The sequence below is a fragment of the Uloborus diversus genome, chromosome 2 (assembly GCF_026930045.1).
Source record: "Uloborus diversus isolate 005 chromosome 2, Udiv.v.3.1, whole genome shotgun sequence".
In the NCBI taxonomy this organism is placed as follows: Eukaryota; Metazoa; Arthropoda; class Arachnida; order Araneae; family Uloboridae; genus Uloborus; species Uloborus diversus.
This window is the reverse complement of record NC_072732.1, coordinates 43,861,732-43,933,820: the sequence shown is the minus strand read 5'-3', so window position 1 is coordinate 43,933,820 and position 72,089 is coordinate 43,861,732. Positions and strand designations below refer to the sequence as shown.

The 72,089-nt window shown below is 31.9% G+C and overlaps 1 protein-coding gene across 1 annotated transcript; it reads right to left on the bottom strand.

Moving 5' to 3' along the window:
* Positions 1–18,928: 18,928 nt before the first annotated feature.
* On the bottom strand, positions 18,929–70,160 carry LOC129235260 (synaptic vesicle glycoprotein 2B-like). The gene is made up of 12 exons (XM_054868973.1): positions 69,966–70,160; positions 68,459–68,606; positions 66,808–66,988; positions 52,912–53,063; positions 47,235–47,359; positions 40,391–40,468; positions 39,390–39,485; positions 39,218–39,306; positions 35,599–35,890; positions 33,253–33,463; positions 21,152–21,311; positions 18,929–19,109 (listed from the first exon to the last, which is right to left on the bottom strand). Exons 1-12 carry the CDS (start codon positions 70,158–70,160, stop codon positions 18,929–18,931), a joined length of 1,908 nt encoding a protein of 635 aa, XP_054724948.1.
* Between the last annotated feature and the right edge of the window lie 1,929 nt (positions 70,161–72,089).

Genomic DNA, 72,089 nt, shown 5'->3' with positions numbered 1-72,089 from the left:
TCTATTTCTCTTTACTTTTGAAGATGGTTATGTTTATTATGAGGTCATATTCGATTGAAGTAATCGAACCGATAAAAATGTATTATATTGCAGCTCAAAAACATTAGCTAAATGGATCAACTTTTTCATGAATAGCAATATGTAATCACAAATGTTGTTTGAATTTCCTTTCTTTGCTGCGCAACGAAGAGTGCTATAGTCTCACTATTTGGCGCAAGTATCGCTTCAATTCAAAAACAAAGCATTACACTGTATTAAGTAGTAAGTTATCGTCCTTAACACATTGACTGCTAGGGACGAGATAACTCGTCTTCCAGAATTATGCTGTATGCGCTAGGGACGAGATAACTCGTCCTCCAGCCAACACGTTGCTATATTTTTTCAGCGGGTTCCATTGGCTTTCCTGGCTGTTCTGCCGCGCATAGACGAACATTTAGACAAGGTTCAAAAAGAGAACACAAGATCGCGTCTCTACTGCGTTTGCTGCGAAAACATTTTCTGATGCAAGCATGTGTGCGATCAAACGAGATAGCTCACGAGTTTTTGTGCTGTAGTCTGTGAGTAAATAAAAACGTAAAATGAGCAAACGTAAGTATGTGTCTTACATATGTATGTATATGTAAGAAAATGCGTCGTTTGCCATTCTATGAACATTCGAAAAGAATTGCGTTATCAATGCAAAACATGTGCGTCCAAACTTACCTTATGTGTTGTCCCTTGCTTTGAAAAATATCACAGTGTGGAAAATTTCTGGAAAAAATATATAGAATTTGTTTTTATGCCGTATTATTCATGAAAAGGTCCAATAAAACTGTTTACCTTCAAATTGTTTCAAATAATTAGCTTAGCGCAGAGAGTCCATATATAGGCTGTCGACGACGCAGTCAATATGTTAAGCCAGGGCTAACGCAGGACTAAACCAATTGCTTGATAGTTGTCACATACAGAGAATGCAGTTTCGTCCTTGTTGTGGACTCATCAGTCTGGAATAGTGATTAACCGAGATTGAGGCAGATATCGTTTCATTGAAAGTTTAGCTCACCAGCGAGCTTCCGCAACCATAGTGTGGTTCAATTCGTAACTTGATGCTTTGCGTCATTTTGCGAATTAAACTGCACTATGACAATGGACTCTCGTTGGTAGCTATATTTACTTTATCTATCAGTTTTTTGACACTCAAATCTTCAATTAGAAGACATCTGCCTCCAGCTTAGTTAGCCACTATTCTGACTGATTAGTCCATAGCGAGAAGAAAACTTCAGTTTCTGGGTGTGATAACAAGAATGTTGGTGTATTGCAAAGCATGACTGTATTTAATTAGCAGTAATTTTGAACTGAGTTTTAAATTGAGAGCATACAAGATTTTGTAGAAATACATGTTTGTGAAAATCTTTTAGAAATATGTTTCAGGTCCAAAAGTTCATCAATTGCAAAAAAAAAAAAAAAAAAAAAAAAGTGTTTTTAATATACAAACCGCAAAAAGAATATCAAATAAAAAAGATTAGGATAGACCCTGAGCATTATGGCAATGTTTGATTGAATTGGAATTTGTGTGGAAAAAGTAATCAGTTTTTACGATAAATAAGATAAATAAATACCTTTGTGCTGAACAGTAAAGAAGAAAAACATCGTTAAAAAGGCACAAATTTGCCAATTTGTTATTTAAAACAATATTCTTCCTTGCTCATAAATTGTAATTAAATACGAAATTTTCGGCGAAATAACACCATACCAGGAATATCTATACTTAGTTTTGACCAGTTGATTACAATAGACTATCTCTATCCGAACTCTTCCAAATGCGAGCACCCCTATATTTCGAACACATTTTAATGGTTCCAGTAAAAAAAAGGGCAGTATCCCATCTCCCTCCAGAATAAACGAACCCCCCTTCCCCCGCCCCATAATCTGATCGGTCTTATGATTGTTCAGAATAGCGAGTATCTATTGCATTCTTAAATGCGTTAATATCCTAATTTAAGTTATTAGCACCTTGTATATAAATTATTCACTGTACAGCAGTTGAAAGGTATATCGTGTCAGACCTTATGAGTAGTTACCACCATAATACTGAGAGAATAAACTACATAAAATCAATCATTTTTAATTCTGGCAGCAAAGATTTTTAGCAACGTAGTAAATCTTCTTGGAACTGACACCGAAATCTTACGGATGATAATTACAACTGATCTCTGCAGCTACCGGTTTGCATTTATCTTCTTCAAGCTGAGTGGAGGAGTACCCACGCGTGAAATTATCTTGTCAGATCCTAGATTTGGTACTTTCTATAAATAAAACTTTTGATTCGCTGATAATACCGAGGAAAATCTTGAAATCGTTTTGTTTCTCACTCGTCTAGAGTTTAATTTTTTATTTGCAAATAGTTACAGAATGTTTCAAGTTATTGGCAACTTGTTTGGGATGTTATATCATATAGATTTGTCGGAAATAAATGAATGTTTTTAATAAATAAATTCAAACTTGTTGATGCTTTAAATGATGTTCTAAATCTTATTCATGTTGTCAATTTCATATTTTCTAATTTAAAAAAATCTCACTGTTGAACATAACATGTAGGGATATTTAACCTCATCTGTCCATGTGGTTTAACAAAAATCGTCAAATCTTTTGATGCTATTCTTAATACTTAAATCACAATACTGTTGAGATGTAAAAGTCGTTTAATCTTTGACTGTAGAAACTGTTCCTATTTATTAGGCCTTTATAATTGAGAAGAAAAACCACAAGTTGTTTACAAATTTAAGTATCTATTTCGCTGGATTTGTTTTAAATAGAATCCGTCAGAAGGACTGTAACACACTATCTGAGCAATTTGTTGTCATTGTAAAATTTTAAATATATGTAATATCATAGCCAAGGTTGGTACGACTCCTGGCATTAGTTACATTAAGGCGAGAAATTGTTTGATTACATGAGCCCCTTCGGAGTGATCTGCATTGAAACAAAACTGTTTCTATTTTTATTAAAGTCTACCTTATACCAATTTCTGTGAAAATCATCTAAATACTTCTTTCTACAAGCACTGAGGTTAAATGAGGTAACTATTTTACTGCACCTCATCTTTAGAACTATCGGTGCCCAAAATGAACCTATATCTGTCTGAAGTTCAACTGTATCCAATTTTTTTTAAAATTCTTCCATTACTTTTTAAATGTAGCAATAAAGCTTGGTGAGAAAATATTCATTATTGCTACTCATTTGAGGAAATTAGTTTCAAAAAGAAATTGAAAACCTCTTCCCACTCAGATCAACGCTCACACCAATTTTTGTGCTAATCCGCGCATTACTTTACGAGTTGTAGCACTCAAGTTCAAATAGAAAACATTCGATTGCGCCACTTCCTTGGAGAGTGGTTAGCCACAAAAACAAATCAAACATAGATTTCCATTGAGGTTCACTTGCATATAAACTTGCGCTCGAAATCCTTGCATTACTTCTTGGGGTATAGCAGTCATGCTCATCGAGAAAGACGTTCCATTACACATCTACACCATGATACATTCGAGACCAAAGCGAATCAGCATCTGTTACCATTAAGGTCCACCTGTATATAGATATTGGTATAATCATTTCATCCCTTCTCGAACTATACCAGTCACACTGAACGAGAAGAATGTTCCATCCATGAATGTGACATCCTCTTAGAGCGGCAAGCTCCAAAAAGAACTCGAATTCTTGTTCTTATTGAACTCTACCTTTACACCAATATTTTTTTGAATCATTGCACTCCTTTCACGATACAGCAATTACACTTAAGGAGAAAAACATTCAACTGCGCCATCCCCAGGATGTTAAGAAATGAGTCAGCATCTATTCTGTTGCAAGCTTTTGCTTTATTTTCCCGTCCTTTAAGAGTTTGTACATTTTCGTATGGCAACACTGGCTATGTTTGTTAGAACAGCTAAGTTTTGAATTGAAATGTTTTAAGCAGTGTTTTAAGAAATATTAAGAAATAAAAGTATATGAAGGACAAAGTGGTGTACACTTAATGTCGTATCTAACATATCCTATCAGAGAACCATTTGCATAGTATTTTTGCCTGAATCCTGAATTACGTCTTGAGATATAGGGGAGAGTGTTGTACCTTGGGGCACTTTTCATATTTAAATTTTTAACGTCAATTATTTGAATCAAATTTAAAATCCAAAAGTCACATTAAAATACCCCAACATGCTTCTATGCAATATATTTTTTAACATTCAGACAGTTTGATAATAAAATGTTGCCAGCCATTTAAAATAAAAGTTCCAAGCTTTCCCAAAATTCAACATCCTATTGTACCACGGAACACCTCCTGTTGTACTATGGGAAAATTTAATGTTTCAGGAAGCAGCCATCCTGTATACTTAAACCAACTTTGCACCAAAAAAAAAAAAAAATATATATATATATATATTTTCATCCTAGTGAATTAAATCATGAATAATGAATTATGAGGTAATAGCAAATGTACCCGGCGTTGCCTGGGTCAGTAATAATTGTAAGAAACAATCGCTACTTTATTTCGTTTTCTGTTTTAACTGAAAGAACTCAAAACACACCGCTTTCACGTGGTTAAAAATCGAGCTTCTTCCTTACCCATTAAAGTAAAATAGCAATAAGTGTAAAGAACCAACGAATATTCATTTAGAAGCAAAAGCACGAATTTAAGCATATTAAAATTTTGAAGAATTTCCAAAATATGAACTTAAAAAAACAAAGATCACTAAAAAAACCGTGCGCGTGCTTCATTTAATTAAATAGTACACACAGGCACACAAAAGAAAAAAAAAGCTCTCTACTATAAGCTTTAACTCTGAACTAAAGCTCTCCTACCCTCAGGTTGCGAAAAGTAGAGTTTCCAAATGTTTAAATAACTTTAAACTCATGTTTGCTCCTGAGAAACCTTGATTCAAAATTTCCATTATGATTACTTTTAATATTGCTGTTGTTAGGCAACGAATTTTTGTAACGGGTTTTATGTTTAATCACATAGAGTAAAGAAATAACATAGAGAGGAACTGCTATACTAAGAAATTGAAGCCGGAAGTTGCACCGCTGTATCCAAAGATCCTTAGCTTCTTGCTAAGTAATTTATGATACATCTTGATTCCAAACATTCCATTACAGAATCTCGATTGGTTGTTAATTTAAACTTAGATATTGTTGCAAGTTAATGCAGCACGTTTTTGAAATTGCATAAATACATGCATTAAAATGCAAACCAATCCGCCAACTACTTTATACGGTCTCTTTGCGAGATTGGTGAAAACTATACTCGCGAAGCGATCACGTTATCATAACCCCGCTAATCATTGCAACGCTGTACCCCACAATTCCGGCTTCAATTTCATCTCCTTCTTACCATAGACGGGGCCTCTCTATGTATATTTCTTTACTCTATATATGGTGATGTAACTATCTATGGTGAAAAAATGGTTAAAATCCCTCCAGTGGTTTTGACGTTTACCCCGGACATCCGGACAGAGATTAGACCTTTATGTATAAAGATAAGGATGCAACTCCTAAGAAAGCTATAAATGTCATGCTTGCTCCAGAGAGGCCTTGATTCAAAATTTACATTATGATTACTTTTAATATTGCTGTTGTTAGGCAACGAATTTTCCTAACAATGGATTTTATATTTAATCATTCAATGGGGAAATTACAGAAATTTGCTGTTTTCCACCATAACTTTTGAAAACTGAGTTTTTAAGGAACAAAATATAGCCTAAGTTGTTCCCCGATTATGTAGCTATCTATGGTGAAAAAATGGTTAAAATCCCTCCAGTGGTTTTGACGTTTATCCCGGACATCCGGACAGAGATTAGACCTTTATGTATAAAGATTACATAAAACATTAAATATGTTTAAAAGACTACATAAGATAAGAACATTGTTCCATATTCCTAAACATATCTTAATTATTAAGAACCATGCATATGTTGTACCTTGGAACGTGGCTACAATCCCAAAGTACAATCACCGCGTGATAAAAGAAAAACCAAAATGATGGTCAATCTAGATGCACTATCATTATTTTCTCAGAACCAAAAAATTTAAAGCACTTCTCTTTTATATCAAAATAAAATTCAGTTAATTAGTTTTACAAATACTAAGACAAAAAACGAAATAAAAAAGAAGTAAATATTTTTTTGGAGTCATGTAGTTTTCTTACTTTTACAAAATCGTCAATTTTATTCATTTATGCTGATTTTTACAATGTCATCATTTGGTAGTGAAGGTTACCATTAGAGATTACAAAAACATGGCTGATAAAAATAGATTCTTAGAAATGAGCCGTGTCCCAAGGTACAACACTCTCTCCTAATGGTCTCCTCTCTCCCTAAAAAAACTAAATCAGCACTAGTTCTTACGAGGGAACAAATGTGTGTGAAATGTTTGGTTTCTTGCGATACGTTTTGAGTTAGTATAGATACTTATACAAAATTTCGCTCGCATACTTACTTACATACAAACATCCGTACAATCGTTTTACAGAAATGAATTCAACACAACTTAAAGAGTGTCTTCCCGTTGAAATTTGAATCTCAAAAGAATTCAGGAGTCTAAAAATTCAATTCATATATTGGATGAAGAGGAAAATAATAATCATAAGATGTTCAGCAACGTAACAGCAAACCTTCCTTGCGGGTAAATATCTTCTCCTTCGGAAAAAAAAGCTTCAAATAGAACGTTTCAGTTCTGTTACTTCAGATTTTGAAAGTTTTTCTACCACTTAAGTTCGTTCAATGTTCAATTTCAAGCAAAAGCACTTTATTTAAACAAACTACTCATCTTGAAAGTAATGCGAACTTGAAACTTAGGCCAAGTGAATGCACATCATACCGTGTAAGTTGATCTTTAAAAATATTGAGGAAATCTTTTTTGCTAACGAATTTAATTTTTTTTAAAGCTTGAATATGTTAGTCATCACGAAAAAATGTTTTTTGAAATATTGAAAGGTTATTTCCTCATTTGGTTGCACTACACTTTTTCTTAGATTGCAGCATTTTTTTTTTTGAAGGAAAAACGTTTGAAACGTTTTGCTTTTGGAAGCTGTAGTACTGGCTAAAATAAGAAACAAGAATTGATTATAAAGGAGTTTTTAAAACTGTTATATTATTACAAACAACGTTTTTTTTCTATACCGTAAACTGGGGCTACTTGGACCCGAAATTTTATTCTTTTTGCGAATTTTACACTGAATGCTTTGTTAAACCCATAATGTGAACTGATAACCTTGTTTTTTCCACTTTCCAGACGTTCTGCTACCACCTAAAGCCTTTTTTTAAACAACAATTTTAATTCTTTATATATATTTTTTCTATTTTTAAACATTGGGTTCAATTAGCCCCGCGCTGGGGCTACTTGGACTCACTCAACAAATCCATTAGAAAAAGCTATAAAACAGGTGGTGGTATCAAGAATGACGAAAGATTTTGAAAAATAAACTCAAAACGTACATTCCAGGGAGCAAACTATTTATATAAATTACAAATTATTTATATGAATTAATATAAAATCAACGTATACATAAAAACATATTTTTAGGCATACATACTTTCACAAATAGAGACATAGTCTAACTGCCGCTAAAACCAATTGAAATGCTCATTATTTAAACATTAGAAAGAACGAAAACCTCTCAATTTAATGGCTTGGATGGATTTTTTTCTCTGATATTATTTAATACCTGCTCTTGCTAGCTACAAAATACTACAGGATGCCCAGGCTTGTTTTGTGAACGATGTTTTAATTTCCTTTTTAGAGTTGATATACTTAAGTCAAAATGGGCTGATGCCACTCTCTAAGACATTTCTCCGGAATTAGTTGAATCTGGACACAATTGTAATTTTTCTTCTTAATAAATAATCCGCATTATTTCCTACTTCAAGGGGTTCTCTTTTACTTTTGGAACCTTTTTATCCCAAGTTCTGCAAAAAACGGGTATAAATAGTAACTAACCTCTTTATTTTAAAAGATTACAAACCTTACTTAACATAATTTAGTGATGAAATGTGGTTTGGAGCTGTTTGAACGCTGGGCTCAAGTAGCCCCATTTTAAGGCAACCAGTGCACTTTTACTAACTTACATTAGTTAGTGTAAATTATATAGCTATAACCTTATAGCACTGTTATTATATTAAGAAATGGAATGCAAACATAAAACTATCTTGACCTTGATGATATCAGATGTTTCCATGATATTACATGTGAAAGTTTGCAGACATTAAAAATAGCTGTTTAGACAGCTTGCAGTCATAACCTCAATCAGAAAAAGGCGTGAATAGCAGAAACTTTGTTTCAAGCTCCAGCCTCTACCTAGTACTGCTACCTGACATAGAGAAAGTTTTTTAAGTCTTAACATTAATTTATATAGGACCAGGAAAAATTTTAAACGCTTTTTCTCATGAGTTCAAGTAGCCCCTGGAGGCTCAAGTAGCCCCAGTTTACGGTATATAATTAAAAAGATTGAAATAAAAAAAAAAGTTTGTCTAAATCAAAAAGCATTATCCGTATTATACTTTTCGTTTAAAGATTAAAAAGAAACCAGCATAAACGAAGATTTATTCCAACAAGTTTTATTCCGATTTATTATACGTAAAATGATCATTAATTTATGCTTTTTCATTTGCTTTTAGGAATTTTCTGAAGCGTAATGTAGTTAATTAAAAGATTATCCGCTATTAGATTCTTTTAAATCTGGTAAAAGCAATTGAAATTTCGTTAATTGTTTTTTTATATTTATTATATTTTGAAAGAATTATTTTAGTTTGAAAAAGATGTGAAAAAGTTTTTCGAGACGTTAAGTTTAATCTCGTTAATATGCTTTTAAATGTTTAGTAAAGTTCGTTAATTAAAAAAAAAAGTTGCATTTAGAAATTATGATAGATTTATTTTTTCTTTCTAAATTTTACTTTTTAAAATTGAATTTTACTTAAGGGCGTGATTTAATTAATGGAACTTACCAGGTGTACAAGAATGAAATGCGGATTTTGTTTCTAAAAAAAAATGTTAAATTCTGAAGAATGATAAAAGTGTTTTATAAAAAATATGTTTAATGATTTGTTATACATTTCCAACATCTTTGTTGAAATTTCTGATTGAACATCTATTGATGTCATCGCTATTTTTTTTTTTGCGAACCGTCCACCGAACCATTTTTTTCCACATATTAGCACGAAGCTAGCAAATGCAATCAAGTAATAATCTGAAAGAGCCAAGTCTGGTGAACCAGCTTGCAGAAAGAGCTTCCAACGTATTACAAACCCGTTTTTCCGTACGTGATGGAGCTTTGAGCATGAAGAAACTTGACTCTGTGCGATAAGTGGAAGCTTTCTAAAGCTACTAATAATGATACAATCTTCTTAAAACTTATTTTCTTAACTAGACACAAAAAATTCATTTTCATTCATTAAAACCTGTTTTGATCACTGAGACTTTGGCACGGGTGTCTAGTTTCAGGAAAAATTGTTATATTTTTGCTTAATTGGTAAGGATGGAAATATTAGTGCCTTGTTGATGGCGTAGTAGAAAAATTTGGCGACAGTCAAAAACATTGCAAAGAGCCTCAATTATCGAAATCTTCTCAAAAGCATTATTGGGAATGACTGTGTCTCCCCAGTTCCGCCAATACGAACCCCCCCCCCCCCCTGTTATTCACTTTTAATCAAACCTTTTAATATGTTAAAGGAGAGAGGAAATTTGAAAAGTCTGCGAAACTGGGGATAAACAGGAATGACCGGTAACTTGGTATCGTCTTGTTTTCAGAAAGCTTGGCACCACGGTCGCTACAAAATTTCCAAGAAACTAAAAAAATAAATTAGTATGTGAAAAACTACAAAAGTGCGTGGAAACTATCAACAGGGAGCACTTCGCACATTTTCAAAATGTTTTGAAAAACTGGTATTATTCAAAATTATGCCTAAATTAATGGCAAATGTTGAAAAAGGCAGGGAAATGTTATCTAAATGATGTCTCCAGCAAACTAAAAAAAATAAAAAAAAAATAAAAAAAAATATAGATAGATGGAAAGAAAAACATAGTACTTCAATTAAATCATAATTTTTGAAGAATGCAATATTTTTGCTGTGTTTGATTAAAGTAATCGGTTAAAGTAAAGTTCAATTAAAAGTTTAAGTATTGTCGTTATCAACTTAAGAAATGGGTACTTGGTATTAACTATTTTAGCTCAACAGTAAAGTAAGTTCTGCCTTTAATAACATTTTCTTTGTTTTACTTTTCACGCTGAGGTGTGTTTAAACAAAGGACGAGATGAATGAAATAAAATATACAAGTCAGTCATGTCGATTTATTTTTAGATATGTCTGCCAGCTTTTATAACATACATAATATATTTGTAATTTTTATTCATATTTTTGGCAGCTTGATTGCACTTAATTTCTAAAAAAATAATAGTTTAATCTTAATTTTTTTAAACCACAATACAGTAAACGTAACGTGTTTATTCCATCTCTTAGTCTTAATAAAACAATTTATGCGTTAGGAAGATTCAAGTATAGTGCTTTAAATTGAATATGCTTGATTTAAATTAGAATAAAACAATGTAATACCAGTTATAACTCAATAGAGTTATCTAAAAAAACCCAGGAAACAACTTAGGTGCATAAGTTAAATTTCGTCGAACAATTTTTCCTTTAAAAAAGCAGTATTATGTCAAATATGGAATCATAGTTATCTTATTTTGGTCTTCTGCTTGGAATCAAAACGAACTGGAGTTAGTATTGGTGGAATTATATATATTTTTTTATGTGGCTGACGATTTTATACACGAGTCTCTAATGTAGATTTTGTAAATTTCTTTTGAAACTTAATTTAATTGAAGGATAAGGTTTTTGTAGAAGTTTTAGAGGTATGCAATTTTTTTTGACTTATTTCATAATGTTTTATTTCTCTCAAACCCGCAGCCGATTTAAAGATTTAGAATTTGAAATATTTTAAAGATTAAACTACAAAGCAGACTGTTAACTTAAAAAAAAATATGATATGATACTGTATTCAGTATATCGCCAAGGGTAGCATGTAGTTAAATTTTAAGCTAATCTTGCATTAAATTAATTTTATTTAATATCAGTTTTTCTCATGACCAAATTTTACAGTCAATTTGTTAGTTTTGGAAATATTTATAATTTACGGTGAAATGTTTTCAGTCATAAAGAAATGTCAACAGCATTAAGCATTATTTATAGATAAAGTTTTAAAATTTCTTACTGGGGTTTAAAAAACCATTATGATTGATTAAAGGGAAAATGTGTGCACTAATAGTTTCATAATTTTTATAATTAAACTTTATTTTAACAATCAAGCTTAATAGGTATTGTTGTATACTAAATATTTAAATGTTCAAAGATACTAAATTTTGGCTCGTGTTATTGAGCAGAGAATAATAATGCGTATGGATACATACCTAAAGCCAAATGAAAGAAGATTGTTTTTGTAAAATCAGATAAATCATAAGCACTATTAAAATGCCCTCTGAATTTCAATGTGTATTAGTTAAATAGTATTCGTTTCTCATTAGTATAATAACATCATTTATCCGAAAATTTTCCTTTTTGCCTCGTTGAATTTTGATGATTCAAAATTATGTCTCTGTAGTTTCATGTTAATAAATATGGCATTAAAAATTCGCGGCCACAGTATTTTCATTTAGAAAAACTGATTAGTGAATGAATCATCGGTATGGAAGAACCTGAAATAATTAAAGTTTTTTAACCAGTTTTTTGATCACAATAGCAAAAATTAAAACAATGTTAGCTAACTATAAGAAATCACTTTAAAAAAGCACCATACATTTATTCAGTTTTATCAAGCTGCCAGCAAATCAAACAATAGCATTTTATACTTTGAAGAAACAACTGCACAATAATATTCACATTCACACATTATAACTATTATTTGTTGACACACATGTAGGAATATATATAGAATAATTTATATTTCTTTTTCATGGCAATAATATATGCTTATCTCTATTTATAGCAGCCATGTCCTAAGACTCTAAATGCATAATTATGCAGTTTGAGGAATGATTTTGGAGCATAGTTTTATATATTTGCGTTAGTAATACTTATTACTCGCATTACTTTAATCGAAGAACAACCTTCTATAAAAACGATATAAGACTTCATTGCAGAATTAGTTCAAATGAATTTTTACAATATACGGCATACTCTATCACGATTTTTGCAAATGAAGTTGTATTGATTCGTAATTTTTAACGAATACAATTATTGTTCGAAGTTGTAGTGAATGATTTATAAAATTAAATCTTAATGTTTTTTGGTGACATTTTTCGCGAAATGCTGCATTTTTTCAGAATGTGGTACAAATCGTTCCTCTTAATTTACAACCCCCCCTTCAACTGGAATGATTTATTTAATCAACACTTTCTTCATTTTCTTGATAACCGAAGAAGCATTAAACCAAGCAAAAAATACTATTCAATTTTATTTGAAGTTTTAAAAGCTAATACTATAATATATTATTTTAAACTCATTAGACAATACCAATAATTTTTCGGAAAGAGAATAAGGCATTCAATTTCCACTTCTGTTTTGTGATTTTATGTCATATAAGATTATTAATCGTATTGGCAAAACAATTACAGTTAAAAAACCATTAAAAACCTCTAAAACTAACTAAAGGACTTGTAAAACTTTAGTCCATATTTGTAAAAAGCAAGTGATTGTATCATCTACGATTACATCGATTTTGTTCAAACAAATTGAATTATAATAGAATTAACGATAAACATACTTTTAAGCTAGTTACTTGTATATTTGAAGAGTTAGTAAATTGCATTCATTACTGAAATTGCATAATTATGTCACAACCGCTGGTTTGATATGTAATCTTTTTATTTCGCTATTTTTATGTATATATATGTAACTATTCACCAGGACATAAAATTATAGCACCATATATAAAATAATCTTTCTTTACGAAGAAAAGCACAAATACAATGGGCTCCCCTAAACATATGGCAGGCTTTCTACAAAAATACAATCACAAAGAAATTTTATGCATTTTTTCTGAGAGTAAAAATTTTTATAACACGTTGTTTAGGTAAAACATTTTCAAAGAGGTATGTTTTCGTTACTGCGCAACCATTTGTAACCAAGTCTTTATTTTTTAAAAAACAGAAAGATTAATAGTTTTTTGTAACTTTAGTAATTGCATTTTAAAATATGTTTAAGTACGGGAGATCAAATGAAAGACAAATGTAAAATTTATTTTGATATTAAAAAAATATATATGAAAATATCGAATCCCTTTCTCTTCTATTGAAGGTTTCAAGCATAATTAAGCTATTAAGACAAGAATTACTGTCTAAACATGAATTTTAGTACGCATATTAAGATTTCACTCGAATTAAGATTTCACCACAAGTTTTGCGATAGCATTTCGAACTTAAATTATCATACTAGTATCCTTGATTTTATTCAAAACAAAGCTGTTAAGACAAGCACAGAAAAAAACATTTACAAACACACAGTACCATATACACATTGCAAGTTTCCCTTAAAAATAATGCTTCGAAACAAGTTTGAAATACAATTCCGAATACATGCGAACAAGTGAAAAAAACTATTTCGATAGAGTGAGAAAAGTTCTTTTGTTGTGGTAAAAATATTACGGAAAAATTGCTCTTAATAACTTTTTTTGCATACATTAATTTTCATGCTCTGACAAAAAGTTTTATAACTTTGAATCTCACTTCTACATTTTTTTAACCATTTGTGTCTTCGTACGTTTTTATGAAACGAGCAAGGATGGTTCTGGTGATATGAATGTTTTAAAATGCCAAATAGCTCATTCTAAAATCCACTCTTAAGTTTTTATCCTTTAAAATAGAAATCTCTGTAATAAACAGAGATTTCGATTCTACCCATTATTTCTTAAAGTTTAATAAACATTTTGAGAAGCATTTCATCACATAGAAGAATATTTTTGCCTATTCTGAAAGGAAAGTAGTTCATTTTGATTTATTTGTACAGATTAGGAAATGTTAGCCATTCGGAAATATCAGCTATCTGCCAATTAAAAACATAACTGTTTATCTATAAATAATAAACTCACGTTTTTAGCTGATTTTGCTATCTTGCACAATGTTAAAGTAAAATTTTTGCGAAATTGAATATTAAGTGTTTATAATCGCTACATAAGTAGATGATTTTTAATTTTGGCACTCATATTAGGAACAAGAAGAAAACCCCTGATACTTTGAAATCTCTGCCTCCCATTTAATGACAATCCTGTCAGCGAGGAAAATAAATCTGTGGTAACGCATCTCTCTTTTTTAAATAGGGTATATATCATCGTTGATGGAGTTTTGTTAGGAAGGGAAAAAAATCAGTTTTTATGAAAATTTTTAAACATTTTAAAAGTTATAACAACAATTTATTTAAAAGGAAAAAATAGCTTGAAACTAATTTACATTAAATTTTAATGAATTTTACAATAATTAACCAAATATTTTGGGGAACGGCTTACCCTCGCGTTTCTTTCCAACAACGGCCCTGATATCGTCAGCGTGAATTATGAACAAAATTTGACTACGTAAAACAAGAGACATGTGTATTATGAATTTTCTCTATCGAGCTTTAGAAGAAGATATTGGATATAGCGTATTAAAATTTTTTTATGATATTGAGCTACATTGTCTTTGTATCGAAAACATAACTCAAATTGATGGAACATAAGGAATTATTTCAAATTAATTTGTATATTTGCCATTACAACACGCAAAAAAAATTATATCTTTTTCTCCACATTGGATTAGTGTTTACGAAATATGTTCACAATTTCTTATAATCAAATTTCTTTTTTATTTCGTGGATCTTTTTGGGAATTTGGCAGACTAATAATAAATTTTGCGTAGTGAATAAAAACAATAAATATTGTGTATCAAGTAATTAACTTTTAGTTTTTTAATGAATAAATAGCATTGTTAAACAAGCAATGGTATGTTATGTTTCTATAAGTTTTACAGATTAATGTGATGTAATTTTAATTCATCCTGTTTAATGTTGATTCATCACGTTCGAAAAAACTCAAAAAATTTAAGTATGAGCATTTTGCTGCATTATTTAATAGCGTTATTCACTAAAATAGTCTTATATATTTCGTGCAGAGACGCAAAATTAAGCTTTCTGATGCTGGTTCACCACATTTTTCCATGACAGTTCAAACATTTATATTCCTTTCTTTGAAGGAAATCATTTACTTCTGTCAGTAAAACTTGTTTTCCGGATTAAAACCATGAAATTAGTTTCATACAATTTATATCTGAATACATAAATAAACATTTTTACTCTCAGAAAAAAATTATACTTTGATGTTATGTTCCCTGGTTAATTACAAAAATTTCAACAGCATATATTTTACATACATCACATAGTATATGTAATAAATAATTTATATCCTTTCACTGTTTATTACTGCATAAATTATCATTTTTAGTATGTATGGCCATTTCAATCTTTTGAGAATGAAGTCACATTCATATCTAAAGTTTGAGCCTTGTAAAATATTAAGTAATCTATGCACTTTTCTGTATGGTTTCTCCGTTTGTATATCTTATAGACATATTGTACATACGTGTGTATGCTATATTAATTATCTATAAAACTTCAACAATCATACTTTTCATTAATAATCATACCTTTTAAAGTAAAAATAACAGTATTACAGCTTGACAGTACAATTTTTTTTCTTTTGTTTTAACCATTTGTGTGTGGACATAACCTTAAAGAAGTCTTTATATTGATATGAAGGCAGTAGCAGAATTTTATTCAAATCTTAATAGTGTTTGCTGCAGCAATGAAGGTTTGAAAAGTGGAAAACAGTTTAAATTTATGAATTTTGCAGACAATTTAAATTCTTATTTTTACGTAAATGTTTTATAGTAATTAACACCAGAAAACCATGCCAAAATACACACAATGTCACATAAATTTCATCAGGTCCATAATGAAATTCATGCAGAAGTTAAGCAAGATTTAAATGGTCGAAATTTAATGCCTGCTCTTTATAAGCACAAAAGCGTTATAAACAGATAATGATACAGAGTTTTAGATATTTATATATATTTAAACAGTTTTCTAATCTTTGACAAACCTGTATTTGATATTTGATTTCTAGCAAAAGGAATCAATGAATTAATTGTATTTTGCTTTTATCTTGCGGTAAAATACCAGTATTTTAAACTTTATCTGCCACATTTTTTTTTCACTTCTTTTCTTGCAACTTGTTTCATTGTATAACATTAACATATCTCACTTATAAAATGGGAAATCTATCAAATACGCACAAACATCAACAAGACAAAAATAAATTATTCATAGAAAACAAGTATTCAATAATCACAAGTACTCATTCTATTTTAGCACAAAAAGCAGTCAACATACCACGTATAAAACAAACACCACAAGCATTTTAAAAGCTCTATTCGAGGATAGGTAAACGACATTTGGGGAATAATATTCGAATAAGCTACTTGCTCAAATTTCCAATGATATCAAAATGGCCTAATCTGTGATATTGTTGCCCAAAAAACTATTCTCCTTGCAACTTCGTACTATTCCAAGTTTCATTGTAGTACAAACTGGTGGATTTTTTTTTGATATAATCTAAGAACAACTTAAAAAAAAATATTTTTTAGCAATTTTTTAAGCTTATTTTTTTGTAATATTTTGAATCAAATTTGGAAAATCTTTAAAGGTGTCTCACGTCAAAGTTAACATGAAAAAATCGTAAGATTCACTGCAAAAGATGATCACACATTTTTTCTATATAATTTTACAGCATCAAATTAACTGAGTGAAATAAGTAGATCATTAAAACAAAATGAAATAAAAAATTGTTTTGGAAACTGCAAAGGCCAATCAATAAATTACCAAATTTCATTAATTATTATTTATTCTAATATTTTGTTTTTGTTCCTTATAATATGCAAGAATATGTGCAAAAATATTTAAAGCATATTTCTCCCAAAACAAGTGATTGATTTATCTACCCTTGAATTTGAAGCAAACTTCTTTACGTTTATTTTATTTTAACATTTAATTGCGCAATTTTTACATGTGACATAGCTTGCGACAGTTTTGATAGAACAGTACACATTTTCGATTTTATTTTTAACCTATACTAACTGACTATAAAATGCATTTTCTTTGTCCTTCTTTGGAGTATCATAGATCCAATAAAAGCAACTGCTGTTCGTTAAAAAACTGTTTTTTAAATGAAAAACTGGTTCTGAGTTTTCCGCATATTGTTTGAGTGATTTTTCAGAGTTATTCTTATCACACTTTAAACTTGACTTACATAATTCATTTACTTATAAATTGTTGTTACATCAAGTATAAAATAACAAAAAAGCTTGTTCTCTCATCTAATTGAGCTTAAAAGAATGCCCGCAAAAAATACGTCGGAGTTAACTTAATGATTACTGAAAAAATTGTGTATTACAAAAAACTCTGAGCAACAAAATGTTAGATTAGCCAACATTGCTATACGAGCTTAATTACAGTGATTTTTTTTTCTTTCTGTAAATTTATTATCTACGTTCCGCTAGACAATTCTCAAACTGTCTCTTGTCCGTTTACCGAGGAATAGAGCTTTATTTGTTTATTTACAACTGGAAATGGTATCAGTTCCATGTAAGACAATGTTATTGATTGATACTGGTGCACAGATGTGTATTGTTAAACAGAGCATTATTACCCACGTAAATGACTATTACCCTCGATAATTTATTTAAAAATATTGTTCTTAAGTAGATACAATTCTTGTTTATAATCACAAAAGTAGTAATATGAGTCAATCTTAAAGTGTTATTGCTTCGAGATCGACTCATATTACCAGTAAATATTAGGATGAGAAGGGAGAAAATTTTAAACATCATTTTCAACTTTCCAACCAAAGAAGTATGTAAAATAATTTTTGATACCAATGTAAAAGAATATTTTAACGAGATAATTTATTTACACGATTTCGTTTTGCAATATTAATTATGACCACATTAGACTGAGAAGGATGTACCTTGATTTCTACAAAACATTAGTATCAACAATAAAAGAATGGAAAGTTTCTGTATTATAACAAGACGTTCTATTTTTAATTTAGAAGAATGAAACCATTTGTGCTCAAAACTCATCTACTTAAGAGCAACGCAGAAACGAAAAAGCGTAAAAAAGGTAGGAAAGTATATATATAACATTTGTTTTTGCAATACACATGCAGTTAATTAGTTTGTATTTTTATTCCTCTATTTTTCTTGTGCGAAACATTGATTTATATATTTTAAAATTTTTTTAGTATTATTTCATTCAGATGAAAAAATAAAAAAAGGAAGACACGCAAATAACATCAAACATTATAAAAACAATCCTGTATTTTCCAATGTTATTTCAATTTTTGTTGCAACTTTCAAAACTTAAGGGAAAATGTAAGAACACAACTAATTGCTGAAATATTAAACTAAATCATAAGTGAAAAATTTATTAAAACGTTTTATAACAATGATTAGATCATTGCAAACGTAACAAAAAATTATTTTACAAAATATAAGTATTGTTAAAAACGTATAAGTATGAGATGAGAAATAAGACTAGATAAAATGCATTAAGTTCAGAGTACACTGAAGAAATAAATGACTAGGAGTTAATAAAACTTTAAATACTGAAACAAAAATACTTTCGCGAAGGACAAAGTAAAAATAAATTTTTCATTTAAAACGTTTGTAAAAATTAGGAAATTAGTTCTTATTTTTGAAAAATACTCATTACGCTTCGCGTAAATTCAAAATTTTGAAATCGTGGAAGAAAAAAAAGTTTAGAATGCTTTCTACTTATTGGTAAAAATATGGACCAGAGTTCTCCTTTTACACAAGTTCATTTTCTCACATTAGTGCATCCTTTGTTTCATCTAACTTTAGGGAGCATATGGCTCCTACAAGAAGAACCGCTGCTGTTGTCAAAATAGGCAGAGCTTTGCTGATGTTGATGTAATAAGCAAAAGTAAAATTGCCCAAAATAGCTGCCACTCGGCTGATTGCACTTAGCAAACCATACCCTGTTGCCCTGAAAATGCCAAAAGTTAAGATGAAAAATTTCATTTCATGATTAGAAAATACATTTATGAGTAAACTCATGAAAGTTATCGATAAAATCTTATTGTCAATGAAAATAAATAACGTCTATTTTAAGTGAAAGGTAATAAATTAGATTCTCTGAAAGCAAGGCAAGTGAAAGAAAAATGTATATGCATTGTAAATAAAATCCAAAAAATCCAGCAAATCAATCAAAAAATAAATCATTTAAATTGTTTTTCATGAATTTCACTTGTGTAAATTTCGGGATTTCAGTTTCTTTTTCTTTTTATTTTGACAATTTGTGCCTTCATTACAAAACCTTTTGAAGTTATAGAACAGCGGCAATTAAACAAAATAACATTGATCCACAGGCTTCTCATGAAGCTCCTTTCCTAGACGAATCATGATAGCACCAGTAGTTCTTTCGAGTAGCGGTCTTGTTCAAAAAATAGACCACGCAATCTCTCCTACCGAAATAGAAGTTTTCGTGGCGCACTGTTGCCATTCGTTTACATGGTAGGAGAGATACCGCGGCTAATTTTCGTTATCTTGTATTGTAAAACGAAAATGGACAATTTTAAAGTTAAATTTTGTATATTTTCTGACGTTTCTTTTTTTTGTTTCTTTCAATTTGTTTCTTAAATTATAGTGATTACGTTCTTTCTAACAATTATGCATTTTCTGATTCGCTTAGTGATTAGGCTAAAATATTTACTCCCACAACAATAATGGTTGTATACAAAAACTTTGCATTACGGTTTAAATGTAATTATTGTTGTTAACAATTTAATTGGACAGTTATTATTAACAGCAACCTCTCTTACCCATGTGCGCAATCTCTCTGATCCTGGAAGGACTAATTGCGCAAAAACATTGTTACAACTGTTACATTACATTAAAGCGTAAAAGCAAAACAAAAATGCAAATGCATAACCAACAAATTTTGTCACAATTGTTCATGAATAGTTTAGCAAGACAATGGCATCAAGAGTGCTTTTTATTATTTTGGTGGGTTATATGTGGGTGGTTTGGTGGTTACTATTTTTACTTTTTTTGTGCGCAAAATCTCCTTGTTTCTTCTGAACACAATTTCTGTTGATGTTCATCTATTAAATTCTGAGAGCTTAATTGGTCTGCTGATTTCAAAACTTCAGTTATTTTCGTTTGACAGATCATGTTTTTTCTCCTACACCTTACTTGAATGCTGCTTATTTCCACAAGAGAGCACATATCACAGGATGCCTTACTGCTCTCCTATTGGCAAGTATAATTCATTTTAAATTAAAATAAAATGTTTATTGTTTAAAATTATTATCTGTGAGAAAAATTTTAATTCACTCTATTGCCACTGCAAAAAGCAAAAGGCTCAATAAGAAATGTAGAATAATTCCGTGCTTAACAGTAACATCAAAGAGAAGTTTTTTAATTTGTGAGTGCAAAATTTAATGATCGTTGATTTCTTTAAAATCTGTTTTCTTATTTGTCCTATATAGCTTTTCAAAAATGTGAATTGGTCGTTTTGATCCCAATGTAGCTTTAAAACTTGATATGATAGACTAAAATTAGGATTAGTTTTGGACTCAGAGGTGTTAAGTTAGTCAAAAACAAATTGTAGATCCGTCAGCTGAATGTTTTAATTCAAAATAAAACAAAAGATACTGTCCGTTTTTGAAAGCAAAGACTAACACTCGGGATGGATTCCATTTTAAAGAGGGGCGATAGGTTGAGGATGGACACTTTCCGCTCGCACTTGCTATCTCTGTCTTTTTCGACGCTACTTTGGAGGAACTGCTGAACACGTCATTTTGTACCTTTTACTTCCGCATTTCCCTCCCTATTTTGAAAAAATTAGAGCAGACCTGACGCATGCGCAAACTGGTGGAAGGTCTCGGCTAATGAAAACAGACGGTACATTCCCGAAATAAAAAAAACTTCGAAATAACCCTTTAATAATGGGGATCACCTTGCCCTGACTTTCAAAATGGTTTTGCAGACGTTAATGACAGGAGAATGATGTTTAAATCTTATTACCTTAATGTAACTGGATAAGATTCTGTAGTGATAACATCAACAGCATTCCATCCAGATATTGAGATGAAATTGAACAGAGCTTCAAAAGCAATGACAGTTGTTCTGGTGTCAAGAAACCAAATGAAGAAAGCGCTCAAGCTTGTCAAAAACAGTGATGTCGCTAAAAAAAAAGTAACTATTACATTTCAATATATCAATAACTATAAAATACAGCAATAGGTATATTAATTACGTTAGCTCATAAGCTATTAATCTAAAAATTGAAATATTGTGTTTTCAGTCACGAAGAAAACTTACGAAGTTCAAATAGCTGAAAACAGAGATGAAAATTTAAAGTTTATTGCTTTAAGTCATTCGAAACAAGTTTTAGGGGGTCATTCAACTCTAACAGAACTTGATGAAATTGAATTCGACCAATTTTATCAACTAATCGCACATACGGTAATTTACTTTGCCCCCCACCCAGAAGGAATTTTCTGGCTGCGCTACTGGTAGATGGACTTTGATAGAGTCGAACAAAATCGAGTTAAATGAGCCCCTAAGTTGTAACTTTTGCCTTAAAATAACCAGTTTCTGCATACCTTTTGAGCATTTTGTATGGCAAATTAAGAAAATGTGCCACTAGAGTACTTTTCTTTCAAATTAATTTTTAGATTATTTTTTTTCAAAGTACCTAGATTTTTTTTGGAAAAATATTTGAAAGTTAAAACTAGAAAAGAAATTCATTTCTTATATTATACTGAAGCTACAAACATAAGAAAAACACTTCATAAGGCACAATGTATAAAAATTAATCACAAGGAATGTTTTAGAATGACTCGCTAAATTTTATCGTATCTCTGCTAGAACAATGCTCTTAAAAAATAAGTTCAGCCTTTCACATTTATATACATTAACACTAAAGAAGCTTCATTTAATGATAATAAACATTAAAGACGATTGTTAAATTCGAAACTAAATCACTAAGTGAAGTTTATAGCGAACATATTTAACCGAAATCTCTGAACTTTCCGACAAAGTTTTGATACTGTACAAGTCGTTTTCTTTGCATAGGAAATTGCATTAGGGTCATTTCATGCGAAATGAGCAAAATTCGCAAAAAAGTGGTGGCCGCATGGTAACAGATTTTTATGAAATTTGGTATACAGGTTCCTTTTATGCCTAGATAAAAATGTCTAAAATATTTTTGCTTAAAATTTTTTATTTAAATAGTTACATGCGATTGAAAATTGGTCAAATTGAACAGCATTCTCATAAATGCTAAATGTTGCACTTTTGAAGGCTTGTATCTTATTAACTATTTAATGAAAACATAAAAGTTATATGTTTTTGCAATCTATGGAGTAGGGTAATCAATCTGATATCAGTAAAATTTTCAAAATTATCATAGTTAACTTTTAACAGAGTTTCAAAAACTGAAAATATTTCAATTTTCTCATAATTAAGCATTTTATTTTTTAATCTCTATCTTTAAGGAATGCATTAGCTTTGATGAAATTAATACCCAATAATGTGCTAAGTATCATAAAAGAAATACCTTACTTTTGAAGTTGTATTTTAACTCATTTGTGTTCAAAATCAGTTTTAAACGTAGTGACATTTTGTAAAATGATGATTTTCCCCTTCACGTACACACAAAAATTCAAATGAGGGAAAATTCAGACAACTTTAAAATTTTTCAAGAATGTAGAGCTGTGTTTCTACTATTTGCTTGAAGAAACTCGAAATTGGTTTTTGATTTCCAAACGTAAAATAAAATTCAGAAAAATAGCATTTTCTTTCTGTTTTATGGGTCAATCCATACAGATTCGACGGATGGTTGCGCTCGACCATTTTCAATTTTTTTTGAAATTCATATCCCTAAAAGCTGCATATGAAAGATGTTTAAAATCACTTTTATTTTTTCTCTCAAGACCTTTGATTTTTTAGAGGTCATCAAAAGTGATTTTCGTAGTCAAAAATGGGACTTTTAGACCTTTGCATTTTGGCCAAAATCTATTTGAATTACATTTATGACAGTTAATTTAACGCTTTGATGTTAAAGTGCATAAGTTGATAGTCTTACATTCTGCGTTACGTAGCTGTAAGTTAATAATTAAAATAATGGCAAGAGGTTAAAGTTCAAGGCCAAATGTAAAAATTTTACTCATTTCAAAGGGGGATAACTCACTTAGGGGACGGAAACACAAAATGAAGTACGGCAAAAACTAATCACTGGAACCATGCTAAAAAGAATATGTAACTGTTGCTGTGTGTTTGTGTACCCTTTATAGATTATAGCTCCTCAAAAATCGGAAAAATGACAAAAATGACATTTTTAGACCCCAGTAAACCAAAAGGGGATTGAATTAAAAATAAAATTTCCTGGCCAATTGAATATTCTATTCAAGTTCTATACATGTTATACATATTGTTTTTTTTTTTTTTTTTTTTTTTTTTGTATTTGGTTTGTAAAAAAGATACAGGTTTTTGAAATGAAGCAATTTTGCTGGTCAATTCACACACTAAAACAGAAATAAAAAGTGTGAAAACTTCATGGCACATTCTTAAATTACGTTTATTGTGTCCTATATAATACATTATACTGAAAAAACATACTGTAATTTTCAAAATAATTATTTTAATTTGATAACTTAGAAATATTTGGACATGAATGAGTAGTTTATACTGTATGGAACCTGTATGGATTGACTCTTATGTGAAATTACGAGAATTCAAAGAACTGGATAAACGACTAAATGATACAAAAGCAAGTAAAATCGACATTTATTTCAATTTTAAAAAATGTACATTTCAGCATGTACTTCATAAACATCCTTTTTAGAAAATGAAACACGAAAGAAATGGTTGTTTTGCTAAACTTACAAAATAAAAAGAAGTAACTAATGAAATTTTACCTTAGTTCAAGTTACTCTAGTAACAAAAAATACGTTGATACCAATGATTAAAATTTAGTAGCATCTAAAAGACACTTCAATACATTATGTAAAAAAAATTGAGTAAATTTAAAGCATTCCCTCATCTTCAAAAAACATCTAAAATAGAGGAAAAAATGAAATTTTTGGAAATTTTCGATTTTTTTAAGTACAATTTCGTCATCAAGAAATTCATAAACAGTTACTAAATTAGAGCAGATAGTTACTTATAGATAGTTTTTCAATCTGAATCATTTTTACTGTTATTTTTTCATTAAATGAGCTAGAATAGTGATTTGAAATCTGAAGTAAATTGGCAAAATTTCAATCTTTGTTAATATTTCAGATTCAAAAAAAGATCCGAGTAAATTTTACTTTTCTCTTTCTCAATAGAGATTTGTTTAAAAAATGCGAAAATATTTATTTTTTAAGTGTACGTTTATAACTTATGGAGTTATTGAGTCATAAACTGGCAGCAATGAAGTCTGAAAATTTAGGCTTAGCTTAAGCATCAATTTCTAATTTCAATAACAAAGCAACTAACAGTTTTAAAACTTCCATATTTTGCATTCCCTCATAGATATACATGGTTTGCCTAAATAAAAATTTTCATTGAAATCTGTGACATGTCAGCCACAGCTGATTTGCTAATTTCGCATGGAATGACCCATTAATGATTGTTCAACTTGTCGAAGAATCTTGTTTTAGAGTTGAAAGGTGGCCAAAATCATTTATCAATTATTTTAGCGATTTTTTCCCATGTCTTGACAATAATCTTCTCACAAGTAGCCGTGAATTAAGTGCATTTTAAATGAGGTGAACATGTTCAGCGAAATAAAATATGCAGTATATTTTCTATTTTCAGCTAAAAATCTTTCTGTAGGGTCATCACGTTTGCGAAATCGTGTTGCTATTGTATTTAGCGAAATTGACAAAAGTGTTAAGTTAAATGTATATGATTAATAATACCATCGAATTATGCATTACATGCTAGTAATTTAATTATTATTACCAACTAGAAAATCGCCCGCCAAGATATGACGGGTGAAAATTACTTCTACATTTGAACGAAGCAATTGCCTGTTCGGTGATATTTTGATAGTTGAAATTCTAACCTTAACTCCATTGAATTAACCCTAAACTCCAGTAGATAGCTTCTTTTGTGACCACATTTTCGTTTCTTCATTCCCCTGAAATGAATCTTACCAGTAAAACAGTTAAGTTACCTTATCCAGTTCAGCCTTGTCACAATAAAGCCTTTACCTACATTTTAAACATTACCTAAACATTTATCAAATTATCATGACTTCGCGCTAGTTTCATTGTTGATGACGTCCGTCAGGAGCGATACTCGATCATTGGCTATTATATACGTATATGAGGATGAGATTGCCCTGTTGAAATGAAAGACTTATGCCGTGGTTAGAATGAGAGTGGAATAAATACAGGGGTGTCTATTACCCCTAAGAGCAAAAGGCGCATCCCACTCAAAATACCATGAAGGCTCCCTTTTCAAGGCAAGAGTCCCCAAAAGCTAGAACTAGAAAAAAGAAAAAAAAAAAAATACCCCGCCAAACGACCCGCTAAAATTTTCAATGGCCCAGTCTGAGCCATGACACCTCCTCCCCCTCCAGGTAGGCACCCCTGATAAATAATCCCAACATAGTTTCAAGTAATTGCCGGAATTGTAAAAACAGTTGAAAAAAAAATCAGGAATGTGTACATTTTAATTCCAAGAGAAAGATGTTTATTTAAATAAAGGTGCTTTTTAAATACACATCAAGTTTTATGAGCATATTATAGAGCAACGTTTATAAAAAATTACTTGCAACTTAATAAATAATGCATAACGTGACTTATGACAATAGACAATGCTTGCGCCAATTTAAGTTTATAAATATGTAATACATTTTGTGTCTGACTTTACAAAAAGCAGTTGAATAATTACTAATATTATCAGTCGATCGTCATATACTGGAAAAACAAGTAGGGGAGGGTGGCCCAAAGCGGGTAGGTTTTCCAAGAACGCTCAAAAATTATAGTTTTTGGATTTTATCGCAACAATTTCGGTTTTATTTCCTATGTTGAACTTCAAAATAAAATGTGATTTTTGTATTATTTCAAATGCAATATTTATTTATTATCAAACTTTACAAACATTGGAAAAACCTGATTTGCCCTACAAGGGAGCCGTCCAAAGCGGATAAGCTTAACTAATTTTGGTTTGCTAATAAAATATGAAGCTATAAATGATTAAAATAGTTTCCTAGCTACATGCCATTTTAAAAAAATATATAAAGCAGTTGTACTTATCCAATTTAAAGTTAGCACATTTGTTTATAAAACATAAAGACTGTTTATAATTATGTTTATAAAACATAAATAACTGATTAAATTAATAGACTAATTAATTGCCATCCTAAAAAATCACTTCTTAAAGTTATACTCAACCTTTTGAAATATAAGATGTAATTCAACACACAAGTCAAGGAATTATAAATAAATATATGATTAAATCCTATACACGCTTTGCCCGACTCGAATTGCCGGAAGGCACGTTTTTGATTTCAATAATTATAACCTTACATTTAAAAAAGAAACAAACGAAATGACTATCGTAGTTTGTCAGTGGATGGTGTCAGAATAACCTAATATTATTGACAATCAAAAAAATTAGCTAGTCGACTATTCGCAAGTTACGAAACTTAATTAATTTTAGAAAGGTATCGTTTTTTTAATTTTAAGCCTGGTTGCACCATGCCGTTTCACTGCTGTTTCGCTCGTTGGGACTGATTAAAACTCGGGGGTATTCATGTAAACACGACATACATATTAGCCCGGTCAAAATAGACATTCGAGTTCGGAAAAATTCCCATAAAGCTGAAAATTGGTACAGACCTTAAGAACATCATTATAACTGAAATGTCAAAAGTCCTCATCGACCCGAGTGGAGCTAAAAATTTTATGCAAGGTCAAAGGTCAAAATTGAATTTTTTTTAAAAAAAATTGAAAACATTCATACAGTGCTGAAAATTGGTACAGACTTTAAATGCATCATTGTGAATGATATATGAAAAATTCCCATCGATTCCACTTGAACTAAAAATTTTATGGAAGGTCAAAGGTCAAAATAAACAAGAAAAACTTAAAAAATCGGAAAAATTCACATAGAGCTGAAAATTGGCAGAGACACAAAATACACAATTATAAATGAAATATAAAAAATCCCCATCGATCCCACTTAATATAAACATTTTATGCACGGTCAAAGGTCAAAAAAATGTTTTTTTTTTTTTTTTTGCAATTTTTTCAAAACATAACTGTTATTATAAAAAGCGCATATTAATTTGTATATTATACAATATGTTGAAAAGACGTTTTTATATGAAGTTCAACTCTTTCTGGTTCAAATTATGTGAAAATGGTGAAACAAGTACAACATTATCCCTTATTTAACGGATATAAGATGCCTCTCAGTACCTATTATCCCTAATCAGATTCTTCAGGTGCAGCAGCAACAATTTCTCTAGCCTTTGCATACAAAGGTTGATCAAAAGTATTAAGTAATGCTTTGTATTCTCCAAAGCACAAAGTAAAGTAGTGTATATAATATTGTAGTCATTTGCAGGTTGGTGAATAAATGGTAAGAACAAAATTCTAGACATTGAAAAATCCATATTATTCTTTGTTAAACCTTCAATATAACCGTTCCAACCTGATAGCGATAAATTATTCCAGTTCCCATACAACCATAACAAATCTATTTTCCAGAGTAAGAAAGAAGTTGTATCACTTTCATAAGCAAAATTCTGAGCAGTTATTTTACTATATCCTACTACACCATTATCGTGGTACTCTTGTGTTGGCACATGATCTTTTTCTGCAAAATCTTTCGCTGAAATAATTTGTTTCATTCGCGATAAAGGATCTTCTGCTAAAACTGAACTTCTAGGAGCAATAATTTGGATCATGCCCATTATGTGTAGAGTGTTATGGCCATCTAAAGTGTGTACGTTAATACCAGCATTGTCTGCTGCGTATTTTATTGAATACGCAGTTTCCGGTTTCTGGTGGTAAAATATGTGACTGATGGTTAAACACTGTAGCCGCCTCATACGCCATAGTATCATTATACGAAGCACTTAAACCAAAAGACGAGAAAATTTGTATCAAACGTTTAGATCCAAATCGTCGATGAAAAAAAACTGAGAGACCCAATTGTAATATCGAGATGAAAGATCTAGGACGAACAGCAGCCATAATACAGTGGCTGACACTAGTACATATTAATTTCAAATGTTCCAATTTAGATCGTTTTCTTTTTAAGATAATTTGCTTCAAAAAATAAGTCAATGACTCCGGAATGTCACTATTAATATTTTCAAACATTTGACATGGCGGGGGATAATTGTTAGTGTCGCACACGACAGATTGAATATCTTCTTGAATAATTTCTGCCGCAGTCTTAAGTACCCTAAATCTTTCCCCTTTTGCTGTTTTTTTTTTAATTTTATTTTCGTACCAAGCTTTGTTCAGTATATCGTGCTGAGTGTAAACAAATCATTGCTAAACTTCCACGTTTCTCGGTTATAATCATTCTATTGCCATACCTTAACTTTAATCTGTTTTTGATTGTTTTATCATCTGGGATTTCAGTTTTAACAATATTTTTTAGTTCTTACAGTGAAAACCGACAATCATCATTATTTTCAATATAATCAAATATTTCTGTCATCGCCATAGTAACAGCGGGATTTTCAGGACGACCTGCTTTAAGACCTACAGAACGCTTTAGAAATGAAGTGTAGCAATTAGAATGGTACTCCGCTTCAGCAGCAACTAAATCGTATTCATATTGTATGCGTGCAATAACAATTTTTTGCTACGTCCACTGAACGATTATGTGCAATCTTTAGAATAGTATCTTTAAAGGAAAGAGTAGCAACTTGACAAATTCTACGCCGTATATTCTGCTGTTTTTTCTTTTCAGTCTCTTCATTTGCTTCATCATAACAAAATAAGCAACCGTTTTTAAAACAAAATGTTGTCTCACCTGATAGGACTCTAGTACGAGGTGGACTACTCAGAGATGTACTGGCCTCTGTCTCTTGTTGTCTTTTAGCTGCCGCAATGCCCACTTTCGGGTGTACATTTTGCGACACTACATGAACTGATCCACCGACTGTTTGTCTTTCAAGTATTCAACAAACCCATCGTTCCTTGCACTACTTGAATCAATTATAGATTTTAGTCCGCGTTCAACAGTAACAATTTCACTGTCAGTCAAAGATTTATTGCAAATGAAGCAATCTTCCGGCATCTTTGAAGAATTATTTGCTAAGGGTACGTATTCATATCAAAAATAGTATCAATAAACCCGACTTTTCACAACAAAGAATTACTCCCTGTTAATAGGAGCACTTGTGCGACTGACTTTGCTCATACAAAGGAATCTAAGCGCATCCACTCTCCCCTGAATGTAATTTGATCTTTTCAATTTGAAGGGGGGGGGGTGTGAATCGTAAGAGGGGATAGGCATAGCGGTCAAGTGTAGTTTCTCGAGGTCACTCGAAAGAAAGAAAAAGAGCTTCAGTACTATTTCCAAGTTTCAAAAACTGCGATACCTTACGAATGTTATCATTTATTGGGGGGGGGGGGGTCACAAATATTGGGCTTTTTTAACACCTAGGGCAGATCCAGTTTCTGGTTTCGGAAGTACTTGTTATCAGAAAGGGATCAAAGTAATTTTAGGGCACAAATAGGGGGTTTAAGGTCAACGAAATATGTCATCAAAATGCAGCTTTAATTTTGTCGCTTACGGGGAGGGGGGGGGAGGGCTGGGGGTAAGACCACCAAGGCACAGCCTCTAAATCTCCGCTCGTATGTACATAAATGCATAGTTTTCAAACTTTGTATCCTCTATTTTAAGACACTTACCGTTTAAGAGATATTTGTGAAAAATTGATTTTCTGAGCTTCGACCTTGAATAAAACGTTTAGCTCCACTGGGATTCGTTGGGAACATTTGAAATTTCATTTATAATGATGTCTCTAATTATTTCTATGGTAATTTCATAGTCAAAGTACAATATTTGGACAAAAATTGGGATTTTAGGGTGAATTTTTAGAAATTTTGAGTCCTTGAACTGCAGTTTTAGACTTTATTTTATCGCTTTAGGGAGACGGGGGTATGACCCCTTGACCCATCCACTGAATCCCCTCCCGTTTGTGCATAATTATCTATTAATTATTTAGTAATTATCTATTAATTTTCAATCTTTGTATCCCCTATTTTTACAATAACACTTACCGTTTAAGAGATAGTTGCGAAAAATCGGTTTTTGACCTTTGACCTTGAATAAAATTTTTAGCTCCACCGGGATCGATGGGGACTTCTGACACTTCACTTTAGTGCTGTCCTTAACTATATTTGTGTTAATTTCATAGTCAAAGTACCAAATAGGAGTACAAATAAGGGGTCTAAGGGGTTTTTTTTTTAAATATGTCTCCAATGCCATTTTAACCTATATTTAGTAGCTTTAGGGTGGAAGGTATGACCCCATGACCCATCCTCGGAATCCCCACTTGTTTGTACACAATTGCATACCTTTCAAACTTTGTAACCTCCATTTTTTCGCTAACAATTATCGTTTAAGAGATCTATATGAAAAATTTTTGACCTTTGACCTTGCATAAAATTTTTAGCTCCACTCGGATCGATGAGGACTTTTGACATTTCATGTATAATGATGTTCTTAAGGTCTGTACCAATTTTCAGCTTTATGGGAATTTTTCCGAACTTTCGCTTTCTTTTGGTCTATTTTGACCGGGCTATATGCATCACCGCTTACACACCGAACAGCAGTTTCAGTTAGTGAGGAATTTTCGTATGCTCCTAGTAGGCGGTAAATTTTGACAGGTTTTGGTCCAGGTTGTTCACTTAGAAGAGAAACTAAAGAGGAAGACAAATCCATTCCATTAACATTCTTACCCGCCTATATAGTTCGCACAATAAAAGTACTGTTTCAGTCCTTTGTGCTTAAATTTTTATATTATAATTTATATAATTGTACGTTGGCTGGGTGGCGTGGAGGTATGGAGTTGGCCATCTGCGCCGTGGTCCCGAGTTCTGATCTTAGAGCAGGAATTAGTAAATGCAGGGAGAAAGTTCAATTAATTGCTTAGCAAAGCTGACCCAAGGACCCCAAGTCACGTGACTCAACGACGACAAGTGGTTGGCACGTTTTGCTTGAAACAAGCAAAAAAAAAAAAAAAAACCTGATTTCTTCCAATGCTTTGCTTTAAAATCTATCCCATGACTTGGGGTCTTGTTTTCACGAACTTTCAAGACACAGATAATCATCAGCGCTCATGTCGTACGTTTCTGCGTGGTGGAAAAAATCCCTTAGGTATTCGTTTGACTTTGCATGCCTCAACAAAATTCAATCCCTAATGCAATTTCGCATCAAAGAGAACCCAGGCACCTCCATCTGGTGCAAACTAGGCGTCAAAACTATATGTGCTATTGACATCCGCGTTATAATGGTGCCACATGAAAGACTGAATGCCATATTGGTGGATAGCACTAGGCATGCAAAAGGCTAATGCGCCTAAAGCAGCCCCCATTAGGAAAAAAAAAGATAACTCTGTTCGCAAACTGTCCAGAGTAATTTTCTTCGCCGTTTATGTCTTTCGCCCCATTCCGTCCTCAATGAATATTTATCCAAAACATTAAACTAATTGCAGTAGAAAACCATGTAATTAGTGATAAGTTCATTCACTAAAACGGTCTCGTGACAATGGATTAATCAGGTATATTCTTCTTTTTCCGTTCCCGTCGGATTTCAATTAAAAACTGAGAAACACTTATTTAAATTGAGATCTTAATTCAAGACTATTGTAAACATAGCAATTAATCAACGCGGTGAATTCAACTACCTTGTCAACTGCAATGTCAGCGAAAGACGAAACTTCGAAGCTTAATGTATGAAGAAATCTGGCTTTTAATTAAAGTTCTTTAACTTCACAAGCTCTCTTTTCGAGTTACGGCTCTTTTATCGGATGGGATGAGAAGCAAGAACGTAAGATTTATTATATATCAGCTTAAAAGTTTAAATACGTGAATTCTTTGCACTATTTTAACTAATTTAATGTTTTGATTTTATGTTTTTATCGAAAATATTATTTAAAATTGTTAATTACTTTTACGGTGATTATGATTTGGTAATGGTTGTTTTTAAATCTTTTGAGAAACATAAGTTTCATGGTAGAGTTCGATGTTTGTGATGCTTCAAAAAAAAGTTTTCAAACGTCTTCGTCAAGAGCTTTTTTCAACAAAGTTTGTTTTATGAAAATTCGCCTTTAAGTTCAAGATCTGTATTTACTTTAACTATCATTATAGGCGATAATAATAATCATTTTTTTTCTCTTTGAACGTGGGTTTATGAATTTGTTTTTCATCAAAGCTCTTTGGAGCAAGAGCTGTTTGAAGCAAATCCGCTTTTAAGTTCATGTTCTATGTTTGCCGTACATTTTCCCGTAGGTGCTATGCTAAAACATTTTGAATAGTTCAAAATTGAACGAAAAATTCTTCCAATCAAAAAGTTAAGCATAGGAATGAGGTGTCCTCGCCGAAATGTTTTGAACCACAATATTTAATCAAGTGAATCAATTAACCAACGTTTTGATGCACAAAAATTGCAAATTACTGCAGACATGTGTTTTGGCGTTGCAAGGAACACCTTTTTCAATGCAAAGGAGTGTGAGTTTTTGGATGAAAGTCATTCGAGGAAAGTTTGAATCGTAATATTCCCTCAAAAGTTATTATGGGGGAGGTGCGACAGGCTAACAGACGGACAGACACACATTTCCCCCATCTCAAAACCTTACTTTTCAACTTTCAATTTTTTAAATACTTATTTCATTGTTTATTTATCTCTGCTTTTGTTTTTTATTTTAACGACATTTCAAAGATGTATTAACCCTTCTTTCATGCTTTTATTTGCTTTCTTTTATTTTTGCAATAAAGTAGTCTAAAAAACAAAAGCTTTAAGAATGATTTCTGATTTGTTCAAATTTATCGCGAATGAAAAAAAGACTACAATTTCTGATAAACCAGCATAGAGCATATCTTTTTCCATTCTATAACAAATGAAGGACTAAGCAAAGGTGGTGCTTCAACACTTACCCATAGTTTTGACTCTCCCAAATCTATCCAGAATGAAGGAAGAAACAATGTTCCCTGGAATGATGGCAAGTTGTGCGATTAGGTTCTCCATGAAGACATCTGTTAGATTGTAGTTGAGGTCCACATCCACGCCACATCCATCATGGTGGAGGTCAAAACTGGAGTTCTTGAATATGCAGTTCACAAATCGGTAATCGTAGAAATCTGTGTGCTGTAAGATAAAATGGTGAATAAATAATCAAGTTAGTGTTACCGGCGTTTTCAACAAAAAACATCATTCGATATGCGTAGAAATTTATTTGTTATGATGAAATATAGACCGTTATTTCATTTAAGTTAATCCAGTTGAGTTTTTCAAAGAAATATTTTCGTAGTTACGTAGTATACTGACACTTGAATTTAAAACAAAATGAATGAGTTGTCGATATCTAAGGACATTAATAGGTATAGTTGCAAAGAATGATCATTTGCGTCAATAAAATCCTGAACCTTTCAGCAGTTATTGATTTTCTAAGCAGCAAATGAGTATAATAGAATTCGTTTCAAAAATTCAAAGTTATTCCATTTTGCCTACAATTTATTTTAAAATTTTATTAAATGTACAACAGCTCTTTAAAGTAGACAATAAAAAGAGCAAAAAGAATTGTAAATATTTTACGATCTGTTGCAAGAAGGCAATAATGTTATCACTGAATTAATCACTAATAAAGTTACTTAAGCATTTTTTTTCCGAAAAGCAATGGCCCCTATGCAGTACAGATTATATATAGATCATATGCCTCAGTACTCAATGGCAAAGTAATCTACAGTTTTTTACACATTATCTACCTTTTTTTCTTACCTGATTTTAAGAAAATATTTCTTTTTTCTGTTGTTGAAAAACTAACCGCGAAGAAAATTGCAAGTCGGCTATTAGTTCAAAACACCTTTATTCACAATAAGTTATGTGAGGTAGTTTAAATCAATAGCTCAAAGATCTAACGATTAGTTGCACAGCTGGATAAAATCTTTTAATAAGGAAGTTCTAATCCCACATTCCAATTCTTCTTTCATTCATACAATTTGTCTCATTTATTATTATTGGCGTGCATTTTATTAAAATGTGTCGAGATAAAAAGGTTATGGTGCTTTAAATTAACGAAAAAAATAAAAATAACTTTTTTACACGTAACGTCAAATTTTATCAATCAAAATATATATTTAATCAAATACAATGTTAAATCATATTATTCAAGGTCATATGTTTATTTCTTCTTCCTTCTTCACTCGAACAGCGAAGACGAATATTCCGGACAGCTTAAAACAGTGGAAAGCTGGAGCTCGGCTCAAGCTTGCACTGAGACGGTAGCACAATCAATTTACACTTCCACAATTTAGGCGTAGTACTGAAGAGGAGGGAAAGTCTCTAGTACCTTATGCCCAAAGCATATGCCAACGACCGACCCCAAAACTTTCGAGGCCACGAATCAAAACGCGACTACAGTGTATGTGCTCAAAATCATGCACTTGAAGAATGATAAAATTTAGCGTAATCTACGGTAGTTTACACTGCTATTTCACTGTAAAAAGAATATGCTAGTTAAATGATCAAATGATTTTCCTCAATGTATTACTTAATCTAAGTATACAAATAAATCGTAAATAAAAGTACAACCGGAAATAAAGGTATGTGCGCAATTTATAAATCCATTACAACAGTCCGCCCGCTATATATGTCATCAAGAAAGAATAAAACTTCCATTGAAATCTTTACTAATAATAAAGCTCAAAGTCTCTCTTCTGAAGGATGTCTGTAGGATGTCTGGATCTCTGTGACGCGCATAGCGTCTAGATCGTTCGGCCGATTTTCATGAAATTTAGCACAAAGTTAGTTTGTAGCATGGGGGTGTGCACCTCGAAGCGATTATTCGAAAATTCGATTTTGTTCTTTTTCTATTTCAATTTTGAGAACATTGTCCGGAGCAAAATTATCATAAGATGGACGAGTAAATTTCGAAATTATCATGACGTGGAATGGGAGAGCGAATGAACATAGTCAATTGGCGAGAAATTCGTCATCCATTATTTGTAAATATACAGGGGAACCGAATGACCTTTTAATTTTCAACTACGGGCAAAGCCGTGCGGGTACCACTAGTGTAAAATAAGATGCCAATCAAATAAAATGAACAATTAAACAATACTTAAACTTCCATGAACGTTTTTCGCTCCACAAGTGGCCAAATTGGCACTATCCAACCTTGCAAGGTCATTTTCTTAAATTTAGAAGCTATGGTCATTTTGATATTACGCGCACATCATTTGATTACATTCTTTTAAAATTAAGTACGTAGTAGATCTACTCACATCAAATGTCACTCTTGTAAAATTTGAGTTGAAAAAGAAGGTTTTGGACGAAAGAACTTTGTTAAAGGTTGAATCTTCAAATGTGCAATCTATGAAAATGACGTGATTTAGTATCAAGTTTTCGAAGCGGTCGTACTTAAATCGGCTGCTTTCAAAATGAATGTTCTCGTACAGAGCCGTAAAATTCTTATGATGAATGTATTGGTGGGAATACACAGTAGCATTGGCGTCATACTTTTCCTCTTCAAGTTTGCGTATGTATTCTGGAAACCAAATGGACATACCGTAGAATCTAGGGAAAAAAAGAAACATTTTAAATGCATTTGGAGTCATTATTTCGTAAAACTCTATTCATTCTATGAACAATAAACATTCCAACAAACAGAGACTGATTACCACACAGGCTGACTAGGCCTGAGTCTGGGGCCTCATGTCCCTTAAGGGCCCCAAATTTCTTAAAGAGAACTGTATGAAAAATAGATGTATTTTAAAAATAATAATTAATAAAACAATGACTTGTTAATTGCAAAAATTTTTATTCATTCTGCCAGTAACGAATTTATCATGTCATAACTATGAGGGGTCTTGAAGGGGGATTCATAAATGCACATGATAAATGATTTACATGTTCTGTGATACACAAAGAGGCCCAAACAATATACATTCCGACGTGGTAATAAACTGTAAATCAACCACTGCACTCCCTTCAGGGGGCCTCCAAATTATTGTGGGCCTAGTTCCGCACTTTTAGGGCCTGGCAACAAACAATATTTTCAATGGCTTTTGGAAGTTCAGCCACTGATGTCACATATAGCTAAAACATTTTTTTCCCAGTTACACAGGACTTGATTTTGTTGGATTTTATCTCAGAAAGAGGGTGAAGTATTTTCTTCGACTTACAAACAACACACACACACAGTAGAACTAAAATTATCCGAGCTCCGACTATCCGAATCGCTGATTATCCGAATCGGACTGGATTTTGTTGGATTTTATCTCAGAAAGAGGATGAAGTATTTTCTTCGACTTACACACAACACACACACACACACATACAGTAGAACTAAAATTATCCGAGTTCCGACTATCCGAATTGCTGATTATCAGAATCACGATTCGGATAATCAGCGGTTCTGGCGGATTAAATTTTGTTGGATTTTATCTCAGAAAGAGGATGAAGTATTTTCTTCAACTTACACACAACACACACACACAGTAGAACTAAAATTATCCGAGCTCCGACTATCCGAATTGCGATTCGGATAATCAGCGGTTCTGGCGGACTGGATTTTGTTGGATTTTATCTCAGAAAGAGGGTGAAGTATTTTCTTCGACTTAAACACAACACACACATACAGTAGAACTAAAATTATCCGAGCTCCGACTGTCCGAATCACTCATTATCCGAATCGCTTTTAGAATTTCAGAAAAAAAAAAGAGACGTTAACGTTTTGCGATTCACAATAAGAAATCTGTCTTCGCGTGCCGTTATCCTTCCCTCCCTGAGCGCGAACATTATTGGGATGATGAGTCACCGTCTCATACATTGAAAAGGAATAAAAGGTGCAGAGAATGAAATCTTCAATCCCTGATTTAAAGATCATAAGTCACATGAAAAACTTGAAAGTAAAGCATTAGAAGCAATCAGCTTTCTTCAACTCGTTTCACTTAAAACGTGTCTCCCATTCGTCGAAGTTGAACCCTTTGCATCAGCGTTTCCTAAGTCAATGATTGGACTTGCTCCCTCCAGTTACTAATTCCTACTCTAAAGCCTCATAGTATAGTTCTTTTACTGATTTCTAATGTGCAGCACTTGCACATAAGCTTAACATGTAAAAGTATTGCCTTTCATTTACTTAGAAACGATTTTGTCTTGAAAATAGTTTTTTTCCCTCCCATTTTAAGCATACATACAGTGATTAATCAAAGCGGACCCTTTTTCACAGAAAGTCTAATTATCCGAATTTTTGATTTTCCGAACGGGGTACGGTTCCAATTGATTCCGATAATCGGAGTTCTATTGTATATGTTTGCGTGAACTTGAACCATTTTGAACCGTAATCTAAAGCTTACCCCTAACACATATGTCTTAGTCTTCTTAATGACTTCGAAGAACATTCAAGTCAAATTTGAGCAATAGGCATCAATGGGTTTGGAAAAAACTTGCATAACATAAAAATCACAAATAAAAAGAAGAAAAGTCGAGAGGTTTAGTTTCAGTAGGATTTCCATTTAGACTACCAAGACTATCATATGGCAGCAATCGAGATTATTGTCAATCTAGTGAAAAAAGAATTTCACTTGTTACTCTTTTATTGGCAGAGCTCTAATGAGTCACCCTAAAAGAATGAACGGAAGGCAACTCAAGAGCACGCGACAAATGTCATTGCTTTTCTTAATGGGAATGTCATTTTTCTGGGACGACGACCACCATTAAGACAAAGCATCTACGTCTTTTTTTTTTTACATTGAACAGAAAATTAAGGCAATTTAGGTGGCTGTGCTTTTGAGTTTGGTATAAACTCGGCTGTTACATTCAACATCAGCAAAATCAGAAATACTATAACTATGTTTGTGATTGCTTATTGAAATTCTGGATGAATATTTCAGGAATAATGTGTCGTAGCCAAATTCTATTGACTTTCGTCCCGTTTGCGGACTCACATCACCGAAAAATAATTTATGAGTGAATCAAAGAAATTATTATTTTTATTGTTTAATTTAAAATCTGAAGACAGTTTATTCCTTTTTGGAAGGATTACATGATAGTTTGAAAGTATGCTTAGTATTTCAACTATGGTTCTCATTAAGGTAATTCTGGGGTAATGGCATAATCACGGCCTTTCTGATTGACTGAACACAAAACCTTTTAAGTTGGATTTTCTTAAGTAGCACATTGGCAATAGTAAGTAATAAGGAAAAGGTTTGTTGATTGATGGAGCCTTGAATTATGCGGGAAATCAAACGGGTAATTGACTGACGTTTTCAAAGAAGCACCATAAGCTTTCTCTCTCATCCCACGCAAAAAATACACCATTTAAAAAATCTTTTCCTCCGATTTTTTATTGTTTTTAAGCTGAATTCAATTCGTAAAAAATAGTTAAAAACGTGCTGACTGAAGGGCATTTAAACACTTTACATGTCAGTGAGTTACCACATTTTGAATTAATTTTTAAAATAAAGCAAAAATATTTTTGGGAATTCAACTACACCACTAAATCTATATTAAAAATAACAATAAAACAGGGGAAATATCATTTAAACAATGCAGATGTTTCGTGGAATGGGAGAAAATGCTAACGATTTTGCTTTGAAGTTGTCAGTCACGTACCTGTGTGGTATTTAATAGTAAAATTTCAAACAGAAAAGTCAAAATTGTGTTTATTTTTAAGCTCAAATATGTTTTGAAAAATCGTATGAAAATACAATAAATGTATAATTTCTTGAAATAAGGAATTGAAATCCTGGCCAAATAATTATTCCGATTTTTTAAAAAACTGGATTATATAAAAGATAAAAATTCAATCGTTGAAAAACTTTCATGTGTTGTAAGCGTAATCAAATATTAGTTTCAAAAATTAGGAATTTTAAAACTCAATATAAACGAAATAATAATTACCCAAAAGCAGTGGTAACCCACACAATCATGAGAATCATTGTAATCTTCGTAAACGGTGGACAAAGAACTTGTAGAACAGATCCCCAAAACTATAAAACAGAAACTTTTGATTTTTCCTGAAATAATATTTTTAAAATTAAGTTGAAAACAAGATTTCACAGAAAATGCACACCGTTTCAAATGCTTCCAAAAAATCATTGAAACAATTACGATGATTTGTCAGCCCAGCATTTGGAGATCTTCGTGGTGGCAACTCCATTTCACTTAACTGAAAGAGATAAAGTGTTAATTGTAGTTTTAGGAATAAGAACATTGCACAAATAATCTTTTAAATATACCATCGAGTCTCAAAAAATACAGTAAAATATAGGAATATAATTTTTGATGAGTATTAAGGTATATGCGTAAAAAAAAAATAAAAAAAAATCTGAATAAAATTTGCAAATAAAGAACATGAGCTTAAACGAAAGACACAGTGGCGTGCAACATCAAACAATAAAATGCATAAATGGGGCCAAATTTTGCAGCAACGTCAAGTCAAATGGTCCTTATTTTATGACGTCACTTCCATTTCATTACTTTCAATGTATGTTAATCTGAGCACAAAGATATGACTCTAAAAAGAAGAAGAAAAGAAACTTGTTAATTTCTGAATTTAATGCAAGAATGTTCTTTCGTCTGTTATTTATTCCATTACTTAATAATAACTGATCCTCATGCAATCGTAAATTCATGAACCCCTAGTAACATTCTGCATATATTAAAAAACTATCTAAACAAAAAACACAAAAACACTTTCTGGGTCATAATTTATCATTTTATGACAATATATAAAATACGAATTCCGGTTAAAGTGAATGTTGTCTCAACAGCATTTATAAATTGAAAAATCCTATTTTTGAAATTGCTGAAACAAATGAAACAGAAATGACTTCTTTAAGTATACATGTTGGAAAAACAATATAGGACATTAATTTGCAGGATTACTTAATTTTAAAATAAAAAAGTGTCATATGATAAATTTGAAATTTTTTGGATTCTTATATCCTTGAAACATTTACTTGTATAAAGGGAGTAACATTACAATATTAATTTCAAAATCTGCATTAGTATGCTTCTGTAATCGTATGTATAGCAAGATAAAATTAATGGATTAACATCAAGTTTACGCACTTGAAAATCGCTATTTTCTTTTCCATTGATGCGTCGTACTTTTTGATAGACATACACAGCTTCGACGTCCCTTCCAACCTAAAAAAAACAAATAAAAATAAATTTGTATTTTTCACTAAATTATGTCTTCGCTTCTCATATCTTAACTCTGCATCTATCTTATTTTAACCATTTTTGCAATTGGAAGTATGCGTCTAAGACTAACTGTTGTGAAAATAGACGACATACAGATTAAACGGGAACGCCCTGTATATAAAAATTAATGAAAGCTGAAAGATAAAAGTTCGTTGACGTAATGAAAGTACTTGAATCGAGTGATTTGTTAAGAAATTATTTTTTGCCAATTTCCTTTTTAATTGATATTTTTTTAGTGTAGTTTACCAGTCACGTGGGGGAGAAATTTGGATATGAATTTCAGAGCTCTTGATTCTAGCAATATATCCTCTGAATCAGTAGTTAAAATTTTATTAAATATACAGTGGCTCCCAAAAGTGTTCATACACGTTGAAATTTTTTAGTAAAACCAAAATAACGCGTAACTGAATTCGAATATGAAGTCCAATATTTTTTCACATCATTCCTGTGTCATTCCAAATAAAACCCTGTAGTTTTTTCAAAATATTGAAGGATCTTCTTTTTGAAATGAGTCAAAAAAACCAAGAGACAAAGAAATAACACGCCACAAAAGTTATCGTACACTCAAATATTTTCGAATAAATTCATGATTAAAATTATCATATGTCGTTTCTTTATTATTTTTACATTGTGTTGACCCTTAAAAGTCATTTGAGTTGATTTTTTGTTTATTTATTCCTTAATATTGTGCTTATCACTTTAAAATGACTGGTATGCGTAAACAGCAACAAACACCATTCGAAATTTGAATTTTTTCCTCACAGTAGCGGTAAATTGGTTTAAAATATCTCTAAATTAGGTAATTTATTCTATTCTATAGTAAAGTGTTTAATAAAAAACTTTATAGAAATGAATCGGACCGAAAACAAGGTAAGAAAAGGTCAACCGGCAAAGTTGACAAAGCGTGATCGGAGGTTTAAAGTTAAAAAAAATTATGAAAAATACACATTTGAGTGGTGTTAAAATTTCTACAGAGTTAAATGAAAAATTTTACATTTAAATTTTCACCTAAAATTGTTCGCCAAGTTCTCTGATTAGCTAGATTAAATGGGACTTCTTCCCGCAGAAATTTTCTAGGTCATGCGAAAAACAGAAAGCTTACACTTATCGTCGCAAAATCAATGATAAATAAGCTCAAAACATTTTGGAAATACATCTTACTTACAGATACAGAAGAATTCAACATTTTTGGTTAAATTGTTGTATAATTGTAAATAGAAGAAAAAAAATTAGGAACTTAATCTCTTAAGAAATTAGTTGGATCAATAAATCAGAACGGTGAAGGTGTTCTTGTGTGAGGGTACATATCAGCATTAGGACTTGGTAGTTTTGAATTTCTTGATGAAATACTGAATCATGCTGTTCATTTAAATATTTTAAAAACAAATTTTGAACTCTTAGTCAAAAGTTTCGTTATCGGAAACAACTTTGTTTTTTATCAAGATAACGATAAGAAGCACATGGTTTTCAACATTTGCGCCTAGTTCTTTAAAAATTGTGTTAAAGTTTAGAAAATACCCCCTCAATCTCCAGATTTGAACTTAATGTAACATATTTAGAGATGTCTGGAGGCTAGATTACGAAAATACGGCTTTGAAACGAAAATAGAGCTAGAAACAGTAAGACTCGAAGTGTAGTTGAACACTTACTCAGAAATTACGCAAAAAAAGAAAGAAAGAAAGAAGAATGAAATCTATATTCCCAAACGTTTAAAAGGTGTTATTGATACTGCATGATATTCTACCAAATAAAAAATTAATAAAAGTTAGATTACTCAATAATATATAGACATTTTTTAAAGTGTACGAAGACTTTTGTGAGATAAAATTTCCGGCGTTTTTTAGTTTTTGATTTAAAAAAAAATAAGTTTTGATATTTTTAAAAAAAAAATTTCATGTAGTTTTGTTAAAAATTGATCAAAGATCTTATAATTAAATACCTACTCTGAAATATAAATTCTAACCAATGGATTGGGGCCTATTTCATTGAAAATCGTAGGTGTACGATTACTTTTGGGAGCTACTGTATACTTTACTTTCCTACTGATTATATTTTAGAGTTAGTATCAAAAAGAAACAAACAAAGGAGGGGGGGGGGATATTTTTTCCCTAAGAAGCGACACATACACGTGTGACTTCATAGGCTATTTTTATTCCCTAATGACACGTTTTCAAATTCAACATAGGTCTGTCACGTGTTGGATAAAAGGTCTGATTTTTCGTGAAATGGTCCAAATTTTTTACATTTAAATAAAAATTGCATGTTGTAGTGCAGTATTTTGCCTGTGCCTCCATTGTTTCACAAAGAAATTTATTATTCCCACCATCAATTTTTATAAAAAATCAATTCCATAAATGTTATCCTGATGTTACACTATATTTATCGGGTTGAAGGAACCATTCCATATTTTATATAAAATAGTTTAAATGCACTTATTTATGATTATATTATAATAGGGTTATTCTATGTCAAGTGATCCAAAGTTTTTTCATAATTTTTTGTTTCTTTGAAATTTGGCCCATCGATTTTATCCTTTAAGGTAATCAAAAGCCCAAATTTTTACATTTTTATCTCTTTTATTTTTTTATTTATGAGACTTTGATTTTTAGAAAAACCCTCTTTTTTATGGACGCTTGATCATAAAATGGACGATAACGCAGCACCAAATATAGATAGAAAGATTCGGTAAAAGCATTTTAAAGTACATTAGTTGCTGTTTAATATGATATGCAACATGACTAATTTTATAAAAACTTTCATTTTTACAAATTTAAATTTAAGATTAAAATTTAAATTTCTCAGAAAAAATATAATGAATTTTTTTTTAATTCTCAAATTTTTTTGTGTATTTTATCTTCATTTGTGCAAAATTTCAAGTTGGGATCTCAATGGGATCATATTTTTATGAATTTTTGAATAAAATTTGACATAAGAAATAATGATATTTTTTAGATTCTATTTAGTTAAATATGGAGTTCTCTTACTAGGGAGGGGGGGGGGGCTGATGGTATAGTGAGTAGTAAGTAAACATGAAGATGCTTCATATGAGCTGGGATGAACTTGTAGATTGGTAAAGATAGGACTCAATGGATAGGGTCCTATTTCATTGAAAGTCGTAGGTGTACGAACACTTTTAGGAGCCACTGTACTTACCGTAAAATTCTCCTTTATGTAAAGCTAAAATTGTTTCCTCCATATTTTAACTCATAATTTCTCTAACTAATAGTGGCAACAGTTAAAAATACTTTGACTTTCATTCGCGTTCTAATTCATTTTGTTTGTATTGCGTTATTTTCTTCATTCCAAGTATGTGAAATTATTCTTGAGGTTGTGCGTGCGTCTTTATGCGATTTCTTATGAATTCTCATGCTATCCACTAACAAATAGATTTTTATGTGGTGAATCTGGACTGTAGTTTATTATTGTGAATTTTATTCTTTCTATTTGTCATATTTATTTTTGGATTGATGGAGCCGGAAATTTTTTGTGCATCAGCGAAGGTAAGTTTACCTTCTATTATACTATTATATTTAGTATTTGTTGTTAAAAATGGATGTTAAAGCCTTGAAAAAGAGAAAAAACAGCAATTTAACCTAGTTCAACAAAATTAAAGGAGAAAATGTATACTAGTATTGTTAATGCAGATTCCACAGAATTGGAATTCTTCAAAGTTAAAATTCAAAAACTATGAAGATATAACTGTTATGTTTAATAACAATTTTATTTGTCTGATGAATCGGATCTTGATTCTTTCGTTACTGAGTTACAAGGCCAAGGTGATATTATCGATGAATTTTAGTTCTTGCAGTGTCTAGGGCAATTTCTAAGGTTGGTAGAGTTTTTGTGAAAAATTGAAGTAAATGTTCTGAGGCAACTGATATCAAACTGCCAAAATTAACTCTGCCGAGTTTTAGTAGTAATTGGAAAAATAGTTATTCGCAACTCCAGCGTTCGAATACGCTACCTTGCGGTGATTTGCAAAAATTAAAGAAAAAGGTAAAACATTGTGTTCCATGTGTGTCTGTTGGTAAACATAGCCAGTTTGTTTATGAATATTTATTAACGCATTCGATATGTCTTAGATTGCTTTCAGCAACAGAAATTCTTTCGTCCCTTAATGGCATTCTCGTGCTTCTCAAAATAATGTTAGTTTTCATTATTTTCATCTAAAAAGTAAGTTGATTGTCGTAAATGGTGAAAGCGTAAACTCAAGAAAACTTTGGATTAACAAATTTCGCATTTGCATGCGAAAAAAATGCTCGTCTGTGTTCGAAGCATTTTTTTTAAAGAAGATAACGTTATAAAATGTACATTTTTTTTACTGTTTTGTGTGAATTTGTAAGAATGTTTTTTTTTTAAATCTTAAGCTCGAAAGAAGGATTTAATAACATTAGTAGAAGAATTAGGGTTTACATCTCCGCCTAGTTTAAAAATAATTAACTTAACTTACCTTATTTTACTGCAGCAAGCAGCATTTAGTTAGAATGGACAGCATGCAAAATATTTTCTTGAATGTATTATCGTAGAACGAAATGAAAAATGTTTAACCGAGAAAGAACGTTTAGAATATCAAAAACAAAAGCTGAGGATTTTCATCGCCAACTTTACTTTATTGCTTATATAATGAGCTGAAGAGTTTCGCTAAAACTTTGTTTAGGGTTATGGTTTTAGTATTGTGAAAGCAAAAATCACTTGGCGAGATTTCGCATGTCATTTAAACCATTTTTATTTTTTTATCATTAGTGGATTAAAATGGTAGAAAGATTACAGAATTCGATAATTTTAAAGAAATAATGGAAGATCAATAAAAAAGAAAACTACCATCATATATCCGTGAGAATTTTGTTGATGATTTGCATAGCATGACAGAATTAAATCATAATTCAGAAATTAGAAACATACGAAACAGAAAATTTTTAAATTAACCGATTCGGCAATTTGAGAAAAATAACTCAGCTACAAATTCAAAACAATGAACTCTAGCCAAACAAGACAAAGAAGTATCATCTTCCTCTTTTGTTAATAATTCGTAATGTCATATAATTAAATTATCTAGCATTTAATGTTATTCTTGTCAATCTTATGGCCACAATGAAAATGTAGTTCCATCAAGAATTGATAAATGTCGATTTCAACATCGTGGAAATGGCTGCTTAGAACTACGAACTACGTAATTTGCATTAATTTCTGACGTTTAGTAATTCTTCTTGAATTCTCATTTCTTTCTACGTGGGCCAGAATATCCACAAGACTTTAAAAATTAATTTAAAAAGAATAAAGCAAAAAAATCATGCATACAAACAAAAATTACTAGGCTTATTAGCGTTTTCTACGCTACAGCATGCGTTTGTTTTACCTTTTTCATCCGCCATTAGACAGTGGCTGCAGTGCCCCCTATAGTTTGTTGGAGTTGCGAATCATTTAGTGAAATTTTTAACGCTGCGATTTCGAATATTGGGAAATTATCGGGCTGGCAGAAATTACAGTATTTAAAGTGTTCTTCAAAGATGAAGTGTTAAAAATTGTGCAATCACTTCCAATTTCTGATGGAATTTTTGCTAGCACGTGGGAGTCACTCTCACAAACCTTTTCGCATAAAAGAGAACGTTTGAGTGCTTTAGTTAAAAAAAAATGCTGTATTTATCTTCATTACATTTGGAAAACTCCTCCCAAATTTTAAAGTTGGTGGACAGTGTAAGAGAATGTATTCAGTCGGTATGTATAGTTGAAAGGTTGATATGCTATATATTTAATACTCGAACCATGATTTATTTATCTTTTACTCCTAAATTTATAACAGTAACTCAACACCAAGGCTGGTGAAATAATTTTTAGTAATTGTAAGAAAGTAAAAGTTGGACTACAAAGCGTGATACAAAAGAAAAAAAAGAGAATTCTGAAATTTTGAATTCAAATTATGTGTTTCGCAATCACGAGTTGCGACAGGACTCTACTCATTGGGGTTATTGTTTCTAGACATAGCTCCTGTCCCTCCTGCTGGGTAGTTACGTGTGTGTGTGTGTGTGTGAAGGCGTGCGTGTGTATGTGTGCGTAGGACATGGACGCCACCGCCCAGGAGAAGTGGATTCCGGGGAACAGTGCTCAGGACCAGAGGAGCCGCGCATGCAGAGTCCGGTTGGCGGTGGTGCTGTAGAGGCCCCTAGTACAAGCTGAAAAAGAAACCGGGCCTCAAAGATGGTCAAATGAGAACAATAAGCAATCGTGATTGCTTAAAAATGAGTCAAGTCGGAAGCTACGCTAACGGAACAGTTAGCGTTAGAGAATATTGTGTCGCAAGCGGGAGAGATTAATTATCCACTGTCTAACCACGCAAGGTAAATATTCCATTAGAACCGTCAAAGTGCTGTAAACTCAGTATTATATTGCTGGAAAATGGATTAAATATTGCAAACATCAATATTAATTTTGATACTGTAATATCACTGGTCATTATTCTTGTGTATCCATTGTGAATTAAGTTAATGGTGTTACTGTTGTTTAAAAATTGCTAGCATCTCCATTCTGAAGTTCCAAACACGTAAGTAATTTACTTGGGAAAAAAAGGACAGAAAGTAATACATGCATCAAAAAGCAACCGTGTAATTGTGGAGACTTTTTTCCCTCCCAAGTGGTGATCCGGACATGATTTGAACATTTCTGCTTAGTTCCGCTATATATAGCGTTCGAAAATATATGATCCATTTCTTACCTCTAAAAGATAACGAGGGCTTTCTGGCAGGAAAAAGAGACCAAATACGGTCAGAAGTGCAGGCGCAGCACAAACGACTAAAAACACTCTCCAGCTACTTAAACGTGTTCCTAAGCCATTCGCTTCTGAAAAAAAAAAAAATATTATTTAATGAAACTGCAACTACAATAACTACTTACTACACGCAATATACCAGACAGCCCGGTTATCATATCCAGATATTGTAGTTTCCTTCTAATTAGAACTCTTCAGTCTGGAAAAGTGAATAACCGAGCTGGAGGCAGTATTGATCTCAAACAACGTACTTCGTACATGCAAAATACTGACGGTCCGGTTATCTCATTCAGAACAGTTTCACCTTGAATGGACTCATCAGTCTCGAATAGGGAATAACCGAGCTGGAGGCAGAAGGACGAAAGTGCAGTCTCGGAGAACCAGCAACCTTTAGAGCGAAACTGCAGTCTCTGAATGGGATAACCGGACTGACGGTATCCTGCCTTAGCTCTGTCTTAGGGACAGTAACTTACTGCTTAGTACGTAGGAGAGGGTGACTCAAAGCGGGTAGGTTTTCGTATGCCCCCCTCCCATGGTGTGTAAGCTGCGATGCATACGTATGTCGTGTTTGCATGAACACTCCCGAGTTTTAATCAGTCCCAGCGAAGCAGCAGTAAAGCGGCATGGCGCAACCAGACTTAAAATTAAAAAAATGGTACATTTCTAAAAAAATGAAGTTTTGGAACTTGTGATTCGTCGAAGTCCAGTTTATTTTTACTTTCTTCTATATCTAATATATAGAAGAAAGTATTGGATTCGTGCAAATTTTTGAATTTCGAATTTTGACGGATTCGAACGTTTTGAGGTGTGCTGAGTTCATTTCGACTATTTTTGGAAAATGTCTGTCTGTCTGTGTGTGTGTGTGTATGTGTGTGTATGTGTGTGTGTGTGTGTGTGTGTGTGTGTGTGTGTGTGTGTGTATGTGTGTGTGTGTGTGTGTGTGTGTGTGTATGTGTGTGTGTATGTGTGTGTGTCACGTCTGTGTGTGGCCAGTTTTTTGTTGCCGCTCTACAGCAAAAACTACCGCATAAAATCGAACGAAATTTGGTACACATATGTGCCCCTATGTGAACTTGTGCCCATTGGTTTTTGGCGCGAATTCCTCCAAGGGGGGTGGAGCAATGGGACGTTTTTTGAGTTACGCGTGATTGCTATTCCTCAGGAAGTAACTGGCGGAATCAAACAAAATTTGGTCCATATGTTGCCAGTAACAGGAACAGGTGCTGATTCAATTTTGGTGTCAATAACTCAAACGTGGGTTGAGCTATGGAACGTTTTTCGTCGTCAATTGTGACTGCTGTATCTCAAGAAATAATGAACGGAATGAAAGAAAAATTTATCGGGAAGTAGTCCTTAGTGGGTATAAGAGCTGATTTTATTTTGGTGTCAACAGCTAAAAAGGGGGTGGCGCAATCGCCCGTTTTTTTTTCCATTGTGAGTGCCCTATCTCAAGAAGTAATGCTACGTTCTGGTTGAAATTTGGAATATATGTGAATCCATATGTAAACAGGCTTTGGTTCAATTTTGACGCCAATCGCTCCAAGAGGTGTTGATTTTTTTTTAAAATAAAAATAGCTTTATTAATGCAACAATAAGAAAGATAAATCATAATAGATTGTCGTCTGCGTATTTCTCGTGATTTTAATTGCATGGAAATGATCGGAAATATTATCTCAATGATTTAAAATTTTTAACTGTTGCCATCTTATGTTTGTTAACAAATAAAATATTTGTAATTAATTCAAGCAAGGCTTTTAAAATAACTTTCAATTTTCGCTCTTTGCTTTGCTTTTGCAATAATTCAGACATTGGGATGGTCGTCAAGTTTTTGCATGTGTAATTTTGTTTTCATTGGGAATATTGCTCCCTCGTCAAGCATGGGGAGGGATCAGAAAAAAAAGAAAAATATAGAAGAAAGTTTCGTGATGGCCACAACATACTAGTTTTGATTGTCAATAATATTACGTTATTCTGACACCATCCACCTAGAAACTACGATAGTCATTTCCCTCGTTTCTTTTTTAAAGTTAAGGTTCTAATCTTTACTAATAATAAAGCTGAAAGTCTCTCTGTCCGGAGGATGTCTGGATGTCTGTGACGCGCATAGCGCCTAAACCGTTCGGCCTATTTTCATGAAATTAGGCACAAAGTTTGTATGTAGCATGGGAATGTGCACCTCGATGCTATTTTTTGAAAATTCAATGTGGTTCTTTTTCTACTCCAATTTCAAGAAAAAAAATATCATAAGATGGACGAGTAAATTACGAAATTATCATAACGTGGAAACGTAACATGGGCACAAGCCAATTGGCGAGATACGAAATTATCATAACGTGGAACTGGCGAGAAAATTCACCATACATTATTTGTAAATATACAGGCGAACCAAAAGACCTTTTGATTTTTCTATTACGGGCAAAGCCGTGCGTGTATCACTAGTTATTGAAATAAAAAGCGTGCCTTCGGGCAAAGCGGGTATAGGATTTAATCATATATTTATTTATAATTTCTTGACTCGTGTGCTGACTTTGATTTTCTGTTTCAATAGAATACGTACAACTTTAAAAAGTTATTTTTAAGGATGGCAATTAATTAGTCTATCAATTCAATCAGTTATTCCTTTGTGTTTTATCAACAAAAAGTGCTGAGTTTAAATTGGATAAGTACAACTTTTTTACATTTGTTTCTAAAATAACAGGTAGCTAGTCAATTATTTTAATCATTTATGACTTCATATTTTATCGGCAAATGTACCAAATCATAATTAGGTAAGCTTTCCCGCTTTGGGCTCCTTGGTAGGGCAAAGCGGGTTTTTCAAATGTTTGTAAAGTTTGACAATAAATAAATATTGGGTTTAAAATAATACAAAAATCATTTTTTATTTTGAAGTTCAAAAACCCTGCTAGGAAATAAAACCGAAATTGTTGCGAGAAAAATACAAAAACTACAATTTTCAAGCATTCTTCGAAAACCTATCCGCTTTGGGCCACCCTCCCCTACTTTATATTTCTTGAGTAGAAAATCACGTTCTTAGTATTCTATGGCAAATTTCCGATAGATTCACAAAAAAGACAGAATGATGAAATGCTATTAGTGAATTGACAATACATGAAAATTGTTTAAAGAAATTCTGATGGTTCATATTTACTATTTACAGCAAGCAATTAAAAAGCAAAATGGGTTGCCGTTCATGAATACCCAATTCTCCACTTTTTTTAAATAAAAATTCAAAATGTTAACACATGTAACACAAAAAGAGCTACTAACAGAGATAAATTTAGCTTTCTATTTTTGAGAAGATTATTGCTCTTAATTCAATAAAAGCTCACATATTTCTGAAATGCCCGGAAGAAAGAATTCTTCGACTCATAAGGTAAAAGTTTCGACACATTCGCCAATTGGATTAATTTAAGGCACTTCTCGAAATGATTCAATTACGAGTGGGATTATAACAACATTAACAGAAATATACGTAGGCGTTATTTGGATTAAAAATTAAGACTAGGTATTGAAATGATTTATATATTCAAGTGAAAAAGATTTTTCAAATTAAAATAATTCAAAAATGATTTATTTTTCCTTACACGGATTTAAAAGTTATTTTTTCTATTTCAGTCCTTCAGTAACTTTTTAAAATTTCAATTAACTTATTTCTGAGGCTAAGAGTATTAGTTTTGTTTAAAGAAAGAGAGAGAGAGAGAGAGACACCGAGTATGAGGGATGTAGTTGTTATGCACGTTAAAATGAAGTAGCTTTTGGGCAAACTACTGCCAAAATAATATTATCCAACGATATTTCGTTCTGAACGCAAATTGAGACAGCGAGTGCGTTGAAGTTGTGCGAATTGCAGCTTTTTTTTCACCTTCGATATAAGATTTTGTACTTCGTTACATTTAATGATTGGTTGATTTTCCGAAAATATTGTTTGTATTCTGAATTTGGATACATAATTTAGCTCTCATAATTCAACTTACAATCGGATGAGGCTTAAATGATTCCATTTGTTTAAATAACGAAACGAAAGTCGGTTTAAGTTACCATTGATGTTGCGCAATTTATGTAATGTTTCCCTTTTCAACCCAAGCACGAATAAGCTCATCCAAGGTCAAGCATCTTTCTGGCAGAGCCAAAGGATATCAAACCGTTTTCGGCCGTTCCACCGTCACGCGAGGTGCAATTACACTCTATAATTTCAACAACATTTTGTTTTAGATCTTAAATATTCAATGAAACAGGAGTAAGCACTAAAAAAGCACACGCTTTAATCTTTACATTTGATACAAAGATACTACTGACACAGTTATTTTTATTATTAAATAAGTTCGATATTAAAAATCTGATTTATTTGCATGCGTCATACGCGGAATACCTAAAATCAATCTCTTGCAATTTTCTGTATGAATACGTCATAATTTTTAAGCTATTAATGCAGCAATGACAAACAAATTGTAGTTTTAAAAGTTGAGGTTCAAATACAATAGAAACCTATGTCATTTGTTGAGAAATAATAATTTGAAACGTTGGACAAAATTATGTGCTGGGCAATTCCACGAAAAAGCTGCCATTTTTTTCTGGACGTGACAGATCATATCAGATCATATATTTCATTAAAAACTACTAATTTTAAAATGTAACAAACAAAATTTCTGTTTAACAAATCACATTTAATTTATGATTTCTTAAGCAACAAAATTTTATTCATTACCCGTTTTAATAATTATTTTTGATAAAATATAAGAGTTGTCACATACAGGACGAAATGACAAGTCTTTTTGTGTTTCCATTGAAGAGGCTGATTAGACAATTTAGGATTTTAGAGAACGTCTTAGAAGTGTCAATTCTTTTGACACAATTGAGAATGTAAGTTCAACATGCAGCGGAAGTAATGTAATGAAAATGGCAGGCGTTTTAAATTTTTGCAATCACCGAAACTTGCCCACTGTATTAGAATCTGTCGTTAGCACGCTTTGCAATATGTCAGCTCGTTACTACCCGAAATTGTTGCGATAAAAATCCAAAATCTACAATATTCGAGCATTCTTCGAATATCTACCCGCTTTGGGCCGCTCTCCCCCATATTGGTGGCCTCTGAACAACAGTAGAGTATCTTACTGTTGTTTCTAGGTTTAGAAGTCTAACTGTAATTCTAAGGTGACGATATGTGTACTGCCGTGCTAAGCGCAAAAGTCGCGTCTCCTGTCGAGTTCAAAATGAGCTATTGCTTTTTAAAGTTTTACGCGTCCATATACTTATGCCATTTTTTAAGAATTTATAAAAAATATTTACCATTCACAAACTTCCATAAAACTTTACATTTAGATAAATTATGTTACAAAAACCATCTCCAATATTTCAATTTTGATTTGCAAAAATGTAGAAACGACTTCTCTGCTTAGCATGGCAGTATAGTTTTGGTGGTTCTTTTGGAGTGACCTGCGTTGCCAATCATAGAAAACATTATGCACTCAACTTCAGGAAATGCATAAAAAAAGCATTATTCTGAAATTTCATAATTAGCTTTAAGGCACGAAAAAAGGAAGAAACATAAAAGTAGTTTTACTTGTTTGCTTTCAAAGTGATAAGCCAAAATTAAAAAAAAGAAATTAAGGAGTTTTGCTGTTACCTGGTTCTGTGATCATAAGCCATGCCATGAGAGCTGTATATACACCACCAATGCCCCAGAAAGTAAGAAGCCAGCTGAGATGTCTACCTCTATACCTCTTGACTAGAAATTCACTATAGTATGTAAAAACTATTGGCAATGAACCTCCGACCCTAGAAAATGCAATCATTTTTAAATATCACTTTGAAAAAGGAATACTTGAAACTTACACGACAGTATGTATACCTTCTTGAAGGGTAGAGTTACGTGTACAAAACACAAGACCTAGATTAGAAATCATAAATATTTTTTAATGGAAGGGAAGAAGATTAAAGTTCGTAGAGTAGGTTAGTGCACATTTTGCGGCTTACTTGACAGTGAGACCCGTTATCTAGGGGGACAGGGGAGCCAATTGCTCCCCCCCTCGGAAAAATTCGAAATGTCAGATCTGTGGTTAGTCTGAAAGAAAAATTCACTCGTATACTGTGGGAAATTGATTTGTTTTGGGCATACTGCAACCTCAATAATGATAATGTGCAACGTTGTCAACTGCTAAAGTACAATTAATTCATACGAACTATACTGAATGCTCTACAAAAACTTTTACCCTACTTTCATGTGATTAAGGTAGTCCTTCGAATTGATAGCTTTTATTCAAAGTACAATATTTTTTTTCAATAAAAATCCAGAGCTTTTGTTGCTTTTTTCCCTTTAAGTTTTATCTTTATCGTATATTATAATTGCTTTTCATTCAAAACGTCTGGATCATCTATTAGAAATTCTAAAGCATCACGTTTAGTTAAACTTCTTGTTATTCTGCGCGAAAAATATGCTACACAACTTCTTCTACGTCATTCTATAATCAGATAAAATTATCTATCTGTTTTCTTATGTCTTATTTTCTGTTCAGATTTATGTTATTTCTTTTTATCTTGTATCTATTTAAGTTGTTATTTCTGTACCTCAAAGTCAGAAGAACATAAGTCACATTATGGTAATTTTACATGAAAGAGGAAAAAGTTTTTTCTGGTGCACGTAGAGGATGGGACGCGTTTTTTTAATCTGGGAAAAAATTGAAAAGGATTATTTTTTGTGAAAATCATCCACACGGCTCGATGCGGAACCGGCTTCTACATACAGTTCACTAAGCGGAAAATCGCAATTTTCGATTTTACGTCAGTGTGGCTCTGAGGTACAGATTTTATTGTTATAACTAGCAGTACTCGCACGGCGATGCCCGTGCCAAGAATTTAAAAGAAGTCCGTTGAATATAAAAAAATCCACCCCGCCCCCTGTTTTTATGCCAAGTTCGCCGCTTACGGCGGTAGTTTAAATAAATTTGACAGCGGTATTAATTAACCTATATCTATCTTTATCGTATTTTCTAAACCTATTTCCAGTTTCATTTACTGTCATTCACCTTTTTACGCCAAAATTGCCGCTATCTACCTATACGATGTATCTGTAATGTTTTTTATCCGTCTCTATTTATTTACCCCCCCCCCCCTTTCCTAATCTATACAAAGATCATTCAAAAAATTGCGCTTTATTCATTTAACTAAATAGTGCAAAAAAAAGCTATTTCCTTGTTCCCCGTAGTATGCAAAAAAAAAAGAACCCTCACTAATTAAAAAAATGAAGTACGCAAATATGAAAAGGAAAATAGATACAGCGAAACGTCCCGTGCTAAGAATTTAAAGGAAGGCTGTTAAATACCCCCCCCCCCCCCGATGTGAAATGATCATTTTTCTTGAACCAAAATGCGAACACAACAAAAAACCTATTAAAGTATTTTTGGAATTTAAAACTATTCGCCAAACTTTAAATTAGATTTGACTCTTTAGCCAGTGAAACTCTTTGTTCAGCAATTTAAAATGTTTCGCCAAATAAACAAAAAAGAGCACCAAATAGTATCTTTAAAGTGTAAAAGAATTCCTCCATTCTATTATTGTTTATAGATGAAAACTGAATCGGGGCCTCAAATTGGAGAAAACACTTTATTCTTTTTAGTATTTCATGGTTAAAACAATGCTTTTCATAGCAGACGAAATCAAGCTTTAGCATATACGTTAAATATCGTTGCAAGAGAATTAAACTACGCCGGAGTCTTCTTTCTGCGCATGCACGAGATGACTCCCCGGTCATAGCAGACGTAAGTTAGAAGTCATAACGTTAAATTACACCAGATAAACATCTTTTAAAAGTTTCTAAGCATCGCTTAAAACATAATCTCGGCTTTTATAAGAAGGAAACATTTTTATCTTTCCGTCTTACACCGTTTGAGTAATTATTTAAAGAGGTTTCATTAAAAAAGATAATTGCATTTCTTAATGACGAATCGTATACGATTACATTACGCCATAGTCTCTTTTTTGCAACGTTTCTAAGCGTATTAATTCTTTGCTCGAATTGAAGATTATGTATATTTTTTTACCTCCGTAAGAATCCTCTGCGGTTTTATAGTCGATTTGATATTTTAAGCCTTAAGCCACTCGTTTCTGATTTCAAGCCAGAATTCGTTTGTCAGGTCTTCTGCGCATGTGTACTGCGCTGGATGGCGTCTGAAGAATTGATGGATATTTTAAACGATTTTTTTAAAAATTCATTTAAAATTTTCTTGTCCGAAATTCAAAATTTGTTACTCGTCGTGCAGACCCCAGGGGTATGTTTGATTTTTGTACATCACTTAAGAAATTTTTTCATCCGTATCGCAAAGATGACGTCATAGCAGAAACTCAAATTAAGGTTAGCCTTGAAATGTGGCTTAAATAGAATCTCTTATATCTCTTGTTCTAATTAATTGAGAGAAACGGAACAAACACCATCTTGTTCGGAAAAGAAAGTTCTTTCCAACGACATGCAATGTTAGAGGGTGGGGAGGATTTCTTACCCCCTAATTACGCGAAAAACCCGAAAACAAAAACGTGAAATCTGAGCTTAATTAGTTACTTATGAAAAAACTAATTAGAAATTTATAATTCAGGCTTCGAGGTGCAGACCCCCGGGGTACGTTCGAATTTTGTGCCAAGTTTCAGGGCTGTAGGTGCTATGGGGTCTTCTGGCCATCGGGTACAAACAAAGAAACAAACACCGTCACCTTTGTATATATAGATTAAATATTAGTTTCGTTCTGACGATAAAAAATCATGATAATTTTACATTACGCAAATGGCAACATTGTTTGGATATTGTTCGAAAAAGTTTATGACCCCCCCCCTAGCTCCATGCACATTATTTGTAACGGCAAAATTTAACTTATTAATTTTTTGATTTGAAATTTGGAAGAAAGGTGGAGCTAATAGATTTTTTTATGTGGGAATTGCTTAATAGTTCTGTAATTTATTTCTTGACTAGTTATAAGAAAATCCCCCTAAATTTCAATCTTATTTTCTTTTTATAGTTACAAAACTCTTTCATGCCGTTGTTACGAAGCAGAAATTCTTGGAGGAACTTGCGTTCCGTTAATTTTTTCTATTACATACGTGATATCTATGGAAACCACAAAAAATCCACAATCGAAATATTTGCCAAGGAAAAGCAAATAATCTGTCCTTGAATCAGTCAGGATTGCAGTAGTTACGTCATCACCTAGAATTGCATTCACGATAATCCTGGCAAAAACATTTAATAGAATGTCTGTATTTTTCTTTTAATTTTTGGGCGGAAATGGATAAAATAGCCAATTGTAATTTTGCACCAAGGGATCGAAAAGAAATATCTTGATCACACATAATTTAGCATTAGTAATGTGATAACCTAACAAGAAGATAAAGTCGAAATTGTTGGTTGAATGCAAGGTCGGGTCAAAAGACATTTTTAAAATTTTTCATCAGCAGTTTACACACTTTAGTTTATTGATATCGTTTCTAATCGCTGGAGTAATTAATTGGTGTTTTATGCGCGACAAATATTCCTTTTGCTTGAAAATTTTTTTCACTAATTTACTCTTAACTAAAATGTTACGCAGTTCGCTTTCGTTTCGAATTTTCAAATTTCTTTTAAATAACTTTACTTACACAGTTTGTTTTCGATCTCAGTTATATTTCCGTTCAACTTTGTGTGATAAATTTTATTATATGCAATAAAACTACTTTGTTTTTATCTTAGTTTCGGCAATGTTATTAAAATCTAATATTATTGTAGATAGTTGGTGAAAATATATTTGAACATTTTTGCTAATTACTTATACGTCACAAAAAAAAAAAAAAAAAAAAAAAACACAGGTCATAGTTTAATTAGAAAAGAAGTAATGGTTCAATTTATATTCTGCTCTGTATTTACATCTTAAATTTTAACAACAATATTCCCATTAAATTCTAATCTCACTTTCTTTTCAATTACCGATTTTCAAGAAGAAAAGTTTTCAGCTAAGGTATATTTCCCCTGACATTTTCACCACAATTGCCTTTTAGGAACACGATTTGTTTTTTTCTTCTAAACCCTTACAAACTTTACTCCTATGCTATTTTTCTCAATTCCCAGGAGAAATTATTGTTTCACGCTGGGTGGAGTACCGTTGCAGGAGCGGAAAAAATACACATTTCTCTCTGCTTTAATTTCCTGAGTAACCCGAGACTTTACGTAGGGAGCCGATATTTATTATTTTTTTGGATATCACACTTCTTTTTCTGCTTTGAGGTCTTTATCTTAAGAGAGGAAACATATAATGAGGTTGTGGTTACCTTTAATAACGTAATGTTTCTTAGATTTTTATTCGATAAAGTTTGAAAATTATTTTTTTTTCATCTAATATTTAATTAAGATATATTTGTTGTAATATACTTAAAAAATGAGGTGTTTTATAAAGAATATTCTGGAAGGCGAAATGTTTTTTATTGCTACATTTTGTAAAATGTGCTCTCTCTAAATATTATTTTAAATAATAGAATTTTTAAAAAAAAATACTAAGCACTTTTTATAATGCACTCAAAAGGACAAAATAACTTTTCTGAGTCAGAAAGGACATTTTAAGTATTCCTGTAGTTTTCAATTATTCCAAGAAAATGACCCCGCAAATGAAGCAAAGTGCGGTTCAAGTCATGTAGAGAATTTCTTATCATTATCTAGCTTTCATAAACTTCAGTTTTGAAACATGCATATTTTTCTTGGAAAGTTCGGTTTGAAATGACTTGAGTCGCATTTTCATTCGTTTGCGGGGTGATTTCCTTGGAATAATTGAAAACTACAGGAATACTTAAAAAGTCCTTTCTAACTCAGAAAAGTTATTTTGTCTTTTTGAGTGCATTATAAAAAGTGCTTAGTATTTTTTTTTTAATTCTGTTATTTTATTCTTTTTAATGGTAAATGTTTTTCAGAAATAGAATGATGTTACCATTACGAAACTTCACCTTATTTTTTCACGTAAATGCTCTGTACGAAAGGGAAATAAACCAATATACGTGCCTAAAACTTTAAGCAGTTGGCACTAAAAATGAATCTTTGTTCTTCTCTAGGATTCATTTGTGTGCTAATTTAATTGAAACCATTTGAATATTAAAGGTTTCCCAAACTAATTTATGTTTCAAAACATACAAGTTACTTGTGGTAAAGATCCTAATATGTCTCCTTATTTAGCCCCATTATCTATTATTTTCATTGATGAGAGCATCTCATTCAAAATTTTCATTATGATTACTATTAACATTACTGTAGCAAAGCAACAAAATTTGTAACAATGGGTTTTATATTCAAACATTCAATGTTGAAATTACATGAAACTTGATGTTTTTCATCCTAACCGAAATAATAATTTTATTTTAGAATTTTAATTTTTCTGCATTAAGTTGTACTTTAAGATTAAGCAAATCATTTAGTGAAATTCCGAAATCTCAATTTTAATGTAGTTGCTGAGATATAAGAAAAACCAGACCTCAGATTTCTCCGTGACAATCAGGCCAAGTATGATAAAAGTGCTTAAAATATATTTTTTTTTGTGACTTTATTCGATCAAGTTTGGAAAAAATTACTTTTTTTTCACATGATATTTAACTGAGATATATTTCTTATTATACACTTGCAAAATTACGTACTTGATAAGGAATATACTGCTAGGCAAAATACTTTTTTACTGTTACATTTTGTAAGATATGCTGTTCAAATATTAATAAAAACTAGTATGTTGTTGCCATCACGAAACTGTATATCTATTATTTTTATGTGTATCTTAATATATAAAAATCTTCTGTGCGGACGTTTGTCACCATAAGGCTTTTAAACGGCTGGACCGATTTTGATCAAATTTGTTGTGTGTAATTAAGTTGTGGCAAGCATGGTTTTGAAGCGCGATGGATGGAATCGGAAACGTTTTCGTTCATTAATTAATTAATTTAAACATTGGATGGTTATATCTCCCAAATGATTAATATTTATTTTAACCTATTGTTGAGCGAGAACTGAAATAAATATTTAACCCGTTGCCAAAGGACAATACAAAAGCCAGCTCTGCTTTTTGTAATGAAATTTCCTACTGTGATATGTCAATTGAGAATAGATAAAACGTAGAGAGAGAGAGAGAAGCCTTCATTTCTCTCTTGAAAGCAACGATTTTAGGCCCCGTGATATATTTTAAAGTCAAGTACTGGAAGGTTCGTGCAAAACGTGTATTTTGTCGTCGTAGTTGAACTATGTACTAGACGTTAAATCCCGGTTATTACAAATTTGCCATTTCAACTGCGCTTGCGCACGGACTTAGCTTTTTGGGCTTTCTGTTTTAAGATTTCGTGTTTCTTGTTTATATTTAGGCTGTGCTAGAGTCCCAACAAATTAATGAATGCAATTAGAATATTTTCACAACGATTTCGGGATACATTATATGAAACTACGGATATGAATAACTGATAATCTTTATAAAGAAAAGAGAAAAATGACACTTCAATATTTATAGGTTTGGAAATATTTATTTAATGCAAACGTAAAACACGTTATGTACTTCAAAAATGATCGGAATATTACAAATATCCGTCTTTTGCGGATATTTTACGTTAGGCGTAAACAGCTCAGTATTATACATTTGTATTTAGGTTGAGGGTTCGGCTTAGTATTGGAACTGATGCTGCAAATCGATACGCTCTTCTGAGGTTAAAAATTTGGCCCTGAAAAGGGCCTTTGTTTGATAGAAAAATCAGACTCCGAATCCATTAATAATTAAGACGCAAAACTCAATCTTTACCGAGGCGTAAAAACTAAATCAAAGAAAGCTTTGTAATTTCGAATTTTTATCTGTTCTCATCTCATATTAACAAATTTAAATGTTTTTCATTAGTTTGAGCAAGAGTTTTGAAATCAGCTAAGTCCGCAAGCAAGCGCAGTTGAAATGGCAAATTTATGATAACCGGGATTTAACGTCGAGTGAACTATGTTACCGGATCGGTGCTTTAGGTTTCCCTAACCAAATGATCAGAAAGTATCGAACCTAGCAACATTTGTTTCTCGGCTCAAATCCATCTGAGTTTTGGCACTAATGTCAAGAAGACTTTAAGGATTACCTAACTAATCAGTACATTATTAAAGGAAAAGATGATGGAATTTAAAGACGAAACCAATTTTATTTTCACCCAGATAAATTACAACAGGGTAGTTCTGTACACAAAAAGATCAGTGCAGTGGAAAGAACAAATTAGGCCATATATGAAGTTTAAAAGTTTTTCGTTCAAAAGATCGGACCGCTAATCGGTCGGAGTTGGCTTTGCTCAATTTTCGGCTGGATTACAGTAACATGGTGGCTTGGCAACTTTGGCTGTAAACAATAGATTTTCGAGATCATTTGTTTACATTTTAAAGCTACTGTTAATGTAACTTATTGTATTTTTTGTTTATACGAAATATTGTTATACGAAATATTGTTGCGAAATATTTCAAATTGTAAAGAATTGTTTTTCGTTTTTAAAGAGTTTTTAGTCATTTTAGTTGAAGAATGTGTTTATTTTGAAGGATGAGTGATTTTCGTTTATTCAGAGAGTTGTTTTTACCTTTAAAATTTTTCTAAATGATATTCTTTCGATTGTTTTATTCTTTTTCATATGGGGGATGTTGCAGCGGGATTTCCCGTTTGTTCTAGATGGGTAGTCAGATTTTTAGGGAAGATTTCGATTATTGGGAATCTGGCGATCTTTCTATTGGCGTCAATTTTCTTGGCTTCAGTGCCTGCGCGAAAGGTATTTTTCGTTGCAAATCTAAACAAAGAGAACCGAAACATCTATTCTCATAGGGTTACTATAAATCAGCGGGGTTAGCAAAATAGAATTATTTACGCCAAAAATGAGACGATCGCGCCAGATTCCCAATTATCGAAATATCCACGATTTTTACACTTAATATCTGAGGACGCTTTTTATCCTTTGAGTATGGCTCAAGGAACAAACCATCAAATACGGAAGAAAAAATAAGTTAATAAATCAACTGCTCAGTGGGCATTAGATAAATCAAGTTGTAATAAATATACGCATTCTGACACCAAAGAAGCTTAAAACATTTTTTTTAACTTTTTTTTTTCAACAGAACGGTTTAAACACTTGATAGTTTATTGAATTTTTTTAACTTTTCAATTTACAAAGTTTGAACAGAACAACGTCTGTCGGGTCCTCTAGTATATACTAAATTAGTTCTAATATAGCTATATATGGCGTTTATGCCATTAGTTTTCGCTAGTAGTTCTTGAAACTTTTAACTTGTACGTTGACTTTGCCTGTGATGCATCATTTAACGTTATGTGAATGGGATTGGCAAGAAATTTAAGCAATACATACTACATGCAGACACACAGATTGACATTTTCCAAAAATGCTCGAAATGAGCTCAACACACATCAAAACTTATAAATCCGTCAAAATTCGAAATTCAAAAATTTTCACGAAAAAAGTAAAAGGACGAAATTTATTAGAAAATAACCGAATAATCTACATTTGTTGAGCTTTTTTTTCTATACATAAAAAAATGTTTGTTGTATTTTCCAATCGCCGCTAATGTTACATTATCTGAAAACATTTCTTGCTGTGAAATATCAACTTTTTTTTATCACGTTAGTCAAGTTACCAATAGAAAACGCTTTAAATAATGCGCGGAGCTAAACGGTAGCACGTACGTGAGTAAATAAGGATAGCATGATCTACGATCGAGCCTCAGTAGTTGAGAAATGTCTTAGTACACTTGAACCCTCGCTCTGGATGAACTTTTCTTTCTTTGGGCTGTAAATTCTTGCTTGTAAATCTGTATTGATATTACCATATGTAACGGAGCTGAAATGCTGGTACTTTTTTTTTGTCCATGCATAGTAGTGTGCTGTATTATTCACAGTACTAGGAGAAACAGCCCCTTGTGAACTTTACAGGAAAAGTTGCTCGAAACCGCGGTGTAGAAATGTTTGCTGTAAAATCCTTTTGTTTCTTCTTTGCAATGAAGGAGGTATTCAGTAATGAGTTTTCTTTGATTAAATCATCAAATATTGAGTTGTTTTGCAAAAGTAAAGTGTTAGTTGCTGAAGGAAATAGTCATTTTTTTTTTGCGTTAAATGATCTAGCATTGAAATCTATACTAATATTATAAAGAGAGAGGGCTGATTTTTGTGTGTTTATATGTTTGAGGTAATCTCCGGAACCACTGCACCTATTTGAAAAATTCCTTCACTATATGAAAGGTGTTTTCTTACTGAGTAACATAGGCTATAATTCGAAAAAAATCCGATAAATAGTTCTTTTTTTATTCCTATTTAGTCTAGAATTTCACGTAAATTGCCTATTATTGGCTATTAAAGGGATGAAAAATTACTTGCACATATTAATATAACATATCGTTGAAAAGGGTAGAATTTTCCGCGTTCTAAGCAATTTGTTTCAATGCTCTAACTTCATTACGACGGGAGTAATTTGCGTTTTTAGCTCGAACTTTTTTAGGCTTAGCTAAAATTTAGGCACTACTTTCTTCATTAAATCTATCAATAAAAAGTGACGGAATTGTCCCACAGTTTTCTTTTTGACACCATTGGAAAAAGTCACATTTTTTACTTCAGATCTCTCTCGGAGAAATTAAATTTTTAGCACGGGCATCGCTGTGCGGGTACTGCTAGTGCTTCATAAAGAAATTGTTAGTTGTTGAAGAGGATGATCAATGAATATATTTTATCGTGTCAAGTAACCAAACATAGAGATGTCTTGTACAGAAATTGTAAATTGCTCATTGAGTTATAGAGTAAAATTTTCTTTTGCCCACTAATTAAATGTTGAGATGTTTTGTAAGAAAAGTTCTGACCGATAAAGGGAACAGAGATTAAAGATTTTCTCCATGTTAAACATTGATATGTTTCGTAAGGAAATTATTAGCTGTTGAAGAGGATGATCAATTAATATATATATTCTATTGATAAATAGTCAAATATTGAAATGTTTTGAAAAGGAATTGTCATTCTGAAAAAAATATTTTGACATTTTCTTGTTTTGTAAGAGGTATTATTTCAAGATCAAACAAAATTAATCTCATTTATTTTATTTATTTATGTTTTTCATGAAACGTTTATGGCAGGTTAAGTATGAAGTTTAACACAGCAATTAAAAAACGTATTTCTTTTCTGTATTAAAACACTAATTTTCGCTTCTCACGACGAAGTTTTTCAAATGCATTGCACAAATACCGAAATCATCATCAAATTAGACATCGTTTAAGGACATGTCCTCTTTATGAATTAAAATATTCAGATCTTCAATTAAATTCCTTTCGAAAGGGGAAAAATATCTCTTATTTTTATTCATTTTTTTTCTGAAGTAATTGAAAGAGCATTAAAATGATGCGTGCTTAGTTTATTTTCCCGGACTTGATGCACTTATCTTCTCTTTCACTGAATTCCTACCAAATGAAAAAAATTGGAGAACAAGGTTCTTCTAATTACACTCTTGACTGGATTTGGATGCTTTCTATTTTTTATTCTAAGGTAATTATAGTTTAGTTAAAGAGGAATTTGTTCATTTGTTTAGTTTTAATTCCTCACAGTTTTCTGAGATTAATTATCACTGTATTAAAAGCAGTACCAGGAAAAATTCGTATTCTCGGAAATAGTTCTTGTTTGCTGCAAAGAAGTTTTTGAATCGTTTTACACAACGTGAACACAAGAAAACTTAAAACTCCAGAGCTCTGTAAGAAAATATTTGATCATCAGAAGAAAATTTAAAAAAAAGGCGGAATTCTTCACCTTCTTATTGCACTTTTTTGTGTACGAAGAAGTTCAGAACGTTTTGGACAGTTTCAATTAACGATAAAATGCTATTATAGGAATTTTTCAATTCTCGTAACTTTTCCAATTGCTATTATTATTCAGATTACCATATGTAAAATATAATGAAGTTGTTTCATTTCCAAATGATTAAACGCAGTGACTAATATCATTTTATATTTTAATTACCATTTTCATCTTTATAAATCTTTTTGTCTTGCAAAATTTGAATAGCGGTTTACATTTACTCTTTCTCATGTTCTAGTAGACTATATTTTTAAGAAAAAAAAAACAGACTTTAAGAATTGAAATCTAATAATATTATAATAAAACATTTTTGCTGTATGTTTGTAGAAATAACGTTTAAATAAATAATCAATGTTGAATCTAAAATATTGAGAAAATGATAATGCTGCACTAATGTCAAATGGCGAACTAAATAATTCTCTCATAAAAATGATCCGAAATTGGCGTAAATTTAAAGCCCAATATTTAAAGCAAGATTTAAATATTATATGACATACTTTACAAACGCGAATCCTATTATCTCCCCATTCGCCCTAAATGAATATTAAGGGAATTTTAAAGAATATTTCCTTCACAGACACTCAGTGTCATAAGCTGAAATGTAAGGCAGAAAAAGTCCTAAGAAACTTAACATTTACATTCCCGGTATTAGTCGACTAGGACGGTTTTTGAGTAAGTAGCTAAGATGGAACATGTTGGACGCACAGTAAAGACGTAATGATTCTTTTCTTAAGCCCTCCGAACGTTCTCGGCTAACATAAGAATGACTTTTTTCAGGATCAACGTGCCATCATCAAGTTCAGAAAAATAGCTGAACGAACAACTTTTTAAGGAAAATGGGCAGCAGTTCTACTACTTTTCACTCGCATAGTCCCTCGAACTACCCATATGAAAATGCTTCTTACTCTGAAGACAAGCCTGAAGAGAAAGAGCTTTTAAGTCAAAAAAGTGGTTAATAAGACGTTGATGAAGTCATTCAATATTATTATTAGTCCGGAGGAGAGAAAGAAGTGTTGCAGTAAGTGCGTGCCATCAAATGCTCTACATGTTATCGAAGTATGTGGGTTTAATAAAATTTCGTGATTGAAAGTCGTACTTCAAGGAAAACGTATGCTAGCAACATTCTGTTGTAACTTTAAAAACATAGAACAACAGTCATTCCCACATATTTAATATCATTTTACTTGTGATAATAATAATATTAAGGATAATAGCAAACAAAGTAATAAAAATTATAACAACATCAATAATATCAACAATAATAATAACAATAATATCAGTTACTGAAAGGCGTAGTTTTCTATCGTTGGCTAATCGGAAAACCAATTGTTAGTGGCTCAGATATAAGATTGTCTTATCAGTAGCACCAATAGACTCAAGAATTTGCAGAAATCATGAATGCAATCTAAAATTTCCTCTTAACCGGAATAAAATAAATGGTTGAAGCCTTATTTTTCTAATATTATATGATGAGTCTCTACAGCAGTTTAAATCTAATAAAATTCCACGCAAGAATACTCTTTTGAATAAATATTTCAACTAGGTACGCTACTTATTCACTGCTAGAGGTATGAAACATAGACTGGCCACGCAAAAAGATTACTATTTTATGAGCTGGAACATAAATGAATTGGGAAGAAAATTAGCAGTAAAGTAGTTATTTCTTCTACTTGCTCTTCCAAAACACTTTTCCTGTAGCAGCTTCTAATGAAACCTTAATTACAGTACGTGAACTGACTTTTAAGTCCTATTCAACTAGCGTACTGTTAAAATTAATACGAACTTCTTTTTTTACACACCATTTTTCCAAAATTTGTTTTGAATATAAAAGGGTATATTTAAGAATGATATACATTCTTATTGATTGATCCAAAGAAAATCGAAAGAGAAATATATGGTCGCTGTTAGCAAATCGATGTTCACAAGGGAGATTAAGCTTGTTATTTTTGGACGAAGTTATTTTGTTACTTATTTGAGAACATTATTAACATCGTGGATTTCTTTTATTTTGCTTAAAATTTCTCAAAATTTGATGGCCATTGTATTGAGAAAATTTAACTAGTTCATTGGTTAATAAATGCAGTTTAAAAAATGAGGTAGTGAAAAGCAAAGGAATGTAAGTAGTTTTTTTTTTGAAGTTTTGAGTAAAACGCGTTTACACATAACATTCTAGGTAGGCTTTCACTGATTTTTCTTTCTAAATCATGCTGTATAGCAGCAACTACCAGGTACTACTAGTACCATCTCTTGCCCCAAGACAGAGGAGAGGTTCACCTACCACGTGTACTGGTTATCTCCAAATTTTCCCACTTACATCCCTTTGCTTCTCACGGACTCAAATGTGAACTAAAGAGTGTCAGGTAACAAAATCGTTCTTAATGTACGGTAATGTAAATATTTTCAAATCAAAAGAAGTTTCTAATGGAGATAATTTATATCTAACGCTGTAAAGCACAGATGTACAATGACATCTGTGCCGTCGGAAACTAATAATCTAATTTTCAGCAGAAGTTATATTAAATTCCGCTTTTATTTCAATTACCCTGTGTGTGAGCCCTTTCTTTTTTCATTATTTGATTTATAAGTTTTGCTATGTTACTCAACGGTAGAAAAAAAATTATATATATAGGATCAGTTCGTACATAGTAATAAAAATATTTTTTTAGTTTTGAAAAAAAAAAAGTTATAGTTACCCTATTCCGCTGCAGAGCCTTGTAAGCATGAATAGACCATACGTAGGCATGAACGCAGTAGCTACAGCAAATACCGCATTTGTGGTAAGCGCTGATACAAGGGTCCTCCTTCTACCTAACTTATCGCCGAGAGTTCCCCACACCAAACCTCCAATCATCATGCCGAAAAAAGATATCGCCGCTAAGGGGAGAAACATCAGGTTACTTCATTTATGAAACACTAGCAAAAATACCCGGCATTGCCTGGGTCAGTAATAATTGTAAGAAACAATCGTTACTTCCATTCGTTTTTTTTATAACTGAAAGAACTCAAAACACACCGTTTTGACGTGATTAAAAATCAAGCTTTTTCCTTACCCATGAAAGTAAAATAGCAATAAGTATGAATAACGAAATATTATTTATTTAGAAACGGAATCACAACATTTAAGCATAAAAAATTTGAAGAATTTCAAAAATATGAGCTAACAAAAAAATACCGTATCCCAAAAAATACCGTGCGCTTTAATTATTTAATTAAATAGTACTAGTACACACATGCAAAAAAAAAAAAAAAAAAAAAAAAAGCTTTCTACTTTGTTTCTCAAAGTGTGCAAAAAGTAAAGTTTCCAAATGTTTAAATGACTTTAAATTCATGTTTCCTTCCGGAGAAGCCTTGATTCAAAATTTTCATTATGATAACTATTAATATTGCTGTTGTAAGTCAACGCATTTTTGTAACAATGGGTTTTATATTTAATCATTCAATGTGGAAATTACATGAACTTAACTGTTTTGTATCATAACTTTTTTAAACTAAGTTTTTTAGAAATAAATTATAGCCTATGTTGCTTCCAGATAATGTAGATATCTGTGGTGAAAAAATGGTTAAAATCGATCCAATAGTTTTGAAGTTTACCCCAGACATCCTTACAAACAGAAGTAGCCATTTATATACATAGATTATATTACATTACTACATATTATGTATACATTATTTTACTACATTTTGCCTAACGATAAAAACATGGCCAACGCTCATTAATGTTGGCGGTGGTTTTCAGAGAAATACGGCATTCCTCTTAAAGGATGGGGAATTCTTCATTTGGATACTAGGATACTGCTATTTCACCACCAACGCTCATACTCTTCAGACGATTCAAACCTCTGTCAAACTGCCATATTGCCACTCGAAGCCTTCATGCAACTAATAAGAAGACTTCAATATGCGGTTCAGGTGTCTGATTTAGAGTTTAACAGTTTGGTGAATACAGGCGTAAGTATTAAAATCACAGCTACAGAAAAGAGTAAGGTCTGGTTGGGTAAATGGCCAGTAGGTAAAGTGGTTACCGCATCAAATAAAATGATATCTCGTTGAAAACAAAAAAAAAAAGATTGAAAGATGTATTGAATGCTGGAATGCAAATGCTTGTTTTTGTACATAAAATGGCTAAAAATTCTGCACAATAACATTTTTTTTTTCATTCTTTATGTTTCGTTAAGTAAACTTTCATAAATTCCATTTTAAGAACAGAATTTGATAAAATTGTTGTTGTTTTTCAAAATCAAAAAAAAAAAAAAAAAAAAAGTATGAATCAATACTACGAAATAACAAAGAATTTCCAATTTTTTTTTCTTAATATTAACAGGAAAGTATGAAACATTTGCTTACCAAGCCATCCTTTTCTGTAATCATCCATACAAAGTTCTTTTTCTGCACTTGGCAACACATATGCAATAACAAACACTTCAATAGAATCTGCTGCCAAACCTAATCCCAGGACGCAGAAAAGAAAGCACTGGAAGAGACCGAAACCGCCCTGAAAAATAAGATTGTTTGTTCTCTTTAAATTGGAGAAAGTCACAAATATACTTAAAAGCAATTCAGAGATATAATGCCAAAAAGTATCTCCACTTGGTTCATGGCTCTTAAAGCCAATAAAATGAAATTCTGGCAATTGCAAAGAAGCTTTTGGGATTGTGTCAACTTTCTATTGATACGATAGATTTTCTCCTTTTCTCTCTCGAAATGGAAAATGTGATTACTCTTGACATTCCAACTATTAATCAGTATATTATTATTGAACAGCAGCAATATTCGATCATTCGTAACTTATTTGTCTTGCTTCAGCTTTAAAAACGTTTCATTTAAGAAATAATTTTAAAACAATGACAGTAAAGTGCACCCAGTTCTCATCCCTTTCTTCATTTCACTTCTTATCAAGTCATTTTCTACGTAAACTTCTCCAAAGCGCCTTCTATATGTGATAATAAAGGTAGATTTGTTGCCTTACATTTTTGTGTTTTAAAATAGCAACGCCATTCATAATTTATTTTAAGGTTAAAAAATTACTTTCCACGAAGTGAAATCATTTAAGGTTTTTTTTTTTTTAATGGAACCGATGTAGCTCAGGCACACATATATGAAGAAAATTCAAAGAAATGTTTGATTTTAGCAATACTCTGTTTTTCAAGCTTAAAAAGCAGACATAAGATGAATATTGTACGCATGTAGACCATATTACAAAAACATCTACATCAAATCACCGATTCAGGGCGGTTTAACACATTTTTACTATTGTTACAGGTAAAATTTATATCTAAGGCAATAAATATACAAAACAACTCGTTACGGAACTCGAGACAGCAGTTTAACCCTTGATTGGGATCATGAGGCAGATGTAGTTACAACAGATCAGAAGGCAGTTAACCTGTTTTAGAATATGAGTTACCTTTACGTTGGTAGCTAAATTTCATTAGCACATCAGTTCCCACTTACTGGGGAAACTGAGACAAAAGTGCATTTCGTTTATTTATTTTTTTTTCGCTTGTGTACATTCCTAGTTTTTTCTAGATCGACTTCTATAATACTTATTACAGTGACAAATACTGTATCATTTGAAAGAAACTGATTTCTGTGTTTTTTAATAATAAAAAAATGTAGCTAAACTGCTGTGTCTCACTGTACCCACTACTGTGCAGAAGTAGCGGAAGTACAAGGCAAGTATGTACGAATTTTATGATTTTTCACGAACTCGTTTTCTATCAGTACTCAGTTATAACGTGCAAATATCGCAGTTCCTTCGTGCTCGTTATAAGCAAGTTTAACTGTAATGTAATTAAAAGCATTTTTAAATTCATTTAAGGCACTAGTACATTTGCAACATACAAAACATTACCTGCGCTAGAGCATCTTCGTGAAATTGTGCGTACACTGATACATCTGTATCTACGTAATCCATTTCTCGAATGTTCTCAGATGCTTCACTCCCAGGGCCCAGGAGGCACCCTTCTTCTGTGTAAGAGACTCCCGTTGTCTGTCCATCCTTACTCAGCAGAAGAGATTCACTTTCGGAATCTTCTTTCTTTGGCATGGTTAACTCATAGAAAAGTTTTCAAGTCTGGAAAAGAAATTAAACATTTTAAATATTCTGATTTAGGCTAACATTTGGGGACATTTCGATAATTGTGAATCTGGCGATCTTTCTTCATTGGCGTAAATTTTTGGCTCCAGCGCCTGCGCGAGAGGTATTTTTCTTTACAAATCAAAACAAAGAGATTGAAAACATCTATTCCCATAGGGTTACTATGAATCAGCAGGGTTACCAAAATAAAATTATTTACGCCAAAAATGAGATGATCGCGCCAGATTCCCAATTATCGAAATATCCCCTAACATTTTAACATTTTAAAATTTAATTTAGCACTGGCAGATTCAAAAGTTGAGCAGTCTCTCCAGTCATTCATCGCCTATTGTGTACGTGGATGAATCTTGCAGCAGTAATACTAAACTAATTTAAAATTTTGGTAGTTTTCGGTTACATGTACGTCACTTGGCTTGGCAACTTGTTTACTTTCTGCCTTGCTATCATTGAAAAAATACGTTTGCATCGTAGTCATGTTTACTCATCTGTTACTAATTATACATTTTGACAAAACTTTGATTATATACAACTTGATGTAGGGTAGACAGGGGCACGTTTACGCGGATTTTTTTCAATGAATTTTCTAATTTTTATGTTTCAACTTAGAAAGTTTTAGACATGGCGATTTTATGAAGCAGTTAATGGAGTCAAAATTGGTATATTCAGTTTATGCTCCGTTTGTGTTTTTAACCGTTAAAAAAATTACTTTTGAGTCCAAATCGGTTGCGAAACTTGCCCCGGACACGGGGCGCGCTTATGCATATTTATTTCGACACCTAACGTGGTTCTGTTAGTGTTTTGAACATAATATATTACCATCGTTAAAATAAAGCAAACTTATTACAGACTAAATAGTGTATAAAGTAAAAGCTGAACTGGCATGAAGACAGAATTAAATGATTGTAAGCTATAAGATATGAATCTGTAATTAAATTAAAAAATAAATGGTGATTTTCAAAACTAAAGAGCCCAAAAATATTAAAAAGGTTTGAGGCAGTTCGGAGCGAAAAAAGCGTCAGGGCACGTTTGGAAGTAAGGTACCGTAAGAACGTGCCTTAAGGTTCTCCGACGTCAACACGTAAACTTGCCCCGTCGCCAAGTTTGGATTTATTTTAAACGTGAAAAATAACAATAATAACATTTCAGTTCATGCAAGTACAATTCTCAAAAAAGGATAAAATTTTGCTAATTTTTATGTATTTGTTCTTTTTTAACAAAGTATTATTTATTCACAACAAGCTTCAAAACGTTCAACACAAAACTTACTCAACTGGGTAAAAAAACAGATTATTATTTCTGCATGCTAGACCGAAGCTCAACTGATGCTTAAAAGCATATGCGAACATGTGCTAGAGAGCAGTATCAATCTGTTATGACTGTTAGCTCTCAATTTATAATTCGTTTTGAAAAAAGGGCACTGCGTAAACGTGCTCCATGCGTAAACGTGCCCTGGTCTACCCTATTTATTTAGCTAATTATTTTATATCTTAATGAAGCATTTAAAGTTGATTTCGCAAATTATTTTTAAAAAAAAAACTAAATTTTGAAGAAGTTATCCGTATTTTTTACAGAAAAAAACTGTTCGTAATAAAATACAGGATTTCTCTGTTTTTTTGAATCTGTAACCGGTTATAAGCGTTAACTGTTACCATCGCCTCACCGCGTACTTTGTTTTTCTTCGAAATTTCGCCCGCCTGTTTGGATTTTGGTTCTCGTGCTCGAGTTTTTTGATCTTATATTTATTTAAAGCGAGTAAATCTTAAATCGTTTGCAACTTCCATTTCATTGCATCCTAATCAATATTTTATTATTATGTTTTTTTGTCATCTGTTACAGAGGCATATTCGGAAATTTACCTTTGTATACATGTATTTCGTA

Coding starts and splice junctions, on each gene's coding strand:
- LOC129235260 (XM_054868973.1), bottom strand. CDS start 70,160: ATGCCAAAGAAAGAAGATTCCGAAAGTGAATCTCTTCTGCTGAGTAAG. Junction 40,469..47,234: donor GCCCTCGTTATCTTTTAGAG/GTAAGAAATGGA, acceptor TGTTTTTTTTAG/GTTGGAAGGGACGTCGAAGC. Junction 21,312..33,252: donor TGGGAGAGTCAAAACTATGG/GTAAGTGTTGAA, acceptor CTTTTTTTTTAG/CGACATCACTGTTTTTGACA.